This window comes from Nuphar pumila, chromosome 6, assembly GCF_984573655.1.
Source record: "Nuphar pumila chromosome 6, dmNupPumi1.hap1.1, whole genome shotgun sequence".
NCBI lineage: Eukaryota > Viridiplantae > Streptophyta > Magnoliopsida > Nymphaeales > Nymphaeaceae > Nuphar > Nuphar pumila.
Genome location: NC_143254.1, coordinates 115913281 through 115985369, shown reverse-complemented (window position 1 = coordinate 115985369; position 72089 = coordinate 115913281). Strand labels below are relative to the sequence as shown.

The following is a 72089-nucleotide window of genomic DNA, read 5'->3' as shown; positions in this document are numbered from 1 at the left end:
TAACCATGCTCACCAAAATGCCCTTCACCAAATAATTGCTTTGTTAAGCAAAGAGCTCATCATGTACAATATTTTATATAAAATAATCAACACATAATTCTAAGATATTCTAAGTTGACAAACGGGGTTCCGCTTGTTCGGCAGGAGCAGTTAGTGCACGTCACATTGTGTTGAAACATTGCAAGTTCGAATCCTAAATGGTATGGTTGTATAACTGGTAGGGGTCTGTCTACCTAACCCCAGCTTTTTGTGTCAAAAAAGATATTCCAAGCTGATTTAAATATTTGGAGTATATGTTCTTTGCTGCAGGGAGTCAGGGACAAAGCAGTGGCAGAGCCACGTTATGAACAGGGTGGGCAGGTGCCCACCTTGGCCCTAAATTTTTTTTCAATTTCTTTCATCAAATACAAACCATTTTTTATGTCTTAACAACATTAATATTTTTTATAAAATCTGGTCTTACCTATGGTGTCTACTGTCTTGTACAGCTAGCGGTATTCATGAGGAGAACTTGGCATTTCTCACTATATTTTTTTTATGTTTGAAGTCAAAAGTTAAGTCTTCAAGAATACTTTGGAAGCAACGTGTCCTGTAATAGATTTCTCATCCCAAAGTAACGCAGTTATTTTTGTTAATTCAGAAAAGTGCTCATAAATTTTGTACAGACCTCAGAGTTTAAAAAAAAAAAAAAAATCAATACTATATTGTGCGCACAATGACAAACCTCGTGAGATCCTGAAAATATCACGAGAAATTACCTGAAATTTTAAAACGATAATTTACACTGTCGATGTAAGAATAGGCTTGGTTCAACGTCATACCTCTTGGCCCATGACAGATGTTTGAATCATAATGTCAGCTTTTACTCGTTATCCTAAAAAAGAAAAAAAACAGTATCAATCTTATATATAGTAGGACCCACCAGTTTTTTTTTTAATACCAAAAAGAAGAGATGCCTAATCTTTTGATAAAACGCCGTTTTAGCTTATCCTCTCTGAGGTTGAGCGTGTCTGGTGTCGATTGTCAAGAGATCTCTGTTGCCATATAAAAAACCAGGGGAAGTGAATATTGTATGCATGTAATTGGATATGGTTGGACTGCATCCGGTTCAGGCTCTTAGTTTAGGGTGAGCCCACAGATGCTTTTTTTAACACATAAATGCTGACCATATTTTCCTGACCTAGTTGATGAGGCTTGAGTATCAGACTAGTGGGGTTTGATTAAATCCACACAGTCTCTTGTGGCCGCTAAAAAGTTAAGGGCGAGAACCACCTGATAGACTTTAGGTCCAACTGTTTTTACCTATAATCACGACGAAGAGAACAAAATAAATTAAAGAAAATGTCAGCATCTCTTTTTAAAGGAACATAATAAAATATCATTAAAGCATAAATAGCTAAATAAAAATGGCTAAATAAAAATGGCTACAATTATTAATAAATTGGTGGGTTCGGGGGGCAGCGCCCCCAAATTTTTTTTTGAGATAAAATAAAAAATGGCTACAATTATTAATAAAAATCTATTTCATATGGACAAATCAAACTATCTGTTGGAGTCTTTTTCAATCTCAACATAAAGTTCTTAAACATTATCTAATGGCAATATATAACACCGGTGCGATAATTTGAAGTTCATACCAATTTATAAATTTTATTTATGACAAAATAAGAAAGTATCAACTAAAATGGGTCCCAACAGTTACCCGCAGCATAAAATTCATCTATAAGAGAATCTATAACTAAAGTCATAGTATATTCTCGTTCGATGTACAATGTCATACAGTCAGCAAAAAAATTGTCGTCCATTTTGTTACGAATTTCCATCTTCACATGCTTCATCACTGAAAATGCTCGTTCTGTAGTGGCCGTAGAAACTGGTAATGTCAATACAAGACGAAATAATCTATTTAGCATCACATAACTTTTTGACCTTCCACTTGCAACCAACTTTTGATACAAATCCGGTAGAGTAGGTACTTGAAATCGAGGATCAGAAACCACATCAATCTGATAATGTTGTAACTCTGCTTTCAAGTAAAATATATCTTGTGGTGTAAAATCTTGAGGATAGAACTTATCTGCAAGCTTGCAAAAAAGATTCAAATGAGTTTTTAGGATCCAATATCGCACTGAGAGAAAGAAGTTCGATTGATGTGTCATTAAATCTAGTATTTAACTCTACCAACAAGAAATCTATAGCTTTATTAAAAACATCAAAATGATAGTGATGCTCAACTGAGGGATACTCATGACCACGAGATCAACCAACCATATATGAACCACTGAAGTCAGGTAGGCAAATATCATTTGTTGAACAAAATGATGTTACCTCTTGAAGAAATTTTTCTCAACCATCTTCTCTCAAAGCTTGAAGCACAGTCTTTGTAGTGTAGACAAATCTCATAGCAATCAAGATATCTTGATTTTTCTTCTGAAGGGTCTGACATAGATTATCAGTAACTGCAAATATTTGATTCATCAAATGCAAGACAAATACAAATTCGAAACTTGTAATGAAAGTGTATGCACCATCAACTTCAACCTGAGATCTAGCACTTGAAGAATTTTCAATCAGACACTCAAATACTTTACATGTTGCAACATACATATCCATCAAGCTCTTTACAGATTCATAATGAGAACTCCAACGAGTAGCTCCAGCTCTATGCAAGTTCTCAATCTGATTAGCCCCACTTCTTGTCGACCGTTCTCCAGTTTCTAACAAATGCTTAATTTCTTTTCTATGTGCAGCTTTCAACTCACCAACACGCTTAGGCGAAGAAGTAATAATGTTAACAACATTATCTAAATGAGAAAAGAATTGTCAAATGTCACGAACATCCTTAGCTGCAGAAATCAATGTTAATTGCAAACGATGCACAAAACAATGAACATAATATGCATAAAGACAATCCTTCAGAAATAAAGCTTGGATCCCATTCCAAGCACCCCACATATTACTAGCACCATTGTATCCTTGTCCTCGCATATTCTGAATTTGAAGGTTGTGACTACTAAGAATATCAGAAATTTGAAATTGTTCTCTTAAAATTTCCTCTTCATTGATAAACCTCAATACAATGCACATTTGTTCTCATTTAAATGCATCTCGTGCTTCATCAATAAGGATACAATACGGTGCATCTCCAACTTCATTACAAATCATACCTTGTACTCGATTTGTCATAATGTGCAAAATCTCCTTCTGGATATCTGGAGAAGTGTATGTGGTATTTCTTGGAGCATTAGCCAAAACAACTTTACCAACATTTGCATTCATTTTTCTAGAATAATCAACCAATTCAATAAAATTTCCACGATTCAATGAAGATAAAGATTCATCATGGCCCCTAAATGCGCAACCTTGGAGCGCTAACCACTGAAGAGCTAACATTGAGGTTCTTACTCTCAAACGAGCTTTCTGACATTCCTCTTGGGATACAACATTCATCACTTTGTCAATGTGATGACCCGGTCTCATCAAAATCTCTGCATTTCTTACACATACATTATGATATGAAGACGGTGAAGAACCAACATGGGTAAGAAAAGCACATTTTTCTCCTTTACTAACCCTCTTCCAATTATTAAACCCAACAGTTGCCAATGCTGAGAGATTTGAAGAAGGGCTATTATCAAGAAAAATAAAGCAATAAAAGCAATATGCTTTATCTTCTGCCGGAGAATACTCTAGCTAACAAAACTTATCATACCAATGTTCTTGACATCGACACACTTGTATACCACATTGTCTACTTGGGTATTGTGCAAGTTTTGGTTGAAAAGGTCCTGCACTAAGATAAACTCATCTAATTCGATCTCTTTCATTAACAGGGTGATCACACATACACTTTCTCTTATCCGGATCTCTTTCAATATAAAAATCAGATTCGAAAGTTGGATTTGAAGATGAAATATGCTCAGGTGATGAAGAAATGGTTGGAGTAGGACTTGGAGTTTCCTCAACTTGTCCATCTGAAGAGTTGTCTAACTTCAAAAAAAATGATAACAAGTTTTTTCTTTTTTTAGTGCTCGAAGATTATGCTCTTTCCATTTTAAATTCTACAAATGAATAAGATACTACATGAGCAATGAGTAAGTGTATGACATTTTATGACATTTAAGGAATGGATATCATTTCACACAAGATGAAAAGAAAAAGCATGACCATGGAAAAACAATGCTTCATTCTATACATGCAAAGTAGCTTGGCCTTTCTCTTGCAAGTAAATAGCAGGAAAAATAACTCCTAAAAAGACCTTTCTTATTTATTCAGACAAATCCTTGTGGAGGAAGCAGAAAAAAGTGTCAACAATGATCATAGAGGCATTCAAATTGTACAAGAGGATAAAAGAAAAGTTGATACAGAACAAAGAATGACTCATGGTTACTATATATTCATTAATACAAAATGAACTAAGCATAATTTTGTTCTCTGAAAAGGCAATGCATTCAAATCATTGCTATGTATTAAGCCCGAGTACCAAAAGACATTGATTGTACAACTTGTGTGCAGTAAATAGTAATAGTAGTAGTAGTAGCAGCAGCAATAATTTTTCTTAACACAATGAGGGGGGGTTAGTAATCATTTAAGTAAATTTGACCATGCAGATTTATCATGGTTCATTTATTTCAGGACATACTTCTTATTAGTAATATAAGAATATTTTTATGAAGGTTAAGAGTGAATGATTACCAAAATATAACTATCAAAAAATGACTTTTGACATACTTCACATAAATAAAATTAAGTATCAACATACACTCTAACAAGAAGGTTAAAAATGACTAATCTAGACTGCACCAAAATATAACCATAAAAGGCTTTTCACATCCAAAATGTGGATCAAAAACGCATTTCTCTTTAACTAAATGAACCATGTTAAATCCATTTGTAGGGTCTGAACTACTTAGGAATGCATGAGTAGGTGAGATTCCAATGATTGATATGGCTATACATGGACATTAACAAGTTCACCCCTAATAAAATTTTAAAACAATATAGTAGTCTAATGAACTAATAGGCTCAACTTCTGTGACAACAATTTCAGTAATTTTAAGCAGAAAACACCTACAATTGTTTTGTGAATAAAATTATTAAAATGCCTATGACAGTGCTTTGATAACTAATGCATGTAATTCTACCTTGTTTTAAAATTAGTTATAAATTTGTAGTGAACTCATTAACATCCACACACATAAACCACCACCTCCTCCCCCTAACAAACACAGAGAGAGAGAGAGAGAGAAAAGATCATTGACCGAGGCCTGTTGAGGAACTCTGCAACTCACCGAAAGCCGACACTGAAGCCAACACTGAAAGGGAACAGAAGAAGCACTAGCGGTGGCAACAGTAGTATCAGAACAAGCAGAACACACACAAAAAAGGAGAAAATTGACTCAAAAGCCCTACCGGGTTTCGGATCTGGGTCGGGTCTGACCCGGTTTCTGAGGCAGGACTGAGCTACAACCCAGTTCTGCCCCCCCCCCAGCTCCGCCTCTGAGCATCAACTGACCCAACCCAAACTGTGGGCAGCCAGCCTCAAGTCTCCTCCCTAACCAGTCCAAAGATTGCCCCGACCACTTATGCGTAGCCCTTTCCTTCACCTCCCATCTAAGCTGGCATAAGATGGAGTGAAGACTGAAAGAGTAATCCTTGAAGATGCATTGAGCCACAACCACGGAGGAGAGTCCAAGCCAAAAAGGATCCACGAAGCGATAGATCCACAACCCATAAAGCCGTGTGGGAGCCGACATGCCAAGGGATCGGTACATAGTCGACGTCTTAAAGATGTCGTCATTAGTGAGAAGCCAACTCACTCTATCCTCCTCTAGTGAAAGAGAGCTTCCCAATAAGAAGACTGAGTGCATTCCATTCACAAAGGGTTCCCTTTTAAGCACAATATCCCATGTTCGAACCTCATTAGAGCAAAAATCACATAGTTCTCCATATTTAACTGTAGATGCTTCATATAAGAGAAAAAAAATCCTTAACTTTGGTGTCATCGCACCACACATCATGCCCAAATAAGTTTTAGAACCATTGCCCACCTTAATTCGAATCATGGTAGAGTGGTTCGAAGCAACCATCCACCCCCTTCCAAATCCCAGATCCTTTTCTCCATTTGTGATTTTCGGACCAACTTCAAGGCCTACCAACCAACCCATACTTTTCCAAGTAGACTAGGCTAAGCTTGTCGTCCTTTTTACACAACCTCCATAGCCACTTAGACAAGAGAGTGATTAAATCTCCCTAAATTATGCATTTCCAAACCCCCTACATGTGGTTGTGATAAAATCAACTACTTGACGGGCATCCTCTTCTTTCCATTAATCGATCGATGCCATATAAAATTTTGAAACAAATATTTGAGTCTATTTTCAACCTTCTTAGGCATCTTGAAAATTTAGAGAAAGTGTATGACCATAGGAGATGTTAAAACGAACAAGGTAAACTCTCCCCGCTTTAGAAAGCAAACGAGAAGAGCATGATTGGATTTTTTGACAAATACCATCTTCCACCGTACTCCAATGTGATTCTCTAGAGACCCCCAAATGAAAAGAGAGACCCAAATATTTAAATAGAAGGGTACCCTCCTCACAATTGAATATTGTTGAGGCAAGCTTCCTCAAGTCCTCAGTATTTTCATTAAGCACCATGATTTGGCTCTTTCTCTCATTCATATGAAGACCCTAAATCTCCGAAAAGTATTTAAGAATCATCCACAAGGCCCACATATTTTCCTTTGAAGTCTCTCCAAAGATCAAGAGGTCATCGGCGAAAAGGAGATGAGAGATATTAACCGATGCTGACACATTGCAGCCCCAAAAAATAGCCTCTTCCACTTCACTAGATAACATCATCGAGAGAGCTTCCATAACTACAATGAAAAGAAGGGGAGAGAGAGGACTCCCTTGGTGCAACCCCCTTTTTTATTTTAAAAAAATCACCATTCTCTCCATTGATTATTACCACAATCAAGGTTGCGAAAAGCAAACCCTCAACCCATCTTCTCCACTTCTCACCAAACCCCATAAATTGCAAACAACACAACAAGAACCTCCAATCAAGGGAATCAAAAGCATTCTTGAGATCAATTTTGAGAACAAAGGATTTTGTACCTTTAAGCTTGATGGAGTGAATGGTCTCATGTGCCAAAATACATGATTCATGAAGTTGCTGCCCAGAAATGAAAGCACTTTGTGATTCCGAGATAAGGTGGTTAAGAACCACTTTGATTCACTTGGCCAAAGTCTTGGAGATGATCTTAAAAAGCTTACCCACCAAAAATATGGGCTTAAATCTTTCAATCACATAGGCTTGTGAGTCCTTTGGGATGAGAACAAGAGTTGATTTACCTATAGCTCCCGGAATGCTCACATTGAGGTGAAAATCTGTCATCATTTGGAGTAGCTCGACTCTAGCACAATTCCAACTAAGTTTGAAGAACTCTATTGAGAAGTTGTCCTAACCCAGGCTCTTGCCATTAGAGAGAGACCAAATGGCATCATTGATCTCCTCCATTGTGAAAGCACCAGACAAGGCTATCCTCACCTCCTCAGGTAAGATATTAAAAGCTAAATCGAAGATAACATAGTCCGCCATGACCACATACAAGAAGCGGCATTTGAAGTACTCGGTGGCACAAGGCAAGATGTGTGTGCCCTCCTTCCTAGCTCCATTTATCATTAATGACTAGATGTCATTCACTCTTCTTCTCGTAGAGGCATATTAGTGAAAGTAGTGGGTGTTTAATTCCTCAAATTTTAGCCAATGAGCCTTCACTCATTGCTTTCATCTACTGCATTCTCGTACCCTCCATTTCCCAATATAGTCAGCAAGGTTTTGTTGTTCCTTTTTCAGATTTTGGGCCATCTCCTTATCCATATTTTCTTCTTGCCTTCTTTATAAGATTTTTATTTGAGCATCTCACTCCTCAATATCTTTGAATTTAACCAAATAATGCTCTTTATTTCACTCAATAAGCTTACTTCTAACATAACCAAGCTTTGCATTGATTTTTTGTAGGGCCCACCCTCCTACACAAGTAGTTGAATTCCACCTGTTACATAAGAGGTCCACGAGACTCAGTTCTCGCAACCACCAAAGCTCCATTCTAAATCATCTTCGTCTAAGACCACTCCCCTCCCCTCAAGACAACCAAATAGTAGAGTGGCCTGACACCATGATCGGGTCCACCATTGCCCGTAAATCATGATGTCATTTGAGCATGTTAGCTGAGATCAAGAATCTATCAAGTTTCTGCATCACTGGCATGACTCACATGTTGGATCATATATAGTGTGAACCTTACATGGGTAGGTCCAAAAGTTAAGCCTCTTCCAAGAAACTGGCAAAACACCGCATATTTCTCATATACAATTGTGTGTGATCTAAATCCTCTAAATGAATAATCGAATTGAAGTCACCACCTACACACTAATCCTTTGTCAATGAGGGCCCCAAGTCACTTTTAATTTTTAGCAACTCTCTCCAAAAACCCTTCTTCCCACTAGTGCAAGGCCCATAGACCATTGTTAGGAGGAACTTCATCTTTGCACTCCCTAACGAGAAGAGGATGGTAATGGAGAAGCAACCCGTGTGAACAACCTTACCAACCATGCCATCTTGCCATGCCACCAAGATGCCTTCGGACCGTCCAATCGATGATAGGTAAAAGAGTAATGCCTTCATAGCTCGTCTATAAACGATCTTTCCACCACTGACATCTTTGTTTCTTGGATGCAAATCACATTCACTTTTTTTTAGCAATTAAGCTTGATAAATATAGTTATTACTCTCACCCACACAACCCATAGGTGTTCCACATTATAATCCACATTATAAACACGGTTTATAACCCCCTCCTCCACCAAGAGGACACCCCTCCCCCCTATGCAGGCGGTCCCAACCTAGAAGCAACCCTCTTTATTGCTTCTTTCATCTCTTAAAGGATCGACGAATGCGAGGGAGGTGTCAATTTTAACTTGATGGCCTCAAGGACTATCATGAGTGTGCAATCATCATCAAATTTTTCCTGATACACAGCCCCATCAAACATACAGGGAGGAGGTACCCCTTCAACACCACCTTGAAGAAGGTGGTGGTGAGCATCCAAGTCATGGGGCGGGTTGAGTTTGGTCAACCTAAAAGAGTTGGTTAAATCTGGCCTATCATCTCCATTTTGAGAAATTGGGTTTGGGTCCACTTCAGGTATTGGGTCTGGTCTGCTTCAGGTACTGGGTCTGGGCCCACTTTAAGTTCTGGGTCCATTTCAGGTGTTGGGCCTGAATTAGCTTCAGGAAGAGGGTCCAAAGTCGTTACACGTTCTAGGTGAGGATCAACAACCACAATAGTGGGGTTGTGTGAAGATCCAACCAACCATGCATGATAGGCCATTTGAATGCCTTGAAACCGTTGGTGATAGGGAGAGGGCAATAAAAGGTTGACCCACACTTTATCTAAAAAGAGAGTATTGCTTGGCCCAACCTTGCTGCCAATAATATTGAGAGTATCCCCATAATATTCAATAATGACTCCTCCATTCAAAGGACTACCTTGCCTCCCATTGGCTCTCAGAAAAAAAAGTTGAGAGGGCATGATAATCTCTTGGGAAGCACTAGCCAATGACACCACGTTTGGAAGAGGGAATCGCCCCATCCAATGATGGTGGCCCCTCGTGAACCACACCACCGTGGAGAATTCGAGTCTGGCCGGACTGGAGATCAACTGTGGCATCCAACAAATAAGGTAAATCAACAAATAAGAGGGTAAAGGTGAGGGCTCCACGACAGTCACTGAGTCAAGGTCTACCTGTCATCTCCTTCCACGTAGCCAACTTCTGAAGGCCCCAAAGAAGATGACCTCTCCATCGTCTTGAGCAGTTGCTGGTTGACATAAAGGTGTCTTGAGTTTTACTAAACCTTGCCAATGTGTGATCAATTATGGACGGTCTTTCTTTGACCTATCCAAAAATTAAAAAATGGATGATTATGTTTCCCAAAGTGTGCACATTATATGCAACACCTCTGACAGCCACCCATCTTTTATTTCTCAAGATGGATGTGATCTCCATTTGAAAAAATATTGGGATAGATGGTTGTCAGTGGCAGCAGGGCTGGTGCCGCTGCATAAAAAATGCCCTCTCCCAATGTAATACCCAAGATTTTTTGAGGAATTTTCTTGAATTTTTGCAATTTTCGTATTATGTGATAAAGCAAAATTTTAAATTTTAAGTAGGCACTGTGTTATAGGGTTTGTAGGATTTAGAAAAAAATTCTAAATATGAAAAAAATACCCTACAGGCCCAAGGGTCACATCAACCCTATTGAGTTTGAATTCTTTAGAAATTATTTCTGAGAAATTCAAATTAACCCTTAAGGGATAATTAAAATAAATAGTTTAAATATATAAGAGTTCAAAAATTTGTAAATAGAATTTAATTATAGTTAAGCTTATATTAAATTTCATTTATTAACAATTCATGTAAAAGAAAGATTATAAGCCTCTTAAATTTTGTTATTCAAGAATCACTGCACCCCAAACGAGTATAGCGACTTGCGTGGGACGAGCCCACTAGTCACTATTCAGACCCTGGTCTGAACTGGGACCAACTGATAACACGAACACTAAAATGTATTTTGTCTATAGATTGCAACGTTTTGAATCAAAGAATCATGGCAGGTTGAAGTATGTTGACTCACTAAAAAAAATTATGCTCGGTCTCAATAGACCTCAAAGTCTTTATTTTTTTTTGAAATACAACACCACAATGACAGACCTAAAAACTCGGTCTGAATAGGCCTTAATGTTTTTTTTTATATACACAACACCATAATGGCATGATTTAGGGTATAATAGCATGCTAAAAAAAGTAAAGCACAACATTGATGTACTTTGATAACATTTAAAAGAATAAAACGCAACATTAGTCTAAGTAATAGCATGGTGGAAAGAAAGTCAAATAAATACTCTTTTCTTTTAGTTATTGTATAAAGAAATAACCTGGTCTGAATAGACCTCAATGTTGTTTTTTTTTAACACCACAACAATGGCAGACCTAAAAACTTGGTCAGAATAGACCTCAACATTTTTATTTTTTTACACACAACCCCACAATGACATACCTAAAAACTCGGTCTTAATTGACCTTAACATTTTTATTTTATTTTTTTATGTATTAACAATTGATCGGTCATATATATTTATATATGACTTAACCATCAATCAGTCCTATGTTTTTAAGGACTGACGTGGTTCTGTTATGGGGTATAGTTTGGGAAGAAGAACCTCCCCTTGATGACGAATTCACATTCTTTCTTCTCAACCGGTTTTCACATTATGAGACTTCAGAGCTTATATCAGTCTCAACGAGGTTGGGACTGGTATGAGGTCCCAATACTCATCCCTCACCCATAGTATGCTCAAGCATACTGGTTATAATCTACATAGATTGGGTTTGTACCCCTACCTTAAAAAAAATAGATCGGTAGATGAAGACAGAGTTGAACCATCACCCGCTTGTCCTCCTTGATGCACCCTCCATAGGAACCACGCATACACCTCTCCAGCCTAAGAGAAAAATGTGAGGAGGATGGAAGAAGGAAGGAAGAAAGAAAGAAAGAAGGAGGTGTAAAATGATAGCCCCATAAGAGAAAAGGAGAAAAATCTCTAAAAACGTTTGGGAAGAAAGTCAAGACTTTCCTTTCTTACTTTTTTTATATTTTCCTTATTACACCCATTTTTTCTCCAGCCATGCCTTCATGGCCAGCTTGCCTAAAAAAAAAATCCTGTATAGATGAGAGGTTATTCTTACCAAAAATTAGAATTTATTTATTTATTTATTTATTCCCTATTTTTTATTTAACTCTACCTTAGTCAATAAAAGGGAAAATGTGTATTGTTTGGAGAATGTCTCCATGTTTTTTTTTTAAACTGAAATTTATCATGTACCTCATTTACAATGTCAAAGTTTGACTTACCTTTTTTTTTCTTTTTCACATTATTTTCATTAGAGAAAACATGTATTTTCTTCAAGTAGCTAAAGTTTGTTAAAAAAACAAATGTATAACATAAAACATGTGTGGTGTCATTTCCACTTACTAAAATTCTCTTCTTTTTTAAAAAATTGTGTGAGGTGAGAATTGAACTCACATCAATTCCCAAAGAGGCAACGAACCTCTCCACAACACTATAGTTATTTTCAGTAAGAATTATGTCTATATTAATTTATTTGTATGCATAAAGGAGTTAAAATTCTGTCAAAAAGAAAATGTAGAGCATACCTAAAAAAACCATGTGTGGTGGGATTTGAACTCACATCATCTCCCAAAGAGGCAATGAACCTCTCCACAACATCACTTCACTTTTTATTGTAATTATGTCTATATTAATTTGTTTATACGCATATGGATTTTCTAACGGATCTCAGATTTGGGTTGGATATCCGAATACTTTAAAATTTATAAACTCCCCAATTGGCTTTCGGATCTTGGTTGAGTTATACAATATTTTGGATCTATTAAAAATCCAATAAAATCCCAACTGGGTTTCAGATCAATCCGGTATTCAAATTCACTTGCCATATCCAAATCTAAATATTAGATCCACATGATCTTGTTCAGATCGAAGATCCATTTGGACTAAATTCATTTGAATAATATCATATTATCATATTTATTCTAAAGAAAATTCACTTTTACTTATTTCAATAATTACCGAAATTTTACAAGTTTTACAGAAATACCATTTTTTTGCGTTCTCGAGCCAGCTTCACGATCCTCTTACTGTCATCAGCCTTGTGCATCCTCCTCTTTTCGATCATCAAGCTCCTCATGAAAGCTTTTACCTTTGTTGGTGAATTGAAATTGTTGTTGAGCGTCTTGGACGCTCACTTGGAGTTGATGCAGTAAGTTTGTTATTTGTTGAAGGCAAGTTTCGAAACAGGCATTCAATTATCAACACCACCAAATTTGGTAGTGGTCTCCTCAATGAACTTGTTGATGAACTCGGGATTCATCTCTGGTGCTAGTTCCTGGCCTTCCTTATATAGCATGAGGTTCGCTCTGATACCAAGTTGATGCATGTTTGAGCCTAGGGGTACAATTAGTTCAGACACGGGCAGTGTTAAGTTAAAACTAGGTCAACTCTGGTAGACACGATGTTTGGCTTCAGACATATTATGGGAGAAAAAACAGTTCTCCCAATTGGTGCAGTAGAAAAATCCCAAATTTAGTGAGATGGTTTTAGGCACCTTAAGGTAAGTTCAACTAGAATTTCAGGGTCATAGGACATAGGACCAAGGAGCTATGGGCTTTTGAAGTTTCATTTTTTTTTTTGGATTGTGCAGGAATAGGTTGAGTTTGGTACAAACAAACTTGACATATAAAATCAAGTTTTTTTGTACTAAGGACTCAATAAATCATGAAATTTGAAGGGTTGATTAAAGGCACACTGAAGAACCTTAGGTCCAATCATGGTTTGGTCTAGGAGATTTTTAGAAGTCTGATGGGTTCTGTGGTTTTATAGAATTCAGGTAGGACTTACTTGAGTTTAAGTATGCTTACACTTGGCTGGGTGAAGGAAAACAACGTAGCTAACTTACTCAGACCTAAGGAACTCATTAAGGGACTCCTAAGAGGTGTTGAGCTTCTTGAGTGGGGTTGTCTGCACTAGGGACGGCTTGGTATGCTAAGGATCGCCAGTTCTTTATAGAGGGCCATGCATATATTTGAATGAACCTCGGGCAATACCTGTAGATCCAATGTAACTTCACATGACCTATTGCAAGTCTGCAAACCAGAAAGATATAGAAGAACAAAAGAGAAGGAGAGAGAGAGAGTCGTGAGCTAAGAGAGAGAGAAGAGAGGGAGCAAGATATACAGAGAGAGGGAGGCACCCCTTAGAAAGAGAGATTGAGAGAATTTCAAACTTTCATTCAACATATCTCAACAAGAGAGAATACAAGGCCTATTTATAGGCCAAGGAAACCCTCATAAGTTATGAGCTCAAATTACAACAAATATTAAAAATTCTACTAAGTTTGAAAAAACACTATTGGAGTCCAAATTTGACTAGGCTATTTATATAGTTATGGTTTTCAGAAATAGCCAAGCCACTTTCCTATTTGTGGCTCCTTTCTTACTATTCTTAGCACCCTCTTAATCAGACTTACACACCCTTCCAACAATTTGAAGGAGATGCCCCTTGAGTGGGCCCCACCAAGATCAACAGTCCAAAATTAGGGGAGTGCGCCCCATGTGTGGGCCCCATCTGCCTAAGCAAATGGATCCTTGGGTATGGATGAACATGATCCGTATCATTTACAAACCTTGTAGATCAAATCCTTTAGGTTTGATCTAAAAAAAAAACCCTTAAAAACACGAAAATGAGGTGATTGGTTCTCAATAGCTTCATGCCTTCAATAGCAAAAAATATTACTCTCTCTCTCTCTCTCTCTCTCTCTCTATCTATCTATCTATCTATCTATCTATCTATCTATCTATCTATATATATATATATATATATATATATATATATATAAGGTGCTCCCTGAGCACTTACTCTCACCTAATAAAAAAGCTTCAAATTTCAAAATTTTTGAGTTTTTTTCATTGAACAAGACCCTATAGATATGATCTGCAATCATTATTTAGTGGAAAACAAGTTTTGGATTAGGTAATTATGGCACAGACTTATGGTTTTTAAGATCTTAAAAAAATCAATGGCTCATAATGTGCTAAAATTTCATGACTTAAAAAAACCTATTTTATGTAAAAAAAAACATGATTCCTATCAAATAAACTGTGTAAAGTACATCTATAAGGTCTGATTGAGAAGATGCAACCTACAATTATGATTTTTACTACGTGGGAGTAGGAGCTCTTAGAGCACCCTAACATTACTCTCTCTCTCTCTCTCTCACACACACACACACACAGAGAGAGAGAGAGAGAGAGAGTTGCCTACCTCATTTTTGGCTAAATAGAGACGGATTGCAGATGATCTGATGTCGCTCACTTTAAAGTTGCAAAAACAGCCATTAAAGTTGGTAACGTTAATCATAATAATATTGTTCTTTTATTTAAAAACAAGTAGTAAATATATTTATTCTGGCACCCTAATTATAAAACATTAATAAATGTTTTCTTAGAATAAAAATAATATTGAATGTTAAGTTGGCGATTGTTTGGCGAGAAATAGCTGATATATTGGCAAATCCAATATTGGATATTAATTTGTTTTGCATATTTTTTTATAGGGTTTAACTTATAATTTTCATTACACATGTAGGTGTGTATACACCCCTAATTCGGAGTATATGCACGGATATTACTACAAAAATCAAAATTTGATTTAGTTCAAAAAAAACTGATTTTTTTTGCAAAAATAATTTTTGAGAGGAGTTTTCTTCAGAAAAACCTCTCTATTCTAATTTTGACAAATCCAACACCGAACCCTTGCATGGGGGGCTCAATACAGGGTTTGTTTAAATAGAAATTGAAATAAACCCGTGCTTATGAGTTTTGATCTATGTGTAGAGAATAAAACCCTCTACTTTTTGCGCGAAAAGACTCCTTTCGATTGAAAAAAATGATCTTTACAAGCAAACCAGCTGTTTGCTTTATGTGGTGGTTGTGTCTTGATGCTCAGCCCACTCCAACCAATGATATGTTGTGCACATACAGCCCAGTCCTGCCTCTCGAAATAGTTTTTTTTTTTTTTTGTAAAAGCCCAGTTCTAGCCCAGCCCTGACTGCGTCAAATAGTTTGTTTTGTCCATATGAAATAGATTTTTATTAATAATTGTAGCCATTTTTTATTTTAGCTCATTTTTTTTTCAGGGGCGCTGCCCCCGAACCCCAGACTATCAAACCAGTTTTTTTCCTACACCCTTGTTTGCCCCCCGCCCCCTGACATGAATCCTAGCTACGCCACTAGTTGTGCATATATGGTCGGCTTATGACAATGGTAAAAGTTGGCAATAACGTCCTATCAGATTTAGACTCTCACAGAAACAAAAGAATGAATCTCATTGACATAGCTTGTAACGCCCCAAATATTTAACTTGAAAATTTTGGAATAAATTTTTTTTTTTCTAAACAACAACGGAAAAGCTTTCTTAAATCCTTCGTCAAATTATTTGGGCGGGTTACAAGTAATAGCACAGAATCAAGGCATTTAAGTAAAATAAATTCTTGCATTGAAATACTACTTATTTACAACTTAATGATTTATTACAAGTCATATTCCTCAGGACATCCGAAGAAAATATGGTCACATGGCACTGTCGCAGCGACGACCACAATTGCTCGTCATTCAGTTTCCTGAAAAACATTAATTCAAAAAGGGTCAGACTACCACGTCTGAGTAAGTGATACAGTCCAAAATACATATGTGCAGTTTCATGTGAACAAGTATATGTGTGACAAGTTTAGATAGAACTAATAACCATTTAACAATTGATAAATGTAAAAGTCACTAAAGTCAAACATTTGATGATATATTTCATCCATATCAAAGCACGATCCATAAACCATATTTATATAAGTAATAACAACTTTGGAACTTATGTGGGTGTACAACTGACTTAAGTAAAGCATTTCATGTAAAGTGTGCATAAAGCACAATTATCAATGTTCAACACATTGTTCATAAGTTATCACAATTTTCATGTAAAGGAAAACCAATTTGAATCATGCCCTGCAGGAGTCACAGCTTACTCCAAAAATTTCAACAGCAAACAATATGCAACTACTTGAAGATTTTTCTCAATGCACTAACTTTATGTTTCATCTTGTTAATCACCCTGTGGGTACGCACAGGCATTCGACATCGTAGCGGACCGAGACCACACGGGGGTTTATTCTTTGATAACCCGTATGACTAGCCGTACGGATATCCAAAGGGGACGGTTCATGACCGAGAGAGTACTCCCCAAAGGCTAGAACTAGAATTTGGATGTACCCTGTACTTCTGCAGAAGACTTGGATCTACCACCTAGGACGAATTGGTAGTCCTGGTCCCCTAACTCTGAGGACTGGGGACCGGGTGAGACGCCTCGCTCTCACAAAATAAGAATGTCCCACGGAGTTTGTACCATCTACCCTCTCTAAGGTAGACCATGGGTCCAGTAAAATACACCGTCTTTCAGGTGTACCCAGAGCCCTGGGAAACCAGTAACATATACCGTTGTCAGGTATACCCAGTATCCCGGGAAACCAGTAACATATACCATTTCAGGTATACCCAGAATCCCATATATTATTTTATATGTGCATGATTTTCATTCTTTCTTTGTTTGGATCCAGTAACATACACCGTCTGTCAGGTGTACCTGGAACTTTGGAGAAAATCTAGTAACATATACCCTCTTTCAGGTATACCTAGAATCCCAAATAGAAACTGGTAACAAATACCGTCTTTCAGGTATACCAGAGTCTAGAATTTTCCTTTATGTCACCATGTATTAATTTAGCCTTTGTTTTTGGTGCTAGGGTATACATATCGTACCCCACTGGTTACGCCGCAACATAACATTATTCAGCTTTATCAGTTCTTAAGTGCTCGTATGGCACTACGAGACCGCAAGCTCGATTTTGAGCACTTACATGATCATGACATGACAAGTGCCCTTTATTAAGCAATTATGTGCAGAACAAGCATACATCAATCGGCACAAAACATGTCATAATATTTACAAGCGATCGTGACTCAATTATATGCAATTCTCTTAGCATTATATGTACCCGTTTGGCACCACAAAGATTTGTCCTGCGCAGTTTCAATTTGTTTTATCGTGCTTTCGTAATATTTCTCAATTTTGCAATTATAACAAACATGTGTGTTTACCAACAAGCCACATACAAAACCATAGGCAATATGACTACATCATTATTATCTCGTTCAATCCTCAATACGTACATTCTCAATACGTACAACCATGTCCCAGTGTGTGTGTCCACGGTAATAGCAACACCCATTTGAATTCCCATATTAATTCAGGTAGTCGAATAAATAAGGATATGTTAAGAATTGAGGTCTTTCAAATTCAAGCATTTATGATCTAAAGATTTCACAAGACCTTCGTCGCTCAAAGAGAGAAGATTCAAGGGATACATTCATTTGTGCTTCTCTGTGTTACGACATATGTTACAGGACTACAAAAAAATTTGTTTGCATTTGGATGCCACAATGTGTTTATCATTCTAAGTATAGTAAAAGAAATCACAGCACACATGGCTTACTTTCGTTGGTGAGCATTATTGTTTACCCATGTAATTCATGGGATATGCTTACATGTTTCTCACCTATCACAATAGAGATGCTAAGACAAACTCTTGATCATGTAATCATCTAAAGTTGACATTAAAAAGGAGATGTGCTACTTCAACAGGGAAAACTAATTGGTTTATGATAGAGTCTGAGTATCACGATTTCACATCAGGGTGTTCATATCCAGTAGCAAAACATAATGGTAGATTATCATGCAACTTGCAGTCATTTGCATGATAATGAATCTTAACACTAAGTTTGAGTTGCTGAAATTCAAATTGCAAACTGTCAGTCAAGGGTGCATCTCATTTAGAATGGTAGATAACATTAATGCTAAGTCTGAGTTTAATAGAACTCAAGCTTCAATTGTTAGTGAAGGTTTGCATCACATTTGTATTGAAATTTAACGTTAATATGAAGTTTGAGTGCACTGAAACTCATATATATATATATATATATATATATATATATATATATATATATATATATTCATTGGATTAATACAGTAGTTTAACCGGTTGTGTTAAGTATCCAATTTGATACAAAGCTAATTAAGTAACCCCATTAGATACTAGATGATATTATTTCGTTGAATCCCATGTATTATGTTATTAGACTAACTTTAAGTAGTCAAAACGTGAAGTTACGTTCTCCTTTGTTTCCATAGTGCTGGAAATAAAAATATCATGGTGGTAGATGTAAATCATCTAGTGAATGAATGCAATTCCATTGGTCCACCCTGTGACAACACTCTAGTTGTTGGGTGCGGTTCGCTGACTCACCACTGTGAGTTTGGCAACACAAGCAGTTGGTCGCAATAGAACTCGGTCATATTGAACCCTACCACATCTGCCATCACTATCAGTCCAGACATGTCGAACTGGACCCCAACCATCATGGCCCAGCAAGTCACAAGAGGCCCTACAACGTGCCATCTAGTTGCCCTATTACTAGCTGCAACAGCAATTGATTTCAAATAAAACTCCCAATATGTTATGTCATTAGGCAAGCCACCTCTTAAGTTCAACCAAGAAACAGAACGTGTGTAGACATTCATATAGGTAAACCTTTAGACAGCCTGATCCTTATATGAGTTAGAACTATTAATATGATAAGTTAAATACTACCATTTGAACAAGTTCATGTTGAGATACCTTGGTCTGGACATATGATAACAGAAATTTTCCTCTCAATATAATTGTATAATCTCAATAAGTCTGAGTAATAAAAAAAAATATTTATTTCAATACTTTATGTTCACACTAGGCATACAACTAAAACTAACAAGCAGGTGATCTGAAATTGAACTATTTCAAACCTTTATTATACATATAGTTACATTGGAAATCTGCTTTATTTAATGTTATTCATTCTATGGTAATAGTCCGAAACCCAATTCCAATCCCAACTACATGCATAGATTTATTTATTTTTTTGTTAGTTGATTGTCTAGGCCCATTACGTCATTTGTTTGCTGGCAGCCCTCAATGAAACGTGAGAGGCATATGGAACAACAACAAGAAGGAAAAAAAAACAAACAGGTTGGGGCTAATAAGTCTACCCAGATTTTTTTTTCTTCATTTCATCACACGCAGTCCAACAAGTTGAACAAACCACGCAGGGTGTGTTTTGTTCCCTAATGTCTAAATTTTATGCTCAGGTCCTGTTTATAACATATTTAAACAAACTTTACACAAGATATATCTTTATTTCCCTCTCACAACTTAGATCTAAATATTACTCAATGTCAATGTAGTATATATATATATATATATATATATATATATATATATATATATATATATATATTTTTTATACAGAACCAACAAACATAATTTTATAATTTAGGTACACACTATACTACCCATATGTATTGAGTTGTGCATCCCCTACCTCGTGAAGCTGCGAATCCACCGGAAAAATGTTCGCCTTTCTCGCGGACGTCCGGTAGCCTTGCACCAACTCCTCGCCGGGTTCAATGGTGGAAGACAATGAAGGTGGGGGAGTCGTCCAACTGGTTGGAGGCTTGAGAAGGACAAGGCAACACTTGAGAGAGAGAAGGGGAGTTCACAAGGCTGGGCTGAAAGAGGAGGCGTGAGAGAACAATTTTTTTTTCTTTAAACCCTTTCCTCATTGAATTCCCACAGTTTCCTTATTAATGTTTTGTAACTCCCAGCCCATTATGGGATATAACTGCACCTTTTAAAAAAATCGTGGGATGGGCCTTCCTATTCCAAACGGTTGGGTTTCCAACCGTGGTCATCCACTCAGCCCTCTTTAAAAAAAAGAAAAAAACGGAATTTCTTGTTTTAATGCTCCCTTTAAGTCCACATTTTTTTTTCTAGCGTACTTCAAATTTTTTAAATCTCATTCCTCCCTTCTTTTTGTTGTTTTGGCCAAAAAGATCTTCTTGACACACCGGAGGATTTGAACCAAGGTTCTCCTCCCAAAGGGGTAACGAGCCCCGCCGATGCGCTATGTCTCATTTCGTTGCAAATTCTTGCAACGTTAATTTATTGAACCTTTAGTAAGGTTTTGGCGGAAATTCCAAAAATAACATTTTTGACAAAGAGACGTCTTTTTTTTTTCTAAAATATGTGTGAAGTGTAGTTCATGGGATTTGAACTCAGGTTGCCTCATCACTAGGCAATACACCCCACCACAACACTGTTTCCCATCTTATTGCACTATTGGCCATGTTTAATTTTTTTATATACGAATTGGATAAAAACTATATTTTAGATCTTTTGAACATTCTAACTAGATTTTTGGATCTTGTTCTCAATTCAACCTTACTTGGATCCATTAAGATCCAATTGGATTCTAATTGGGTTTCGAATCCATCCAGGATCCAAATCCGTTCATCGTACCCGAATCCATACGTCATGTCCAAATCCAAATACTGGGTCCATTTGACCCAGTTTGGATTTCAAGATCCATTTGGATCGACTCTATATCATTTTATCGTATTTATTTCAAAGGATTTTATCATTTACTTAGTTTGATAATTATCAAAATTTTGCGGGTTTTACATAGCTAATCAAACATCAAATAATGAGCCGTGACAAACGGATTCTCAATTGCCTTTGCAAATGAGATCGAGTTGTTTTCTCATTTACGTGAGAATAGAATCACAAAAGGCTTCCTGTGATTCTGATTCGCACGACTCCAAATCAGTTTTGATTTGGAGTTCCAGGTAAGCCCAGCAAATCCAACGTACCTTCACATAAAACGTTTTATGCTAAAATGACCACCTTTCCTACGTGTGGTGGGGGCCTATTAGCTATTTCCTTACCGAACAATACAAAAATATACATATTCGATCAGTGTTTTTACCAGATCCTCTCTTCCCCAAAATTCGGCATCAACCCCATTGTCAAGTTGCCAACTTGGGGCCATCAAACAGTTGCTGAAACAGTAAAAAATAAAAAACATCCTCGTCGTCTGATATACAGCAGAGCAGTCCACTACTCTATCTTAAAATTCAACAAAAAAACGACCGTCTCGTTTCGTCGTATGTGCAGCGCAGTGAAGTATGCATATCAGAATTGTGGAGGAGTGACGTCAGCCCCCTCCCCACTTGCCATCCTTCTCTTATTAAACCCCGTAACCCCATCGACGCCAAAACCTGCACACTTTCCTCTTGTCTGCAATCCTCTCTGCCTCCCCCATCACCCCTGCTACTGAATCAGAGATTACCATCATAATAGTATTGATGTTTCCTCTTTTCTGAGGAGTTTTCTCTTCGTTGGTGTTCCTCCATTTTGGCTTTTTGGGAAGATGGAGTACCAGAAAGGTTAGGGGGACAGGGAAGGTGGCGCGCCATTTTTTGAAGGAGTTTAGGGTTTTTAAGATATGGCGGCCAACGATGTGCCCTGCTGCAAGCCCATGTTTTGGGTGTACCTTCTTACTTGCACGGGGCTGGTGCTCTTTGCGGGGTTGATGTCGGGACTCACCCTCGGGCTCATGTCCTTGAGCCTTGTTGATCTTGAGGTCTTGATGAAGGCTGGCAAGCCTGAGGACAGGAGACGTGCAGGTTTTTGCTTTTTGTTTCTTCTTCCTTTTCCTTTTCCTTTTCCTGTGCTGAATTAGAGTCAGTAGGTGTTAAGGTGTGTTTGGTTTTTTGATTTTTGGTTATGTGGTTGGATTTTTTGCAGCGAAGATATTGCCGGTTGTGAAGAATCAGCATCTGCTCTTGTGTACTTTGCTTGTATGCAACTCGATGGCAATGGAAGTAAGTAACTTCTTGTTACTGTTTGTTTTTTTGCTTAATTTTAGTATGGGGTATGGGATTGGTTTGGGGGGTTCTTAGGGATACATTTTGGTTTCTTTCAGGCACTCCCTATCTTTCTCGACGCGCTTCTTCCAGCTTGGGGCGCGATTCTGATGTCTGTCACTTTGATTCTGGCATTTGGGGAGGTACCATTTCCTTTCATGTCCGTTCTGAACTTCAGCCAGAAAAAATATGGCTGGGATTTTGATGGTTATCTTGATATGTTCATGGCTTGTGAATGTGGCAATATTCTCCAAAATTTCAGCTGTTTCCAACTTATAGTGATAATTTGAAAATTTCAAAAAAATTTTTTTGGGAAAATATTTGGAACATCATTGCTAAACTGGTGTAAAATATGGTTGTGCCAGATTATTCCTCAGGCAGTATGCTCTCGTTATGGACTGAAAATTGGAGCAAAACTTGTTGTTGTCGTTCGTGTGCTTCTGTTTATATTTCTGCCCATCACGTATCCAATTAGTAAGGTATGTGGGAGCTATCAATTTTTGTTTGCTGCCGCGTTAGGTTTCAATTCTACGAGCAAAACTTAAATTCTTTGTTTTCTTGTTTCATGGACTGTTCATCCATTTGCTTATTCAAGAGACAGTTGCCTATATATTCTATCACTATTTACTAACCAGTGTAACTTCTTGACGATAATAGACGTGTGACTAGAACAGAAGATTTTATTTTTCAATTTTCACTTGAAATTAAGATAATACTCATGTCGGGTTTGATCCTGACACAAATCATCACTCAAACTCAACAGAGGATCAGCCCAAATTTTAGTTGCGTCATCCTTTATCGCTTCAAGCCCAAGGAACTATACTTGGGTCAGTTAGGGCTATCCCGACTTCTTCCTGCACATCTGTACTCAAACCTTCCCCTCTTGTTGCTTCTGTTTATTTATGGAAGTGGATACGACCAACAGTGGTTCAAATGTTCATCTACCTTTTACAGCCTTCCTCCAATCTCAGGTTCATCAAAAATCTTGAAATTTCATAACAAATTCAAGATGTCTGCAAAATAAGGATTCTTAAAATCCAGGATTGTGTGACTCCTAGGATTCTTAGGTGGTGTTTAGATGCAGCCACTTATCCAGATGAATGGGCTAAGGTGGGATCTTCTATTATAGATGACAATGCGACTTCCCAGCTTATCCTGTTTATCTGGACAAGTGGTTTCACCCAAACACTCCCTAAGGGTACTATAATTTCAGAATCCTGATTCCAAGCATGCCTTTACTGTGGGTTTATCTTCTTCTTAGAATATGATCCATCCTGCTTTCATTTGGTTCAGTGCAGGTGGTCTCAACAATTATGTTTTGATGTAGTTTGTAGCATTTGTAGCTGCTTGTGAGCTATTTAGCTATGTTAGTTCATTGCTATTTTCTCAACTGCTTGAATCATTTATTATTAGATCAGTTTCCTTAGTGATCTGTTTTATCTTTGTTTTGGAACATTTAATTGGATAAATTTTCTTCTTCTCAGTTATTGCTTTAAACATTTAATTGGATAAATTTTCTTCTTCTCAGTTATTGCTTCAAACATTTATTAAGATTTTGGTTTCCTAATCTGAGCAGCTATTAGACTGGCTATTGGGAAAGGGGCATTTTGTACTTTTGAGAAGAGCTGAACTAAAGACATTTGTTGATATGCATGGAAATGAGGTAACTCTCCACTTTCTTATTGTTAGCAGTTGTTAGTGATACTGCTTTGGCACTACTGAAAGAATTTTGTTTATCTTTAAATATGTAAAATTAAATGTAACTGAGGCAACCCTAGAATGTGTAATGAATAGTTTGACGGCCACATACTGAAGGGCATCAAGTACAGCTGACTTTATATTTCCTGTGGTCCTTTTGTTGGTAGAAGCCTAGAAGGCAGGCTAATTTTCATGAGTGGTGAACTTAGAACGGCACAAAGTTTTATGTAGCTCCACTGTGTCAAGAATCTCAAGATATCATATTCAATGTGGTTGGATATTTAATTTTTAACAATTACTGCAATCATGAGCATGCTATGAACGTTACTTGGCCAAGTAATTCCAAATAGTGCTCTAACTCACTTCAGGATGTTATATGTTTAATGGACTAAGATGACCTGATTTTTTTTTTATAATAACTTTGATGACCTGATTGACATCCATTAGATTGTAATGCACCAATGGCGTGAAAACAAAGAAGCCTAGAGAGGTAGCTTCAAGCAACCTATGGTAATGCATGAAGATAATCAGACTCGGTTGATTGTATAAGAAGAATCCTGTTTTGGGATAAAAACATAAAGGAAAAAGACTATTGTGGGTATTATGATGAAATTGCAAGTCATCTATTTGATACTAGAGAATATTTTTCCAAGATAGATGCTGTAACTGTTGATATGAAAGGAATATCCAAACATATTTCTGAAAGTTTCTTCTCGTGCTTAAATTGATCACACAGCATGTGCTCACACCATGTGATCTTGTATCATTGGTGTTTGTTTTTAACTGGAATACTCCACTATAAACATAATATTCTATGAACTGTGCAGTCCTCTATCTTTAACTAAAACTTCATATTTGCATTTCTCGAATAAAATTCTCATATATGCCTGTTATCTGTAGGCAGGAAAAGGAGGTGAACTGACTCATGATGAAACAACAATCATTACTGGAGCACTGGATTTAACACAGAAGACTGTCAAGGACGCAATGACACCCATCTCTGAGGCATTCTCCCTTGATATCAACTCCAAACTTGACATGTATGTGTGATATCTAGTGGATGCTTGACTTTCTCTGTTTTTTCTTTGCTCTTTCTTTGACATTATTAAACTGTTAATTTATTTAGGCAAACAATGGGTATGATAATGACTAAAGGGCATAGTCGTGTACCTATATACTCTGGAAGTCCGACTAATGTCATAGGACTTATTTTGGTAAGAGTGTTGCTTCTATATGATTCTTGAGTATTCATAATTTTTCATTTAAAATGCTGGGTGACTGGGTGTTGCAATAATGATTAATCTATCAAGATTTATGTAATGCATTTTGATATCTTAATTTTTAGTACTTCTAGTTTGAGTAATGCATCCTTGCTTGGGTTCAGTTGATTTTCCTTCATGAAACATTTGGTAGTCATTCGTGTCAGTTACATCAAACTTAGTTTGTATTGAAGAACACTCGAGAACAAGAACCCACAAGAACCACACAAAGAAGAGAAAGTGAGAAAAAGGCTTAGCCGAAACTTCATTACTGAAAGAATGAAAAAGATTACATCTTAAAGGGTCAACCCGCTTTGTGGTTACACTACAGGACAAAAACTGTTGACGCCTAACCACTAACCACATGTTAAAGTACAAAAATGCCCTCATTAAATAATCTATTGTACATAAGAAGAGAGGGAAACACAAGATTAGAATTATGTATGATACAACCATATTACACTTCTCAACACTCCCCCTCAAACTTGAGATAATGCTAACAGAATCATCCCAAGTTTGGAAAGAAAGGGCTGAAAGTGTGAAGGAGCTAAACTCTTTGTAAACACATCAGCAATTTGCTCCTTTGGGCTCACATGTTCTAACAAAATGATTCCATCTTCATACACCTTCCTTGTAAAGTGATAGTCAATTTTAATATGCTTTGTTCTCTCATGAAATTCAGGATTTTTAGAAACATGTATGACACTCATATTGTCACCATACAAGGGAGTTATTCCACAAGCTTCCACACTAAGATCCTTAAGAAGCCATCTTATCCAAATGATTTCTGCAGTAACCGGAGCCATGGCTACGTACTCTGCTTAGGTTGAGATGAAGAGAGTGGTGCACCCACAGTAATGACCTGAGCTTGCATCATGCCAAGCCAAAAGTATGGTTCATTTCTATAAGTGGCTTCTCTTTTTAAAAGTACGAAATATAGTTTTTTAACATTTTTTGCTAGCAAATGGCTTCCTTTGGTGACTAAAGCTTAGAATTTTCCACTTTTCTGCCAAATTTGTTGGAATAAGCTGCCATGATTTTCTGAATTGTTGCATGATTCTGCTTTTCTTTCAGTCTCTTTTTTGTAAGGGATTATTCTCTCGTATGTGGCAAAATGTATACTTTTTTACTGTCATTTCACACCATTTTTTTGTTTGTTTCAGGTAAAAAATCTAATTACCTGTCATCCTGAAGATGAAGTTCCTATTAGGAATGTTACTATTCGGAAGATTACTAGGTATGAGAAGCTTATTTTGAATAATGATTTATTTTACTGTTTATCTTTCAAGTTTTGTATATTCTTTTGTTCGGTTGGAAAAGTTAATTAAAGAAATATGTCACATTCTTTCAGTGATTGAAAGTCTGTGGCTATAGCACCCATGGATAAACAAACAATACATGCTGGGTCTTTATATCAAAGTTGTGCAATTGATGCTTTTTCTCATCTTGAAGATTGGTAAAGTTCAAGTTTAAGATGCATCAGCATTTCTCGGAAAACTTGGGAAATTTTCTTCACTTTTTCTTAATCTTCAATACAAATTTGTTTATTTTGTATAGTCAGTGTTTCTTATTGAGAGATAACGTTAGTTGGATCTGGGTTTTGGATCCTGATCCAATGTGTGTATTATATGACATTACAATTTGTTTTTTTATATCTCCTTTTTCTTTCCTATACTGCCCCTTGTTATTGTTAAATTATATACCTAATCATTCAAATGTAATATATATATTTTATATATATAAGGTAATACATATACATATATTAATATATATGTATATGTATCTACTTATTATATATATAAAATATATATTTCTGTTTTGTTTAGCCGTAGGGGTAGAATAGTCTTTTCCTCCATTTTACGCACATTCATTTTATGAATGTGATTGTAATTTGTTTTTTTATTTTTCTTTTTCTTTATTTTTTCTTTTTCTTTTTGTAAAGTACCAAAAGGTACCTTGGGGGGCCCGTTGGGCCCTCTCCAACGTCTATGAGTGGAGCCCCTCCAAGGCTCCTCTTGTGTTGTTATAAATAGGGGTTTCACCCCCTTGTATTTTTCATGGCTTTGAGTCAAAGCCCAAGTTCTCAATAAATCGATTCCATTGTTTTTATGCCTTTGTGCATTTGTGAGTTATTTGTGGGTTGTGCTTTTTGTGCACAAGTGTTCTAAAGTGTTCTTATTGTGCTTTCGTGGTGGGTTTAATATCAAGAATATTAAGGTCTTGATATTAGTATCTTATTGGAGATACTTTCACAGTTATTAGTTTCCTGTAATGTGTAATATGTGAGCAAATATATAAATGTTGCTTGTATGTTAATTTTAATTTAAAGGAAACCTCCCACATGATCTCCCTATTGGGAATCGCTTCTGCAGCAACCCCTCTACCTTCTTCTCTCTTCCTATTCCTTTTTTAGGCTGTTCAGGACACCTATGGATACCAAAGTTATTATGGTATCAGAGCAAGAGATTGATTGATTGATTTGATCTATTGAGGTAAGTTCTAAGAGATCTCGGGGATTTATACCTTTTTTCTTCTCTAAGTTTCCCTTCTTCTTTTCTCTTTCTTCTTTCTTATCTCTTCTATTAATCTTTAATCTTTCGTTCCCAATCATCACTTGTGCTACTGCTATTTGGTTGCGTATTTCTCTTTGTCATAACGTGATTTTCAGATTTATATTGCTGTTTCTTGATTGACGTCAATCCTGTTTCTTCCCTTTTATCTTTCTATTTAACGTCACCATTATTTTTCCTTTCCTGCTGATGATTTTACCCATCTTCATATATTTTTGTCCTTCCCTGTTCAAATTTGCAGATCTGAAATCAGATTTACGAAAGAATCTGATTTATTGTTTTTTTCTTAACCATCATGTCATTCCATTGAATTTAAATATAAAAATTTTGTTGCAGTGTTTACCGACCAAAAAAAACAAAAAAAAGGTCAGTCAAGCTTTGGTCATTCGAGTTCTGATATTGAAGTGATTGGTTGAGTATTCTTGTTCTATCTCATATTCTTTATTATTTTGGTCTGCTTTCCTATGGATTCAAATATGCAACCATCACTGTTCTCTACTTTTTTACCCCAATTGGTTTCTGAAAAATTGAACAACTCAAATTTTCTAACTTGGAAGAGGTAAATAACTCCTTTTATTAGGAGTTAAGATATCTCCGGGCACCTTGATGGCTCTGTCGTCCCTCCACTAGAATATGTCATCAAGGAGGATATAGATGAGAACGGGGTTGTTATTTCATTTGTTCATGTCAGGAATCCAGAATTTATTTCATGGATGAAAAGAGATCAAATTTTGGTTGCATATATTATTTTCACTTTGTCACAAGAGGTCCTTATTGGAGTGCATGATGATTGCATGACTCTACAGATTTGGACTAGGTTAGTCCAAGCGTATTGTTAAATATTAGAGTCAATGGTCATGTTTTTTAAGAGGGAATTTCAGAATCTAAAGAAAGGTTCTATGCCCATTATGGAATATCTTATCTCAATAAGATGAAAGATATCACTGATAAGCTTGCCATGGTTGAATATGAAGTTTCAGATAAGGATATGGTCTAACAGGCTCTCAGTGGTCTTTGTCCTGATTACCATGTCCTCTCTACTACTTTGCAACATTCGAAGATGCTCCCTATATTTGATAATCTGAAGGCCAAATTGTTACATTATGAGATGACTCTCAGTGTTAATGCAGATACCTCTAATGATACTCAAGAAGTTCTGCTTACTAATGTGTCACATGGTCATGGAAGTTGATATTTTATATGAGGTGGGGGATGTGGTCGTGAAGGTAATCAGGGACGACGAGGTATACCTCCCATACCGAATATTCCTCCTAACACTTTTGCCCAAGGATGGCATCCTATTCCTTCTTGAGGCTGTTCTGGATTATTTATGATGTGTTTGTTATTTACTGGAATCAATGTTGTGAAAAGCGTAGAGGCGTAGCGAGGCGCTCCACCAAAAACTGAAGTGAGGTGTAAAGCGTAAGCCTCAATTTTTTTTAAACTTAAAAGAAACTGTAAAAATATATATCTAAAAATACAAATAAATAAAAGAAATGCTTTATATTTTTGCAAGAAAAAGTTGTATAAAATCTATTATTTCTTTTCTTTATTATTATTTGTATTCTTTTTCAAATTTTAATATTGTTGTTGACTAGGTTATAAATATAAAAATTACTTTAACATGAGACACATTGTTACTAATATGATGCTCATAATTAGGAAACTCCTTTTTGTGAATCACTGCCTTCGAATAAATGTGCATGTAGGGACAAAAAAATGTAATCTTATCCAAACCAAAGAGAGTACAGATAATACGAGCAACAATCCTTGTGTTGGCAGAAACAAAAAAAAAGAATGGCTAACATAAAAAAAGAATGACTAACATAAAAAAGAATAGGAAAAAAAACTAGAACCAACTCTAGAGAGAGAGTGACAATCTTCTTCTTCCTTTCAGCAGAGAGAGACAGAGAGCGAGAGACGAGAGAGGCAACAAGAGGGAGAGAGAGAGAGAGGGAGAGCGAGAGCGAGAGAGACAGAGACAGAGAGAGGGAGAGCGAGAGCGAGAGAGAAATAGAGGAAGTGCGAGAGGGCAAGCAAGAGCAACAACGAGAAGGAGAGGCAAAGAGCGAGGGAGAGTGATAGACAAGAGAGAAAGAGAGGGAGAGGGAGAGACATTAGAGAGAGAGGGAGAGGCAGAGACGAGAGGGAAAGAGGGGAGAGTGCCTTAAGTATTGGGCCTCTCCTTATATTTAGGGTCAAAAGGGGGCCTTGACCCCCATTTGACTGAGGCGCATGCCTCAGTCCGAGGAGCGCCTTGACATGAGGCGTGCGCCTTGGGAACTTTACTCTTTTTAAGTGCACCTCAAGGCGCACGGGCGAGACACATTTTTTGTGCCTTGAGATGCACTTTCGATAACACAGGCTGGAATTGTGTTACTCCATATCTATGATTCTATTAGTTGAGAAGAATTTTTAAACATTAGTTTTAAAATGTTAATGGATGCTTAACAGATCTGTGGACAAAATTAAGATTTTTCCATTTGCCTATTGGTAGAATTTGCCATTAATAGAATAATGTGGTTTTCTGTGAAAGAAATTTTAGATAAGCATAGCTTATGAAATGTAAAACCAGGTTGGAGACGCTAGCAGAATTGGAAGAAATATTCCAATTTAGCAAGCAGTAAGTATTGAGATCAAAATTGCTCACATTAAGATGACTTAAGAATCACTCTCACTTTAAGATGACTATCTCCTTTCATACTATCTTATTAGAGGTTTGGCTGTGGTCAAGCTATGTAACTGAACGATTGGCTACCTTTTGACCTTGCCTATGGATGATATTTATTACAAATTTGAACTATTTCATCATCTGTGACCATTTCCATTGAAAAAATATTTAATTCATTCATTTTTTTTTGTAGGGTCCGTGAGTATTTGCCACTTTATTCTTTATTAAATGAATTTCAAAAAGGTCATAGTCACATGGCTGTGGTTGTGAAGCGTACGAGGGATACTACAGAGACAACAGAAAACATAAATGGAAGGTCCATTATGCTTGATAATAGGTTTGGCATCAATAAGAAGCGCAGGGACATTGAGGGAAAAAATGCCTCTGGTGAGAATTATTACCCTTGTTTATTAGAGCTAGTATATGGTGCAATGCTATGTTTTTATGTGGAACTTACATGTAAATCTGGGATAATTGATGGCTAGTTACATACTTGAATCATTTTCCCTGTAGAACATGTGGAGTCTTTATTTGAAAATACTCTGAAAGTTGTCACTCTATTAATATTTTTCTGTTTTTTGAAAATGGAAACAAGGGAATGAAAGTATACTCTGAAATTCAAAATTTGTATTAAATTTTAACTTCACATATACTTTTCTTGTACAAATGTTTCCCAGAAAACATGATAAAAAAACTTCTGTTTAACTAGAATTAATGAGGTTAATATTCTGCATTGCTAGTAATCTTAATGTTTCAAGTCTCTTTCAGCATTAATTTGAAGTGTTGCCTATCGTGCTCAAGGGCTCTACACACCTGACTACATAGGTTGGCTTAAGGTATTCAAGCTGAAGTCTTTCAAGAGTTAGATACCTGTGGTGCACCTCCCTTGCCACAAGGCTGAATCAGCAGGCTTCCTGGTGAGCGAGAGGGGCAGCTGAGGGTTTTAACCACTCAGGTGTGAGCCATACAACAGGGCATCACTCTCTTCTGAGCCCCACCATTTGAACCTGTTAAAATGTAAAACTGTACATGTATGTATATATAATAATATTATATTATTATTATATATATATATATATAAATACATTTTTATTTTCTTTCTTTTCTGTATTTTTTTCCTTTATTTTTATTTTTTTGTCTTTATGTCATCTAGTTCAGTTTGAACTAGAATGACTGTTGCTAGTCAAGTCCTGTCCAGACTTGACTAGCAATAGAGCTGTTGGACTGACACAGTCCAACAGCTCTTAATAGAGCTGTTGGACTGACACATTCCAACAGCTCTAAATAGAGCTGTTGGACTGTGCCCAACAGCTCTATTGAGTCCTCTTTCAGCTGTGTATATAAAGGGGTGCAGCCCCTCTTGTATTTTACCCCAATGCTTCTTAAGCAATTGGTTTTTCATATCAATAAAGAATACATTTTTATTTTTATTTTGTTTCCAGTTATACCCTTTTTAAGGGTTATGCTTTAGTGTCATTCTTGACACTTGCTCTTGTTAATCAAAGCACGTGTTTCGAAGATCCCCATTTCATTTCACCAGCATTTCCGCTCATTTAATTTAAAAAATGGTTATAAACCTATCAAAATTGTTTATAGATCATGTTAAACATATCTAAAAGGCTAAATCCAGTGTTCAGTGATTGGATCCACTCAAGCCCCAGGCATGTGCGTGATTGGTTATCGCACATCTCTCTCTCTCTCTCTCTCTCTCTCTCTCTATATATATATATATATATATATATATATACACACACACACACACACATCCATGCTAAATGGGCACGATACTAAATGAATCATGCTATATTTGATTTCAGGTGTTTTTTTCGCAATTCCAACCCTATAGATGTGTTCAGCATGATTGATTTACTAGAAATCAATACTTGGATCATGCATTTTGGATGGAAAAAATGGTATTTGGAGCCTCAAAAATTTATGAAAATTGTAGGCTGTTGATTTTCGAAACCTTATAAAAACCTATCTATGCATCGGAATCAAATGCTCCAAGAACTGATTCCTATAAAAACAAGCATATAGATTGCATCTGTACAGTCAGAAATTAGAAAAAAACCCTGAAAATCTAATAGCATGTTTCATTTAGCACCGATGTATATATATATATATATATATATATATATATATATATATATATATATATATATATATATATATATATATATATATATATATATATATATATGAGAACTGGAAATATGGGCATTTCCAACACTTTTTTTGCAAATCCAACAATGTGGATGTGCTTGGCATGGTGAATTTGCTAGGAATCAACCATTGTATCATATATTTTCAATGAAAAAATGCGATTTTTGAATGCTTGAATATTTATGAAGATTTTGAGCCATTGATTTTAAAGCCTTAAAAAAATATCGTTTATGCATCAAAATTGGATGATTCAAGTGCAGGTTCTTATAAAACCAAGCATGTAGATCACATCCGTGCGGTTAGATTCAAGAGGAAAGAACAAAAAATCTATGAAATTCACGGTTCACACATTAGTTCTCATATTTCTAGTTTTCATATTCTAGTGATTCTCTCTCTCTCTCTCTATATATATATGGGGCACTAGAATATGTTAACTGGAAATATGTGAACTGGAGTGTAAACTAGGCATTTCCGACACATTTTTTGTAAATCCAACCTTGTAGTTGCATTCGGCGTGATCTATTTGCTAGGAATCGACTGTTTGATCATGTATTTTTCGTTGAAAAAATGCGATTTTCGGATGCTTCAATATTTACGAAAATTCTGAGTGGTTGGTTTTTCAAGCCTTAAAAGATCCTTCTTATGCATCATAATAATGATCCAAGAGTCTGTTTCTATATAACCAAGCATCTAGATCACGTCCGTACAGTGAAATTTAAGAAAAAATACTAAAACCCTTGAAAATCTCGGTTCGTACTCCAATTCACATATTTCCAGTTAACATATTCTAGTGGCCCATATATATATATATATAGGGGTAATGTTTGCTACACTCGTGGGTAAGGAACCCCCTAGCGAAAAAATGTAATATTTTTTTTTATTTTCAGTTTTTTTGCACATGTGACCCTTCAGATGTGATCTACATATTAATTTTAGTAGAAACTGACCTTTGGATCATGTTCTTTTGACATATATGTCCTATTTTATGAGAGCTGAAAAATCAACGGCCTACAATGTACCCAATTTTCAAATCTAAAAAAAGCTATGATCCAAGGGTCGATTCCTACTATTTTGACCATGCTGAACACATCCACGAGCTCAGATTTGGTGAAAACAACCTCCCCCTATGAGTTCCAACCAGTGTTGTTAAAAGCGCGCCTCAAGGCGCAAAAAGCGTGCCTCGCCTCGAGGCGAGACCCTTTTCGCCTTGAGGCGCACGTAAAAAGCGCAACAGCCTCAAGGCGTACGCCTCATGCGCCTTGAGGCGTACGCCTTGAGGCGAGGCGCGCCTCAAAGTGAGGCGCGCATTAAACATCGGATGGCCCGGACCCGAGTTCGACCCGGATCCGGGCCCGTATTCTCGAAAGATCGAGAACCTGTGTCTTTAAAAAAGACACAGGTGCTTCGGGGCGAGGGAAAGCCCTCGCCCCTTCTCTCTCCACTCCGTCCCCTTTCGTCCACCGCCACTGCTCGCCGCCGGCCACCACTCGCCGTCGGCCACCACTCGCCGCCGGCCACCACTCGCCGCCGGCCACCACTCGCCGATCACCGCCTCTGCTGAGAAGGGATCACTCGCAGTGCGACCACTCGCCGTGCGACCACTCGCCGCCGCCACTGCTGTCGCCGACCACCATTCGCCGCCTCTGCTGTCGCCGACCACCACTCGCCGCCGCCACTGCTGTCGCCGACCACCACTCGCCGATCACCGCCTCTGCTGAGAAGGGACCACTCGCAGTGCAACCACTCGCCGTGCGACCACTCGCCGCCGGCACTGCTGTCGCCGGCCACCACTCGCCGCCGGCCACCACTCGTCGCCGATCATCGTTTTCCTTCAGGTATGGCTTTTTCGTTTTTTTTTTTATTAACCAGGGGCGTATCTAGGGGGGGGGGGCAGGACTGGGCTGTAGCCCAGTCCTGCCTCCCGAAACAGTTAATTTTTTTTTTTTTTAAAAGCCCAGTCTTACCCCAACCCTGATTCCATATGAAATAGATTTTTATCCATTTTTGTAGCTCAGCCCAACCCTGACTGCAGCAAATAGTTTGATTTGTCCATATGAAATAGATTTTTATTAATAATTGTAGTCATTTTTTATCCATATGACTGCGGTCCCTTGGTTTCCTTTTTTGTCCATATAACTGTAGCGATGATGATTTCTTGGTGTGCAATCAAATATGCGATGTCCTGAATTGTTTAAGCATGCATTGAATTGGTTTTTCGTCAATAATGCTCTTATGGAACTGAAAAGGCTCTTATGGAACTTGTATCCCTTGTCATGTTGGTGGTCACTTCAGCGCAACTTCTCTTGAAGATAAAAGTTGGACATAAAGGAGCAGTTGTATGGTTATTTCAATCAGTTTCTGATGTATAGGAGCCCACCTGACCTACATTTTGGAAATAAATTTGTTGAATGAAACAATAAAAAGCAACTTTTTCTTCAAACTGACTATTTAAGGATCTCTCAAGATGCTATTAGGTCTATCTAGATGTTGATCCATAGGATATTTTACACTATAACCCATTTTAATTGAATTAATTTGTGATTTTTATTGGCTCACATCTTTGAGTATGAAAACAGTCTCAGTTTTGAGTGCTTTTACAATAGGATAATGAAGCAAACTAAAACAGATTGTGGGGTTGTAGGTTTCTTTTCACTACTGTGTAAACTGAGATAGAACACACAATTGAAATATTCAAACATAATGGTGACCTCTGTTTAGCATATTCAATATATGTTTTTTTTTCCGGCATTTTCACAATTTCTTGGGGTTGATCTCCGGAGTTGGTTGGTGTTTTCTTTTTGTTTTTGAGAAGAAATCTGGGATCCAAACCACCTCCACTCTATCTCTACTATGTGTGTGTGTGGCTATAAGTGTGCATTATTGAATGAACTTTGAGACCCAATTAAAAAACTGACCTAATTATATTTATTATTTTTTTCTCGTCAATTATGTTTTTTTCTAGGATTCGTATATAGCTTATACACCAAGATTGTTTATTTTGCATTTGTTTTCATGTAATGTGGTCAGCAGAATGCATGATGTTAATATATATTTTGTGTTATGTATTTTTGCAGTTGAAAAATGGCAAAAGATGTAGGATGGGATCATGGAGTTAAAGTTCCAAATCCTACTAAAGATCCTAAACTTGTAGGACATGTAATTTGCAATTACTGTCATAAACAGACTACAGGAGGCATCTATAGGCTAAAACATCACTTAGCTGGCACAAAGCATGGTGTAAGCATGTGCGAAGCGGTTCCACATGACGTGAACATATTTTTTCAGAATCATCTAAAGGATCAGAGGCTAAAGAAAGAAGAGTTAGAGCAAACCAAGTTGGATATCGGGAGAAGTGTTTATTTTGGATCATCAACCGGCGATAATGTGAATAAAGAAGCTAGTAGATCAGGTAGTGATGCAAAAACAAGTGCAGCTGGTCCTATGGACCTTTTTGTGAACAAAGAAGCACGGCAAACCACAATAAACACTGCTTTCAAAAGGGATGAAAGAAAAAATGCATGTCGTGCCATTGGTAGATTTTTTTATGCAAATGCCTTATCATTTAATCTTTGCAACAGTCCATATTTTGGTGCAATGGTAGAAGCTATTGCAAATTATGGGCGAGGGTTCAAACCACCTTCTTATCATGAGATCAGAACGTGGATTTTGAAGGACGAGGTAGATTGTACTCATGAAATTTTGAAAGAGTTCAAAAAAGAGTGGCCAAAGGTTGGTTGCAGTATTATGGCAGATGGTTGGACAGATGGGAAAGGAAGAAACTTAATTAATTTTCTTGTGAACAGCTCATCTGGGACAGTATTTTTGAAGTCTGTTGACATCAGCGACATGGAAAAAACTGGTGCAAATTTGTGTCAGTTGTTTGAAGAAGTTGTTAAAGAAGTTGGTGAAAGTAATGTGGTGCAATTCATTACAGATAATGCACCAAATTATGTGGCAGCTGGAAATATGTTAATAGCAGGAAAAACATGTTTTTGGACACCATGTGCAGCCCACTACTTGGATCTTATGTTAGAAGATATTGGAAAGATATCAATTTTTAAAGATACAGTGGAAAAGGCAAAAAAAATTACAAGATACATTTATAGTCATGCATGGGTATTAAATTTAATGAGAAAATTCACAAAGAAGAAAGAACTTCTGCGTCCAGCCGTCACTCGTTTTGCCACAACATATCTTACACTTCATAGTATTGGATGTTATAAGAAAGAGTTAAAGTCGATGTTCTTATCTTCAAATTTTAGAACATCTAATTACTATAAGAAATCTGATGCTAAGAACATTTCTTGTATTGTTCTTAATGATCATAAGTTTTGGGCTGCCATATCATATGCAATTAAAGCTACACTACCTCTCGTCAAAGTGTTGCGACTCGTTGATGCAGATGAACCTGCTATGGGATTTTTGTATGAGGCAATGGATAGAGCGAAGGAGGAAATTGCTTCAAACCTTGACAATGTCCAAAGAAAATATAAACCTATTTGGGATATCATTGATAGACGATGGGACTTGCAACTTCATAAGCCTTTGCATGCAGCTGCCTATTATTTAAATCCACATTTTCATTATGCTGACAACTTCAACCTTGATGGAGAAGTTATGGGTGGCTTTTATGATTGTGTTGAAAAATTAGTTTCTGATGCAAATATTCGGTTGAAAATTACAACACAAATCGATGCATTTAAAAAGGCAAATGGCTTGTTTGGCAGAGAGACAACTGTTACAACAAGAAAATTAAAAAGTCCTGGTAAGTTTGCAATTATGTTGTTATTTGTCAATATTTTTTTATGTTTTTGTTAATTATGACATTCTTAATGTTTTTATCAATTTTTTATTATTTTATTTGAATGCAGCTGATTGGTGGAGTTCATTTGGGCACGAAAATCCTGAGTTGATGAATTTTGCAATTCGAATTTTAAGTTTGACATGCAGTGCATCGGGCTGTGAGAGGAATTGGAGTACTTTCTCATTGGTTTGTGACTTTGTATTTTATTTTTGAAATACATTTTTATATTTTAATTATCTTATATTTGATTATCAATGATTTGAAATTATAGGTGCATACAAAACGAAGGAATAGACTTGAACAAGAGAAGATGAATGCATTGGTTTTTGTAATGTACAATATGAAATTAAGAGAGAGAAATATGAAGAGGAGGGCTACCAAAGACCCTATATGTCTAGATCATATAGACTCAGACGATGAGTGGATTGTGGAGAAGGAAGATCCAGTGTTGCCAAGTGATCCCAATTGGTTGGAGGATTCATGGTTGGATCCGAACTTCGACATAAATGCCATTGAGCATGTTCCTATTGAAAAAGTCACTTCACCTCATGTTTCACAAAGTGGTTTTAGGCAAGACATGTCTTCAAGAGATCGAGGTAAAGTTATATTCCTTTTACCTAGCTATGAATATAAATGTATTTTTTTAATTACATAACCTAAATATTTAATACATGTTTTTTTATTGAAAGAAAAAGAAAAGCAAAAGAAGTAATTGAGGACGTAGATGAAGAAAGTGTAGATGATGAAGAGTCAGAGAATGAAGATGAAGAAGAACCTATTTATATGGATTCTTCAGATGATGATATTGAAGACTTAAATATTGATGATGACGAGACACAACAAGAGCCTAGGCCCTAATTCATATCATAGAGCTATTGGCCATTTATATGTTTTTTGGGACTTTCAGTTGTAATTGTGAATGTTAACACTCTTATTTTAAAGAATTCTGGACAAATACATTAACATTTGGTTGTTAATGTTAACATGCATTTTTTAATTATGACATGATGTTGTTAGTGCTAATATGCATTTTGTTGTTAATGTTAGTTTTTTATTGAATGAATGCTCATATTTATGCAATTAGATACTTATATAGATCAAGTTGTTGCATTAATGCTACTTTTACATGTTAATCTCATATTTTTTTCGTATTTATTTGAGATTTTTTATTTCGTGTTGGTTGGCGCTTCATCAATAAAGCATTTCTTATTTATTTATAATTTTAGATCATTTTTATAGTTTTTTTTAAGTTTAAAAATATTTTTTTTTTGAGGCTTACGCTTTGCGCCTCGAGGCTTATGCCTCGCCTCAGATTTTGGTGGAGCGCCTCGCTACGCCTCAACGCTTTTAACAACACTGGTTCCAACCAATGGGTTCCTTACACAAGAGGGTAGCAAATTATATATATATATATATATATATATATATATATATATATATATATATATATATATTAAGGTTAATCTAACATTGAACTAGTTGTATTTAAGATTATATGGATTCAACCTTTTTAAAATGACTAAAATACCCTTAAAAGAATAACATTTTTGAAAATGTATGGTTATTTCATGAGGTCAAAAAGGTTACTTTGATAGATTCATAAAGTTACTTTTTTGGAAAAGGTATTTGAATTTTCATTTTCCGCCAAGTTCAAAAGACTTATAATGTCCAAAAAGTAACCATGCATTTTAAAAATGCAGGGTATTTTAGTCATTTTAATATGGTTGAATGTAGCTAAAGTACAACTAGTTTAATGTTAGATTAACCCATGTATATAACTATATGGGTTAATCTAACATTAAACTAGTTGTATTTTAGCTACATTAAACCATATTAAAATGACTAGCATGACTACACACATCCTATCATACAGGGACTATCATTTGTGTATTCTATTGCAAGCATATGACTTGATTAGTCTTCCTTCAGCACCAGACCTGACATCTTTGTTCTTTCCCTTGCTTGGATTCATTTTTTGGGCCCTATAACCACGAGATATAATATATGCAGTTGTAACTTTCCATGTACATGTTACATAAATAACATCATAAAAGGCATGCATGTTTTATCAAATGCAAATTTCCAATGACTTTTACTTTTTCATGTTCTAATTTTGTTTAAGTGGCTCCTATTAAGAAACTGCAGTGCTTAGTAATTCACTTGGTCAAATGTTATACAGCATTTAGTTTGATTGCAACTATATCAGGCTCTACCTGAAAGGTTGGTACCTCAAATGATTTCTCATTAATTATTTTGCATGATAAGGAAATTGACTCTCAAAGTACAAAGAGCAGAACCTTTTGTCACCATTAGTTGTATATGTTCCTTTCAAGTATAGTGTTCTTGTTTATCGCACATGTGCTTGTTTTTTGAAAAAATATGCAGTTTTTAAATTATTGATTGTTGTTCTCGCAGATGGTTCCCGATCCATTCAAGTCGATCAAATTACTACAAATTCATGCTCCACATATCCTGCTGCAACTGAAGCATGCAGTCCTGCTTCAAGAATTGGTACAGAAAAGCATGGAGAAACAGTTGGGCAACCAAGAAAATGGGGACGGGCTAGCCAAAATGACATTCTTGATGTCAATTCAGACTCCCTTCTGAGTTTCCCTGATGATGAGGAAGTTATTGGCATAATAACAATGGAAGATGTTATGGAAGAATTATTACAGGTTTTTAGAATGAAATATTTAGACAGAGATCAAATTTTTATGCCTATTTTCTTAGTACACATTCTCGGAATGCTAGAAATGAGGAACTTAGACACTGGTATAACCACAATTTGAGGTTTATATATCTACTAAGTTACTTTAATTGGTAAACCAATTTTACTAAATTTATACTGTGAGATTTTTATCTTGAATTTGGCCTTCAATGTGAATGTCTTACCTTCCATTTATACTAACCCACTGATAGATATCTTAAATTGTCATTATTTGTCTGTAATGCCATCTTTTGTTGCCTGAGAAATGCCTCATCCTGTGCACTTTTAACTTTCAACTGTTCATACCTGCAGTTATATAGATAGTATGAATGCCAACAATAGTGGGAAAAAAAGCTTTCATGATAAGACAACTGATGCTAGGTGGTAAAGTCAGTCTTTATGCAATGATAATCACGTGAAGGTATAGTTGAAGAAATTTAGGTGAAAGTGTATTGGTGGAAGAAATTGCATGTAGGGAAACTGTCCCTTTGATTTCCTAGCTTTCCTGATAAATCTAATACAATGCAATGTCAACACCTTCTTACATAACCTCTTTTTTTTTAGTCATATTACATAACTTCCTCTTGGAGTCAATAAAATGTACTCTCAAAAGATGTTCTCACCTGCAGAACTTAGGTATCATGCATGAAAAAAAATTGCATTCCAAAAGATTATATATAAATAAATAAATAATATATATAGCTCAAGCGCTTCAAGTTATTGCCACCAACTTGTCTTAAGTCCATATGTTTTGGATGGTCATGATTTTGACCTTTGTGGCTTATCTATGTTGTTTCATTTCTCATTTATTTAATCTTGATCTGCATAAAGTGGTACATATCATTTTACCATTTTTAATAACATGATATTGAATTGATTTGTCCATTTACTTGGGAATCAGACAGTTTAGATTAATAGCCTTAATTTTCTTAGAGCTCTATAAGATCTCTCTCTCTCTCTATATATATATATCATTCTTGAAATGATATCTTCAAGGGTTTTCTATAGAAAATCTTGAGGAAAATTTCAATAATAAAGAAGAATAGATATTTGGTCTGATAATAATACTGTAATACCTCGTGGAAGTCTTAGTTGTAGGTGCCACGAGCTGCTTCAATATAAAGCCTCATTTTTTTGTCTTGAATTGTTGGTGCATGGTGGATCGCTGATTTTTATTTTCATAAAAAACCTGTCTAAAGGTCAAATATTATAATCTAAGACGTTTTTTAAATAAACATTGAGGATCACATCTATGTATCACTCACAAGATTGTTAGAAAATCAATGGGGCTTACGAGATAGTATGATAGTATCATTGGTCTTAGATCCAACTGCTATTCATGTGCATGTATTTACGTTAACCAGCGCATCTTTGCCTCATTTTTTGTCTTGAAGTGTTGGTGCATGGTGGACTGCTGATTTTTATTTTCATAAAAAGCCTGTCTAAAGGTCAAATATTATAATCTAAGACATGTTTTCTAAATAAACATTGAGGATCACATCTATGTATCACTCGCAAGATTGTTAGAAAATCAATGGGGTTTACGAGATAGTATGATAGTATCATTGGTCCTAGATCCGACTGCTATTCATGTGCATGTATTTACGTTAACCATCACATCTTTGCCTTGGTGGTTGAAGACATCTTTGTCTCCCACAAGGTCAACAGCTGTTTGGTTTGTATGTTTTTTGTGTTGTCGTCCATGCAAACATATGCTCTGCATGAGGTATCTTTTTCTTCATTCATAATGCTCCTCTTTTTTGTTCATGCAGGAAGAGATACTGGATGAAACTGATGAATATGTTGACGTCCACAACAAGTAAGCTTTTTACTCTCCATTAGGTAGATTTTTTTTGAGTCCTTTGATTTTATAATATTTATGACAAGTGGATTTTATTTGCTAACAGAATCACAATCAATATGCTGCCTCCAAGATCATCACCTAAAGCTACATCCTTTTCTCCATTACCACGGAGAACTCCAGTGGCTTCACCACTTTCCTCTTATCATCAGTCTCCTATACTGCGGTCACCTACTTCCCCTTATGTTCATGTTCCAGGTCAACGAACTACTTTGCCTTTCTCTCCTGGGAAATCACCCCCATCTTCCTCAATAGAGAATTCAGTGCAAGGTCATCTATCACCATCTTCCCTTCAAGTAAGTGCACCATGGTTTACGTTTTTATCTATCATTCATATAACTTGGTTAAGTCTTCCAATGTGTTACTAAAACTTCTCTCACTTCTGGTTTTCCTAAATTTAGAGCTTGTTATTAATATTCAGAATGGCCTGCTTGAAGCTGGTAATCTGTTACATTTTCTCATGCTTTGTACTCGGGGCAAAGCCTCAAAGAGTGTTTGGATGGTTTTGCCATGCTCAAAGTTGAACTACAAATGGTAGCAAGCTGCTTAGTGATGGATTTCATTTTATTCAAGCACTCAACCAAACTTGAAGTGCCACATAGGAAGTTGCAACATGTAAGGAAGTATGCGGAAGCACAAAAGCACTAGCCACTAAAGGCTTACAAGATCACAATCATACAAGTGCACATGCACAAGTCCGCTATGGGATAATACCTATGTCACATGGGTGCGGGTGCGACATGGGTGCAACACAATTTTAAAATTTTTGGACACGGGGACTCAACTATATATATAGAGAGATATTTTTTTAAAAAAAAAAAAAAATATATATATATATATATATATATATATATATATATATATATATAATAATATATCCAGTGTGTGCATATATGTGGATATTGTCCTCTAAAGTTTGGCACCAACATGAGTGTTTTTACAAACTTTGCAAATTGTACTTTTGCCCTTGCAAAAAGGGGGGTCCGGGGGCTCCCCCGGTGCGGGTCCTGCTGCCCGGTCAGTCGGCGGGGGTCCAGGGGGGGCCGTAGGGGGCAGCGCCCCCCAAAATTTTTTTTTCTGGGGCTTATGTTTGAGACTCATGCTATATATATATATATATATATATTTTTAAAAAAATATATAAAAGGATCATTTTTTTGTTTTTTTGCCCTAAAAATGGACATTTTTGGACTTAGTCAACGTTGACCGAGTCCAAAACAAGGACGGACTCGGCCTCGACTCGGCGTTGACCGAGTCCGACTCAGTGTTGATCGAGTCCGACTCGGCGTTGATCGAGTCCAGGCCGTGTCCGAAGCTGCACCCGTGTCAGGGCATGTCGACTCGGGTGCAGCTCCTCCCTAGCCGAGTTCGTGTGACATAGGATAATACAAGAATCAATAAGGCAAAGAGAAACACAAAAAGGTAAAAAGTAAAAGTTTTTATTAATTAAATGCTTAATACAAGCATTGCATTTACAAGAGGGGACAGCCCCCTATTTATATACATAAGTTCTCTTTAAAGGGAGACTTAAAGGGAGCACCAAAAAGCTGTTGGAGCTCCCAACGGTCATATTTATGATCGTTGGGCATCTCCAACAGCTCTTTGGTCTTTTGACCAAAGAGCCTTGTCCTTTTTGGTCAAGGACAAAAACATAAAAAAGGAAAAAGGGCCTACAACAGTCCCTAAACTTTATCTTATTATAAGAGAAAAAGACCAAAATACCCCTGACTCAAAAAACAAATTACATGACATAAATAGTATATATATATATATATATATATATATATATTATCTTAACACCCTCCCTCAAACTTATGGTATAAACACCGAAAGTTTGTTGAGAAGAAACATGAATCGTGGAGTAGCAAGAGATTTAGTATAGAAGTTCGTAAGTTGAAATTATGAAGTGGCAAAAGACAACTCAATAGTTCCTCTCAGGAATTCATCACGAACATAATGGTGGTCCATCTCGATGTGCTTGGTGCGCTCATGTAAGATGTGATTGCGAGCAATATAAATTGCACTTTTATTATCGCAACACATCTTTAAAGGTTTGGAGACTTCAATACCCATGTCTCTGAGAAGATTTCTTAACCATACAAGTTCCATAGTTGTAGTTGGCATAGCTCTGTATTCGGCTTTAGTAGAAGATAATGAGACCTTTTGTTGCTTCTTGCATCTTCAGGCAACCAGAGAATCTCCTAAAAAGACACAAAAATTAGTAGTTGAGATTCTATCATTGGGATTTCCTCCCCAATCAGCATCAATAGAAGCAAGTAAATCTAAAGATGAGGATGAGGATATAAAGAGCCTTTTAGTTATGAAATTCTTGATATATCTGACGATCCTTAATACAATACTCATGTGTACAGTTGTGAGAGCATGTTGGAACTAACTAGCAGAGTGAACTGTATGAGCTATATCTAGTCTGGTGATAGACAGATAAGTGAGAGACTCAATTAGCTGTCTATAAGGTGTGGGGCCTTCAAGAAGAGTCCTATTTTCAAGGTTGAATTTAGCATTCACCATTTTAGGAGTTTTTACTTTCTTATCATCTAAAATACCGAATTTAGCACATATATCTGCAACAAGTTTTATTTGAGAAAGTATATACCTTCTAGGAGAGTATGCAACTTCAATTCCTAAAAAATATCTTAAGAATCTTAGATCTGACATATCAAAATTATCTTTTAAAACATTTTTAACATTACTAACTCTCTTTTTGTCGTTCCCTGTTATAATTATATCATCTACGTAAAATAGAAGAATAACAATGTTAGTACCTATATTTTTCACAAAGAGAGCAGTGTAAGTATAGCATGAATTAAAACCCAAATTAATCATAACATTACTGAATTTATCATACCAGACCTTAGGGGCCTCTTTAAGACCATATAAAGCTTTTAAAAGTTTAAGAGATTTTCTTTTTTCAATATCAAATCCCGACGAAGGATCCATATAAACTTTTTCATTTAGTTCTCCATTAAAAAAATATTTTTAACATCTAATTGGTATATAGGTCATTTTTTAGTTGATGCAACAACTATTAGAGTCCTAACAATAGTCATTCTAGCTACGAGTGCAAAAATTTCTTTATACTCAATTCCATATTCTTGGGAGTATCCTTTAGCTACTAAACTTGCTTTATTTCTCTAGAGTTCCATCACTCTTGGTTTTGACTTTAAAGACTCATCTGCCAATGGGTTTCTTGTTTGAAGATAACTCAATTACTTCTTAAGTAGTGGCCATTGGACGATATTCGGCTTCAGTTTAGGATAGAGATACTTTATGCTGCTTCTTGCATCTCCATGAGATCATAGAGTCATCTAAACACACACAAAAACCTATAGTTTCTATCATTGAGATTTTCACTCCAATCAACATCAGTATAGGCATATAAATCAAATGAAGATGATGAGGAAAGAAAAACTCCTTTGGTTATAATATTCTTGATATATCTGATAATTCTTAAGACAACACTCATGTGCACAGTGGTAGGAGCATGTTGAAACTGACTGACTGACTGAACTGCGTGAGCTATGTTTGGCCGGGTGATGGACAATCATGCGAGTGATCCAACAAGTTGGCGGTAAGGGGTAGGATCTTCGAGTAAAGTCTCATCTTCCAGCCTCAACTTGGCATTAATGACTTCAGGAGTTTCTATCTTCTTATCATCTGAAATGTCAGATTTAGTACAAATGTCAGCAACAAGTTTCATTTGATAAAGAATGTACCCTCTGAGAGAGTACACAACTTCAATACCTAAAAAGTATCTTAAGAATCCTAAATCAGACATATCAAATTATTATTATTTTTTAATATTTTTAATGTTATTGATTCCTTGCTTATCACTTCCAGTGATAATCATATCATCTACATAAAGTAAAAGAATAACCACCATAGAATCTGTATTTTTCACAAAAAGAGTGGTGTTAGTATAACACGAATGAAAACCCAGATGAGTTATCGCATTACTAAATTTATCATGCCAAGCTTTTAGAGCTTGTTTTAGACCATATAAGGTTTTTTTAAGTTTAAGATTTTTTTCTTTTTCAATGCAAACCCCAGGCGGAGGATCCATGTAAACTTCTTCACTTAATTCACTATTTGAAAAAACATTTTTTATATCTAGTTGATAAATGGGTCATTGTTTAATAGATGCAACGACTATGAGGGTCCTAACACTAGTCATCCTGGCAACATTGGCAAATGTTTCTTCGTAGTCAATACCATACTCTTGAGAATATCCCTTAGCTACTAGTCTAGCTTTGTAACGTTCTAAAGACTCATCACTCTTGGTCTTGATTTTGAAAACCCATATGCATCCTATAGATTTCTTTTCTTTAGGTAACAAAGTTATCTCCCAAGTTTTAGCTTTTTCAAGAGCACTAAGTTCTAAATTCATAGCTTCAACTCATTGGGGAAGATATTTTGCTTCATTATAATGAGATAGTTCATGAAATGAATGTAATGCAATTAAACATGACCTCTATTTTGGTACTAATGTGTCATAGGATACAAATCTATTTGGTGGATTAGAAATACGATTGGATCTCCAGGAGGGATTTCCTCTAAATTTGAATTTTGGAAATATTTTTCTAAAGCATTTAAAGGATTTCTTTGATCATTCCGGATATAAGTTTGCATAGGTCTATCGACAATATCATCGTTTATATGTATTTCTTCTTCCATATTTTCATTACCATTTTCATTGACATTTAGGGGAATATCCCTTTTATCATTCAAGAAATTATCACAAGAGATCAACTTTTCTTGTTGGAAAAGGTCAAATAAAAAAGTATATTCAACTTCATTGTTGTCTTTGGTTTTCTTCAAACCATTTTTATTTTCTAAAAAGACTACATGTTTAGAGAAACTTGGTTGTCAAGTCTTTTATGCAAGTTTCAATATTTTTATCTTGGACATAATTACAAAAAGAGTTGGTAGGAAGATTTAAATAGTTCATGTAGTAGAGATCTCCCTTCCTATGGCCTTACCGAATCAGTTTCTCGGACTGGAGATCCTGCACGGAGCAACCCTTAGACGAGAATGAGATTCCACATCTATGATCAAAAATTTGAGAAACGAAAATAATATTTAGATTTAGTTGTGGAACAACTCTAACATTTGGCACAAAAAAGGTTTTAGAAGAATTTAAAGTTCCAACACTTTTAATTTGTAAAGATGTTCCATCGGCAGTTGAAACATAAGAGGTTTTTGAATTAGTGTATAATTCAGATAAACCACTCTCAAGAGGTATCATATGAAATGAAAAGAAGCTCCTAAATCAAGGATCTAAGAAGACATGCTTGGAGGAGAGGAAGAAGCAATGGCAGCACCCGATGTAGATGGAGATTTGAGTAGAATTTGAAGTGCTTTCGATAATTGAGCTAGTGAAAAATATTCATTTCCTTTAGTTGGTTCTTCCTTCCTTGGTGTAGTTTCTTCGACGAAAGCAACTTTGTTCTTAAGGGTTTCATATAACTTGGGACAATTAAGCCTTATATGTCCCGATTCATGGTAGTGATGGCAAATGGCTTTCATATAGTTTCCATTATAGCCATTTTGCCTCCTAGAGTATAGAGGCTTATGAGTTTTAACATGATTGTCGGGCTTGGACACAGCTAATACTTCATCTCCTCCCTATATCATGCCAAGACGAGTATCTTCTTGGCATATTTCGGCAACGACATTCTCTAAGGGAAGAGGCTTAGATCTATGAAGGAGGAAAGATCTAACTTGTTCATATTCGGGCTTAAGCCCGTGTAAAAATTGGAAAAGATGTTCTTTTCCATTTGCTCTATTCTAAGTTCAACATCTTCATTAGCAACCTATTTGGGTTCAAGAAGAGATAATTCATCTCACAAGGGACCAAGTGTGCTAAAATAATCACGGACACTCATGTCCCCTTGCTTAATGGTACAATTTTTTTTTGAAGAAAAAATTATCTCGCAAGGTCTTTTTTATTATACATACCTTTCATAAAAAACCATGCCTTGTTTGCTTTGCGGAATTTGGTTATGTTGGCACATATCTTTAGCTCTACGTTGTTTATAAACCATGCAAGGATTTTTGCATGTTTACTTTTTCAATCCTCTATCTTGGATTGATGATCTTCAATGGCTTTGGTGCGAGCATTTCTCTGTAGAGCTTTTTCTTGTCCTCCTTCCATTTTGGTAAGTTTGAGTTGGGGTTCCACAATGGAGCCCATTTTTCATGGTGGGAACCCACGTCATATAGTTTGTGCCATTTAACTTGAAGGAAAGATCAATCTTTATGCTCATTCTCCATAGAGACTTAGAGAGAGGATGAACAAAAAGTATGGAAGAGATTCTCGAATCACAAACTAACAATTGATAGCTTTAACAAAATCAAGAGCACAATCTTGCTCTAATACCATGTAATGAAGTATGCAGAAATAGAACTCAAGAATGCAAAAGCATTAACAAAGTCCAATAATGGACAAGCACGATGGCACAAGAGGAATATAAGTAAGAAGCCCATAATGGGACAATATAAAAAGCCTTAAAAAGGCAACATAAGCAAGTAAAGAATAATATCTTTTGAGAACACTTGAGAAAATACATGGGGAGAGGTCCCCTATTTATACACAAAAGAGAGTGAGTGAGAGACCATTGGGGGCTCCCACATAGAGTCGTTGGGAGCCCCCAATGGTCATATTTATGACCGTTGGGGGTCCCAACGACTCTACGGTGGGACCCCAATGTAATTCAAAAAAAGAAAAAGAAAAAGAAAAAGAAAAAGAAAAAGAAAATAAAAAGTTACATTTAATTAAAACAAGAAAAGTCTAACCTAATAAAATAGTTGTTTCTAGAAACAACTATATGAAAAGACTAAAATACCCCTATCATTTACATATATATATATATATATATATATATATATATATATATATATATATATATGTACGTACATATATTTTAACAATGGGCACCTCTCCTGAGCTTCTACTAAAGCTCATTAAACTTAGAGCCATAGAGAAAACTCTTGAAGGAGATCAAACCTATGCTATTTATGATCATCAAATCAAGGTAGAAGATTGGGAAATCAACCATGCTAAAATCCTAGGATGCTTCATGAACAATGTGGATATTAAGATATGTGCCAACATTGCCAAATTTAGAAAGGCAAACAAGGCATGGTTCTTTATGAAGGGTATGTATACCAAAAAAAGACTTTGCAAGACAATATCAGAACCACTAAACAAGGGGGCATGAGTGTCCGAGACTATTTTAGTGCATTGTCCCTTCTTTGGGATGAGTTGACACTTCTTGAGCCTAAGTGGGAAGCCATTGCATACGTGAAACTTAGGCATGAACAAATGAAAAAAGAACACTTTTTTTTAATTTTTTCATGGTTTACACTCCAATTTTGAACAAGTTAGGTCTTCTCTTCTCCACAAATCTTCTATTATGCCTCTTAAAGAGGCTCTTGCTGAAATATGCCATGAGGAAACTAGTCTTAGAATGACTAGTCTTATTGTAATAAACCAGGGCATATCAAACCAGCATGCCCAAAACTCAACAAAAAGGTGGCTTTCGTTGGAGAATCTACATCCAAGAAGAGTGAATAGACAAGTGGAGGAGATCTTAAAAATTTCATTAGTCAATTAACGAAAGCACTCCAACAATTCCTCAAGACATCTTCTTCAACTTCGGGTGTTGCTATTGCTTCATCATCTCCTCTAGGTATGTGCTCTTGGATTCTTGATTCAGGGGCTTCCTTTCACATGACTCCACATGTAAATGTTATTTTTGATGTATGCACTAACTCAAAATTACCATGTGTTTCAACCACTGATGGGACATCTTTAAAAATCAACAGTATTAGAACTTTAGATTTTCAAAAATTCTTTGTTCCAAAAATTAGAGTTCCTAAATTGAATTTAAAATATTGTTTACAAAGATTGCATTCGTGGGAAAATGAAATCAATTTTCTTTTTCTAATAGAACCTTTATTTCTATATAACCATTTGTGTTTGTGCATTCGGATGTGTGGGGCCCATCCCCGGTCGTGCCTAAAGGTGGCTATTTGTATTATGTTACATGTATTGATGACTTCACTAGATATGTATGGGTTTACTTAACTTCAAATTAGATATTTTCTCATGTTTTAAAGAATTTCAAATGATTATTAAAAATCAATTTCAAAGCAATATTTCTATACTTAGGTCCGATTCAGGTGGAGAATACATGTCAAAAGATTTTCAAAATTACATCAAAGATCTTGTCCTAGAACTCCTCAATAAAATGGGTTGGTGAAAAGAAAGCATAGATATATCATAAAAAACAATAGAACCCTACTTATTTGATAAATAGTCACAACCCTCAGGGGTATTTTTGTGTTGAAGCCGTCTTGACTTCAATTTATTTGATAAATAGAATGCCTTCGTCCTCTTTGCAAAACATTTCTCTATTCGAAAAATTATTCAACATGACATTCGATTTCAAGCGATTACGAATTTTTGGTTGCAAATATTTTGATATTTTTGATGAAAATGACAAATTGTCTCCAAAAGCCTTTGAATGTGTTTTTATTGGGTATGGTGAAACTCAAAAAGGTTATAGGTGTTTTGATCTTAAAAATAACAAACTATATGTTTCTAAAGATGTAACTTTCTTGAAAAATGAGAATGGTTTTGATAAAAAAGATAACAAAGAGGAAGTAGACTATACTTTTTTGTTTGATTTTTTATGAAAAGAAGAACATGGTTCTTATGAATCAAATGATTGAGGTAAATCATGATGGTAATTCTATTTGTGATAACTCTTTAGATAATGGTGTTGATAATGAACATCATAATGTTAATGATAATTTAGAGTCATCTCATAATAATGATGTTGTGATTGAAAATTCCTCTAATGATATGTTGTCTATACCCGGCATGAGCAAAAAGATCAACCTTGTGCTTATGAAAGGTATTCACAAGGTTTACCCGTAGAAGAGTCAACCCTTAGGAGATCCAACCGAGTCTCCATTCCACCAAATAGATGTTATATATATATATAGTCACAACCCTCAGGGGTATTTTTGTCTTTTTAATCCTATGTAATTAGCACAGTCCACTAGGGACTTTTCTTCCTTTTTATTTCCTATTTTTACTTTTTCTTTTTTGACCATGGTCAAACTGGTCCTTTTAAATAGGACTGTTGGGATCCTCCTCAACGGTCACAAATGTGACCTTTGGGGAGTTTCCGATAGCTCTATGTAGCTCCCCTTTGGTGTATAAATAGGGGACCTTGTCCCCTCTAAATGTATTCTTTTTCAAGAGCATTTCTGAAAGTTTTTCATCTGTACCTGTATTGAAAGAGAGAGAGAGAGAGAGAGAACCCAAAAGATAGATTGCGGCTGTCACGATTTCTTCATTACAAAAATCGTGACCTAATGCCTGTATTAATACACTTAAGTGTACACAGTGGGTCGGGTTTGGTGTAATATCCGAACCCGGATACAAATAAAAAATAGGCTTATACAAGAATGATCTCGGGTCTGGGCTAATGCATGAGTGAATTCGGGTCTGGTACAGGATCCAGACCCGAAACAGTATTCACCTTTTTCAATTTCTTCAATAAAAATATTATTTATTTATACTCGTGCTATTGTGCTTAAGCACCTTGTGACTTTATGTAGGTAGAGGATTGAAAAAACAATCATACAAAGTTTTTGGCATGGTTTATGAACAATATTGACATAAAAATATGTGTCAACATCGCAAAATTTAGAAGAGCCAATGAAGCTCGGTTCTTTCTTAATGGTATGTATACCCAAAAGGATCTTGTTAGACAATATTTTTTTCAAGACTAGATTAGATCTACTAAGCAAGGAGACATGTGTGTTCGGAATTATTTTAGTATTTTGTCTATTCTTTGAGATGAACTAGCACTTCTTAAGCCAAAATGGGTGGCTCTCGAAGATGTCGAGATTAGAAGAGAGCAAATTGAGAAGAAACACTTTTTTCAATTTCTTCGTGGTCTAAGACCCGAATTTGAACAAGTGAGTAAAACTAAGGCTATGCCTCTTGAGGATGCTCTTGTCGAGGTATCTCAAGAAAAAACTCGCATTGGCATGACAAATAAAAATGATGTTTTGGCAGTTACTAGGCCGAGTTACAATATAAGGGCCTATAAGCCCCTCCTCACTTTGTAAAACAAAATAACTATAATAGTGGATCCAATTATAATAGTGGTTATAGGAAGGGTGCTATTTGTCACTATTGTAATGAACCTGCAAAATCGCTTCTGTTGGAGAAATCACGCCCAAGAAAGAAGAATCAAGCAAAAATGGGTGAGATATTGAAGACACGATTAGTCAAATATCGGAGGCACTCCAACAACTTTTCAAATCATCTCCTATGTTGGGTGCCGCCATTTCATCTTCTTGATCTCTTCCAAATTTGTAGATTCTTGACTCGGGTGCTTCCTTCCATATGACACCTTATAAGAATGCCCTTTCCGAAGTTTACACTAATTTTACTTCATCCCACGTTTCAACGGCCGATAAAACTTTTTTAAAAATAAATAGTATTGGAACACGACTTAAAAAATTCTCAAAAATTTCTTGTTCCAAAAATAAGGGTTGTTCCAAAGTTAAATTTAAATCTTTTTTTCCGTCTCTCAAATTTTCGATCATGGTTGTAAAATCTCTCTCATCTATAGATTGCATAATGCAGGATCTCCAGTCAGGAAAGCTGATTGAGCAAGAGCATAGGAGAGGCAATATTTACTTTATAGATTGTCTATCCCTTTCATCCAAGTCATTGTATAATTATGTACAAGACAAAAATATTGATACTTGGTATAAGAGACTTGGGCATCCTTGTTTTTCAAAGATGTATCTCTTTTATTTTTTGAAAAATATTTGTAATGAAAAAGATATATCATGTAAAGATTGTATTTTTAGAAAAATGAAAGCTATTCCCTTTCCTCATAAAACCTTTATTTTTACTCGACCTTTTGAATTAGTGCATTCAGATGTATGGGGTCCTTCACCCGTCATATCAAAAGGAGGTTACTCCTATTATGTTATTTTCGTTGATGATGATTTATTTTCTAAATCTTAAATTCGATGTGTTCTTTTTCTTTAAAGAATTTCATTTAATGGTTAAAAAATAATTTCTTAGCAACATATCCATTCTTAGATCGGATTAAGGAGGTAAGTACATGTCAAATGATTTTCAAAGCTACTTGAAACAAAATAAAATTTGTCATCAAAGATCTTGTCCTAGAACTCCGCAATAAAATGGGTTAGCAGAAAGAAAACATAGACATATAATAGAAACCACTAGGACTCTTCTAATTTAAAAGGACATTCTAAATTTTTTTTGGGTCGAAAACTTTTTAACTTCAACCTACTTAATAAATAAAACCCTTTTGTCTTCATTACAAAATGTCTCTCCATTTGAAAAACTTTTAAAAATGACTCCTGATTTTAAAAGACTAAGAATCTTTGGTTGTAAGTGTTATGTGCTTACTCATAAAAATGATAAACTATTTCCCAAATTCATCGAATGTGTTTTCTTGGGATATGGTAAAAATAAAAAAAGGGTATCGATGTTTTGATCCAATAATAACAATATCTATGTTTTAAAAGATGTCACAACAACAACAACAACTACGCCTTCATCCCAAAACAATTGGGGTCGGCGATATGAACCAACAAAGAAAATCATTATGGGTCTTTCACATGAATCCTTCTCCTCCATTCATTTCTATCCAATGCCATGTCCTCGGTGAGGTTCAAAGCATTCATATCCTTTCTTATCACCTTCATCCATGTCTTCCTAGGCCTACCCCGACCTCTTTTAACTAATATATTTTCCCATTTCTCCATCCTTCTAACTGGAGCATCATTAGGCCTTCGTCGAATATGTCCAAACCACCGTAAACGATTCTCTCTCATCTTATTTTCAATGGGTGCAACGCCTACCTTCTTACGTATCTCCTCGTTCCGAATCTTATCTTTTATTGTATTTTAAAAGATGTCACCTTTCTTAAAAATAAAAATTGGTTTGATAATAAAGAACCTAAAGAAGAAGTTGATTATTCATTTCTATTTGATCTAATGCCAAGATATGATGAGTCTATCCCTATTGAGGTGTTTTGATTCTTCGAACATTAACTCTAGTATTGATCGTCCGATTGTTGATGACGTTAGTCCTTAACATAAAAGTTTGAATGAAAATGTATCAAATGGTATGCATGTGTTTACTCGACGGGGTAAGGTAATCTCCCATACGCCCTTGACAAGTTCTCTCAAAACATACCCTTAGAAGAATCCCAACTTAGGAGATCAAATTGAATCTCTAATGCTCCAAGTAGATTTGTATCATATGACTATTTTTCTCCAAACTGTGTACATGAGTGCAGTGTTAAGGATTGTCAAATATATTAAAAATTCTATAACTAAAGGGATTTTCTTATCCACATCTTCGTCGTTAGATTTACTTTCTTATAATGATGCAGATTGGGGAGAAAACCCTAATTATAGAATATCAACAACTGATATTTGTGTTTTCTTAGGAGATTCTTTAATTTCTTGGAAATGCAAGAAGAAACATAAAATTTCATTATCTTCTACTGAAGCATATTATCGTGCAATGATTGCGACAACCATGGAACTTGTATGACCTAAGAATCTTCTTAGAGATATGGGTGTAAACATTTTCAACCCTTTGAAGATGTGTTGCGACAATAAAAGAACAATTTACATTGCAAACAATCACACCTATGAGCAAAAAAAACACATTGAGATGTATTGCCATTATGTATGTGATGAATATCTGAGAAGGACTATCGAGTTGTCATCACTTCTGAGTATCAATTTGCAAATTTCTTCACTAAAGCTCTTCCTGCACTTTGTTTTATCTTTCTCCTTAACAAACTTTCGGTAATCACACTGTAAGTTTGAGGGAAGGTTTTTTATATATATATATATATATATATATATAGGCAATACCCATCAGGGGTATTTTGGTCATTTTGCTTATGTAATAGGTTCTGTCTAGTGGAGACAGATTTGTCTTTTTCTTTTTTTCTATTTTTTTATAGTGTAGGGGCTGTATGGTCAAAGATCATAGAGTTGTTGGGAGCAATCCCAATGGCTATACTTCAACGATTCTATTGGGAGTTCTCCAAGGCTGTTTGTCCCCTCTTCTCTTAATGTTTTTCTTAAGCATTTGTTAGACAATAAAAGATATATTTTTATGTTGTTGGTGTTTTCTTGATTGGCCTTTAGCAGCCAGTGTATGCACTTTCGTGTTTTTGTATTGGCTTTGCCCTTTTTAATGTCCCTTAGTGGACTTGTATTTGTGCTTAAGCACATTGTATTTTGCATTTCTGCTTGTTTCATTACAATAATCTGGGAGATATTCTGGTTCCCAATAGTAATTATAACGTTGAGACAGTAAATATATGGAAGGAGTTGGTTTAATTTTCTGAGACTTTAATGTTAGACCTGTGAATGCTGTTATTACATGAACTATATACATATGAAGGAATTGAAGATTCATTTATTCAGTAAAACGAGTCTCCTGAATACAGTAGTCAAGAAAGAATATTGTTGATTACAAGAAATCAACATTTCCAATCTTGGGCTGACCGATCCAATCAATATTCATGTGGATGGCTAGTGTATTGCCTCTACTGTCGAGGATCTTTTTTTTTTCTTTGGATAGCTGGAGAAAAACTGCCACGCTCATTGAGCTCACTACCATAAAAGCCCATGCCCCCCTTGCCAATCAGTGAGTGCACCCGGTGGTGGCCTCGTGGCTAACAAAAGTCTGCTTCACTATTTTCACTATTAACTGCAATTTTGCTCTTACTGTAGTGCTTATAATTCACATGAAGTATGCTGATGTTTTCTTCAGAGACAACTGCCATGACCGATATGTTTATGCAATACTGTTATCTGTTATTCATTTTATGCTAGGATACTCAATCTTATCCTTAACTGCAATGGGCAGGTGTCGCGGAAATCTTATGAGAAGCTACAAAAACTTGATGGTTTATAACATTGAAGTGTATCATGTGTTTTTCTTCTGTGCCATCCTTCCTAAAATCTCTATTCCGTCCATGTATATTATTTCTATGATGAGGTATATCGCCCTGTAAGTGTAATAAGTGTGGAATGGTTTGTTAATATTTTGGATGGTATCAAACCTTTTTAAGAAAATAAACCAATAGAAACATGATTTCCTGATGGCAATGTGGCTCTTGAACTCGCTGTTTAACATACAAACAAGCACACATGGGGAAATGTTTGCTACCTTCATTGGTTCCAACCACCTGAGTGAAAAACTTTAATATATTAGTTTTTTTTATTCTTTTTGCATATCTGACCCTGCAGATGTGATCTACTTGTTTGGTTTAGTGGAAACCGATCCTTGGATCATGTTTTCCCAATGTGTATGTCAGATTTTCAGGGTTGAAAAATCAATGGCCTACAATGTACCTAATTTTCAACCCTCAAAAAATTGTATTTCTACATTGAAAAAATATGATCTAAAGGCCAATTCCTACTATTTCGATCACGTTGAATACATCCATGGGGTCAGATTTGGTCAAAATGTCCTCCCCTTATGAGTTTCAACTACAGGATTTGGAACCAAAGAGGGTAAAGAATCATGATGCTGCTTTACTTTTTTTCATTTATTCTGTCGGTATTATGAATATACATGCACATAAATAAAACAAGTAATAAATAAATATTGAGTATTGTCGGTCTAGGTCTAGAGTAAAGAAACATGATGCTGCTTTACTTTTTCTCATTTATTATGTTGGTATTAGGGACATCTTTGATGTGGTAACCTTTTCTGCTACGCCAGTAGGAGCATACCAAGAGCACTTGTTGGTAATTTTGCAAGGAAAATTAACCTGTTTGGGTCAACCTGAATAATATTCGGGTCAGCTTTTTTCATTCCCATATCCGAATAGTCGGGTTCAGGTCGGGTATCCAACACATGACCGAGCCATTGACAGCCCTAATGCTTCTCATGGACGGGAAAAATAGAACTGGGTGCTGAATGTGAAGTAAACATAGCTGGAAGAAATAATTTTAAGCGAAATGTGGGTTTTTAACTTCTGGCACAGAAAATTTGACTTTATGTAGAAGCTACAATAGTAACTTGCCCAATGTATTGAATTAATTAGAGCTCAATTGAAATGTTTTATTTCTAAAGAGAAAACCTCTAAATAATGGTGAATAGAACATTAGGATCACTTTTCATGCAATCTATGCACTGTGTATTCTCCGATGTCGGCATAATAGATAAATCACAACATTGTTGATTCATAATTTTGGAGCTGATCAATTGAAAGTTAGCTGCAATTCTAATTATTGATCAGCCCAACTGACAAGGGATTCTAGCTAAAGATGATAAATATGAGGAAAATTTGGTGATAAAAGAGAATTTATTAGTGCACGCACAAGTACTTTTATTTGCATGATATCAAGGGTTCATTTGTTTCTGACGAGAGAGAGAGAGAGAGAGAGAGAGAGAGAGAGAGAGAGAGAGAGAGAGAGAGAGAGACCAATCCAGGTCAAGAAAACACCTGCCCGCCCTCCCCCGTCACTGACTGCACATTGGCAGGTTTCCAGTTGGTAAAACTCGAGGTCTCCCTTGATCACCGAGCAGTAAACCCTGCCTCGAGCTTGTGTCAAGGGACGTGCCCCCTGTGAGTTTCAATCTGTGCTTGTTCCCATGTCAAAGTAACAAACCACGGTCGCTTCTAGCCAGAAAGGTGGAACCCTTTTGGGCATGAAAGTAGTCATCATGTAAAGTAGTTTTCAAAAGATTTTATTTTGAAAAAATGACCGCACTTTACAACAAAAATTATGTGTTTCCCAAAAAACTTTACAATTTTAAAAAATTCGCCCTTATCCAAAACCACAACTTTTTGGCTGTAAAAAGACCTTTTCATCCTTTGTATATGCAAATTTTCTCTGATACGTGAACTTTCCTCTCAAATATTTAAATATGCGATTTTTCTTTCATATTTGCAAATTTTCTTTTAAATATGCGATTTTTTTTTTTAAATATGCGATTTTTCTCCCACATTTATGATTATCCTCCTTCATGCTTCAACATTTGTGAATGTCTTAACCTTTGCATGTGATTGTCCTCACACATTTACGAATGTCCTCTTGTTTGTGCCCTTTATGCGATTTTTAGTCAAAAGAGTTTGTAGGAAAAATGGGCACTTCAAAAGCACAATGGACATTTAACGATATTTCAAAGACGCCACTAAAGTCTTTAGCGACACTTCAAAAGAGATGGGCATTTAGCAACACTACAAAAACATCATTAAATCCTTTAGAGACATTTCAAAAGCGCGATGGGCTTTTAACGACACTTCAAAAGCATCACTAAAGCCTTTAGTGCCGCTTCCAAAGCATGTATTTGGGAGGAAAATTGCAAAATACAATGACATTCACATATTTTGAGAGAAAAATCACATATTTGGGAGGTCATTCACATATTCTCATTTTTTAGAGGAAATTCACATATTTGAGAGAAAATTCACAAATAAAAGAAGAAATTCACATATTTGAATATTTGAGAGAAAAGTTTGCATATTTGGAGGAAATTCACATGTGCAAAGGTGAAAATGTCCTTTTACAACAGAAAAGTAGTGGTTTTGAACACAATAGGATTTTCAAAAATTGTAGGGTTTTTCGAAAAGTGTCATTTTTGTTATACAATAAGTTCATTTTTTGTTTTATTTTTGTCTCATGTTAAGTGACAGTCTAAAAGTTAGTGGGTCTCACGTGCAAAAAGTAAAGGTTTTGCATTTATTATAAGGACCTTATAGTGTGGAAAAGCCATTCCCTTGCAGTGTGACCCCACTTTCGTAGGAAACATGTGACTAGCGCGAAAGTTGTTTCTTTGTAACCATTAATTTCTCACCAAATTTGGCATGTTTCACCTTGAGAAAAGGGTCATTTTTGCATGAAAATGGCCCATATCTCTCAAAAATGATGAAACAAATGCACCATAAGTTTGATCACTTGGCCCTGATATGGAAGTGTTGTGGGATCCTATTGTTTAGGGAGATAAGTGGATGTGTGCTTGCCACTCTATTCGGTTTGGTAAGTGAATTGATGTGTATTTTCTCAAGTGAGATGCATTAAGAATGTGAAGTTTCAAAATCTTTGGTGTTTACAGGAGCAACTCAATCCCAAAGTACTGGACAACAAAGTTTGTGTTGATTTCTTTTTTAATATACCTCCAAAATATAAAAGATCAGGGGTTTGAAGGAGTGGATGTTTATATTGTGTTTGAATGTATTAATGTATTGGCAAAAACATTTGTGCAAATTTGAAGTAATGAATGTATTGTCACGATTTAAATGTATTCAACTAGAAATATGAGATTACATATAAATGACATGTTTTTTCAAACTGTGTTTGAATGTATGAAAATATGAAAAACATGACAATTTTGTACAAAATTATTGAATTTTTATGTAAATAACAGGTGTTATATATTGTGTTTGAATGATGATGTTGGAATATCGGACTGCGAGAACACTAAGATATTCACATAGCCATTTAACCACCTATTTCGTAGATGTTCGTATATCAGTGTGTGTGAACATCAAGACATTTGACGAGTAACATGAGGGCGTACGCAAACACACATTTGTGAACATCACTAAATTAGGAGGTCAAGTTATTATGCAAATATGAAGATGTTTACACACTGAGATATGCGAACATCAGTGAATTGGAAAGTTAATGAACTACGTGAATGTGAGGACATTCACACACTAAGATATGCATAAATGTGAGGATGTTCACATACTTTGATATGCGAATGTCAGAGAATTGGGATGTTAACACACACAGATATGCGAACGTCAATAAATTGGGAGGTTAATGAACTACGTAAATGTGAGGACGTTTGCACACTCTGATATGCAAAGATCAATCAATTGCGAGGTTAATGAATTGTGTGAATGTGAGGATGTTCAAACTCTAATACGTGAACTTCAGCAAATTGAGAGGTTAATGAATGGAGCAAATGTGAGAACGTTCACACACTTTGATATGTAAATGTTAACGAATTGTTAGGTAAATCAATTACACAAATGTGAGGACATTCACAAATACACATTTGTGAACACTGAATTGTGAGATTAAGTTACTGTGCGAATGATAGATGTTTTCACATACACATTCAGGAACTTTAGTGAATTGGGAGCGTAATGAACTATATGAATGTGAGGACGTTCACACACACATTTACGAACATCACTAAATTGAGAGGTTAAGTTATTATGTGAATGTCTTGATGTTCATGCACTGAGATATGGGAACACCATCATTTAAACACAATATATAACACTTTTTATTTATATAGAAATTTAATGATTCTATAAAAAATTATCATGTTTCACATGTTTTCATACATTCAAACATAGTATATAAAACCTATTATTTAACTCATTCCTTCAAATACAATATATACATCTATGCATTCAAACACAATGTAAAACTTGCCAATATGGTCGAACAAAATATAAAACTTGTTAGTACATTCATTCCTTCAAACAAGGTATATACATCCATACATTTAAATGCATCATAAAGTTTCTATTCTACATAACATCTCATGTTTTTTGTAAAAAATCATAAAGAATTACAACATTCACAAATAACATCAAACATAATATAAAAAATGTATGTTATTTATAAAATATTTTATGTTTTTTTAAAACTTAAGGATTAAATAGCCGATAAATCTAGGGGTTGCAACTCCTGTAGATGCTAATCCTGCACGCATGCTCTAAGGTTATGAAGCTCCCTATCTCGGTCCTGTAGAAGCTTCCCATTCATATCAACTAGCTCTTCTTTGGTCTATAGAAGCTTCTCCTTCGTAGCAAGCAACTCTTCCTAGGTCATTTGAAGATTCTCCTTGGTCACAAGAAGTTGAGATTTTTGGATTGGAATCCACAGATGATCAAGATGGATCATCATAGGCTGTGGAAGCCTTGAGCCAGTGTGATCCTTACTTTACTTGTTTATGCATTGCAAAAATCAAATATGATATTATTGTTTTATTGCACTGTTCTATGATGCCACGGGCTGTGGTTACATGAAAAGCTTTGCATGTTGATTTGCAAGCTTATGTTATTAATTTTGCATATTGAATTATAAAGTGAAATAGATGAATTAATAACAAGATAAAAAGAAGTATAGAACAATGTAATTTATGTTTTCTTAATGTCCCTTCTTTAGTTTGAGAAACTTGGATATTGCAGTTTTGGAGAAACTGTGAGGATACTAAAACTTTGTGTATGTTGTTGTTTCCCCTGAATCCGATATTAAGGTTCTTCTTTTGACCACGGTTTTAGAGAAAGCATGTCACTTTGCCTGTGGGTGGTGTTTAGACACAACTGTTATTTTGGTATACTAAAAAAAGTGACACTTGTGGATGCTGATGTCCCTGGTGTCCCCGACATTAGATGTTGTTTTTTAATGTTTTGATGGATGGTCTTGTTTCCTGATATCGGTCGAGGGCTAAGTTTGAAACCCAATAATAAAATACAAATTGTGTGTTAAGTTACCCTGGAAACCTAACTTGACCTAGGGGATTTTACCTGTTTTGAGTATACGCGGGCAATGGTAATAAAAAGTAGAACTTAAATGTATGTGCATCCTAATAGAGACATGCATATAAAAGAAAACTTGATTAAAGATAATAAATTATACGTGCATTGCATTAAAATCATGCATATCTTTGCTATTAGATCATGCATATTTACTTGTTCCCTTAATTGTGATATATTGATGAATGCATGATGTTGTTTCTTAATGCATGTTAAATGTATTTAATGCTTAGATTGTGATCTCTATTGTTATTAAATGTTTCCTCATACTTAATAAATATTTTTTATTGCATGAGTGATTATTTAAATTATGAATATGTTATACTTATGTCCCTCTAAAACATTGCATGAATCTTATTTATGTTCTTTTTACTTATTTGATTCATTAGAAAGACCAGTACGCAAAATTCTTTCGATTCTGACACCCTACTTTTTGTGTTTTTCGCAGTCTCAGATGTCTAGTGGGGTGATTTGCTTCTGAGAAGAGTCATGAGAGGACAATATGACTATATGGCAAATTCCTTGGACGACGTGACTTTTTCCTTTTGTCTTTCCTTTTGCTTTCTTTACTTTTAATTAATTATGTCTCAGATTCTTTACATTTGAATAAATGAAGTTTGATTTGATCATAGTTTGGTATGAAAGGTGAGTATAAGATCCCTTGTGGTGGTGATTGTGTTTAACTGTAAAGACCCCGAGTCTCTGAGATTGTTCTGCACTTGCTTTAAAAAGAAATCCGCATTTTTTAAGGGGTATGAGTTGGGGTCGTTACACCTCATGACTCTTGTGTAAGGCAACACAATGGCTATCCAAGTTTCGGTTTCAGAGTTTGTAAAGAATATTTGGTCGGATATGGTTTCTTTCATGTCTGACCCAACAACTGTCTGAACTGGGTCCCTATTATTATTTATATGGCCAGATCAGGGTCAACCTTGAATCGACCCAAATCCGACCAGCTCACAACACCACTTGCAAGACACCACATGCTTTGTGGAGTACCACTTGCAAGACAACACATGCTTTGTGGAGCACTGCTTGCAAGACCGATCTACGAGAGTTGGTCTCGCGCGAGTACACGTGCATGCCAAGTATACGATGCCAAAGCAACTAAATTTAAATGAGAAAATAAATTTTAAAAACTATTTCTATGTTTTTTGTTATTTTCAAAAACAAAACTAACTATGCGAAACCCAACTAAGACTATATATATATATATATATATATATATATATATATATATAGAGAGAGAGAGAGAGAGAGAGAGAGAGAGTAATGGGTTGATGCTAAACCCATTTGGTGCTAAACCACATGCTAAATGGGGTTTTTGAGCTGTTTTCATTTTATTTTAAATTTTGACCATACAGATGTGATATATGTACTTGATTTTATAGGGATCAGCTCTTGAAGCATTTGATTCTAACACATTGGTGGGTTTTCATAAAGTTCAAAAAATCAACGATCCAAAATCTTTGTAAATTTTTTATATAAGACCCAAGATTTTTTTTTGGTAATTAAAATGAATAAATGATGAATTATTGGTGCATTTATAACTATAATGTGAATTCTTGATTTTCTTGATTTCGATTAATTATGAATTTTTGTCCCAAGTTATGAATAATATTGTAAAAATAATTGTAAAATTTAAAAGTAAGTGGTTTTAGATCTTAGACTTTGATTCTGGATCTAAATTTGGTATTTGAATCCAATATGGATTTGAGGTGACATTTGGATTGGATCCAATGGTTATGGATTGGACCCTCATAGGGGACGTCCTATGTGGACCCCATTTGGATCCAAGAGTCCATATGGGTTAAAATCCTATCTAGTTTTTATTTAGATAAATAAATAAAAGAGATAATTAAGATTTTAATTAGAAAATTTAATTAAATTATTAATTAAGATATTAAAGAGGGTGGGACATTCCACACCTCTTGAATAGATAACATTAGTTGGATTTGTTAGTGATTAGTTGTAGAATAGTCAAACCTAATAATCCTAATCAAATAAAATTTTGAGAAAACCAAATTATAAATGAGAAAGAAGTCTAAAAGATAGAGTTTTTCGCAGATTGGACTCCTCTCCCCTTCCACATGATTTTAGAGGGGAGAGTCCTTCATCACTTAGGACTAGAGTAAGGTGAGAGGGTGATTTATATCCTCTCCCACACGCCCCTCTCATTTTTTCAAAAAAAAATTTCTCTCCTCTTTTCTTTTTTGATTTTTCTTCTTTCTCTCCTTATAAAAACACCTAGGAGGTCTGGAGTTGTGGTGAGCAGCCATTAAACCTGCAAAACCTTTGGTGGTGGTGGTGGTTTAGAGATTGAACTACCCGATTTTCTTTTGGTTCAGAGGAACTATTGAATTTTCAAGTAAGATTTACATAGTAGATGCTTCGTGCATACACTAAGCATGCATAGATGAATAATATATTATTTCAGAAGTATATTTACATGTCTAGATCTATTATACATATTTTCCTTTATGAAGAAATTGTTATTTGGATTTAAAAAGGGTGAATCATTGGGTTTTTCATTAAAACTATTCTGAAAAGCATGTCTAAATAGGGTTTCTTTGTTGGCTCGAGTTAGATTCAGTCATAACATGTTTATTTTTTGTGAGATTCATAAGTTAACCCTTATTAGATCTGGTTAAATCTAAAATATTAAGATTTCAAAGGTTTTATGGACTCAAAAAGATTTTTAGCAAAAACATTTTTTGAGAAATCGAAGTTTGAGATGACTCATATATTATTCTTGACCATTTTCGAAAATAATTCGATATCTCTTCGAATATCAGTCTGAAAAAACTAAATAAAATTATTGAGTTAATCTACACATCTTGGACTTAATTTTAGCATTTGGATTTATATTGAGGAAGAAGCATCCATCTTAACAGAGCTCCAGTTTCAGGCTCTGGTTACAAGATCATTTTGACCTATCTCTGTTGAAAGGTATAAACACTCATGCAAAACCACTCCGAATATTTTATAAAAAATTTGGGTGAAGTCTAACCTTTAATAAAAGACTGTGTAAAAAGGGTTTTGCCAAAAACATTTTTATAAACTTTAAGAAAATCTTTAATCTGATAAAAATCCTGCAGTTTACAGATTCTGGATTGAAACTCTATCAGAACAAGGTTCAGTAGAAGATTTTTAATTTTTTTTTTTTACTCACGATTTTTAAGATCAGTTTATTGGGTTGTATTCTTCACAAGTACAAGAAATCACAATAAAAATATGGTGATTTTATATGCGATATGTTGTTTTTGGTAGACTTTGTAAAAACGGGTTATTAGAGATCTGAATTCCCCTAACAACTTGTATGTGAGATTAAATAGTAGCATGTTTGGATCTTAATTTTTTACTGTTTTTCTATTATATTATGCATATTATCAGTGTTAAGACACCTTATTGAATCATAAACCAATGGCCAAACACTGTAAAAAAACTGAATTCGAATTTGTGCAAGTTGTAGTTGAAAAATATGACTAAAGCTTGATTGTTTTACAAATTAACTGTTCTGGTTGATTCCGAAGAAGAGTATTTCCATTTATATGATTGTGTTCAACATGTTTAGCTTGTTAAATATCTAAAATCATACTTGACTAAATTAAAATAGAATGGTTTGTGTTTAAGAGAATCAAAACCCTATTTTTTCATAAATCGATTTAGGGTTTTGGGCTTTTTCTTGGAATTTGATTGTTATAAATGCATATGTTGTTTGAGATGATTTTTTTCTAAGTTATGTATAACATGAACTGAATTAAATTATGTGTATTTACCTTAATTAATCATGGATATAACTGAACATAATTAAAAACATATAAGCCTTCCGATTTGGGCTTATGGGGGCCTGGACTGAGAAAATCGACTTGTGTGTTTTTGGTCATGGGTTAGTTATAATATATCCATTTATTCAATTTATTATCATGGATATTTTAATTAGGTCTGATATGATTTAAATTGCTGTGAAATCAATACATTAATCAGAGTCATGTCGATTTGCTCGATAAGGGTTTATGGGAACTCTTATCAAGAAAGTCAGGGTTTGTGGCTCTAATTATGTTTTGATGTTTTTCTTCAAAAAAAGTTTACAAGTTCAATTTTGAATTGTATCAGATCTGATATAAATATTTATGATAGAGATAGAGGTGAGTTTGATTACAATCAATAAGTTATAGTTTCAGTGTAAGGATGCCTTATTTCTGGGAAATAGGCTCTTACACAAATTGTATTTGATATTCTTGATTAAATCCATTTATGACATCTTAAATGTGTTTATTTTCATGATAAAATGAGCATGAGCATAATCGTATTTACAAAGCATGTGAAATATGAATATGGATATATTGATTGCATTGTGATTTGGCAAAACATGTTTCAATTGTGTGGTTTCGGGCTACTCTAGCCACGAGACCTAAATAATCTGACAGTGATTTAGAACTGTGGTTCATATATTGATTTGTATTTGTGATAATAATGCATGATGATTTCTATTTATTGAAATTATGTGATACTGCATGAATAAATTATTGAATAACATGTTTACATGAGTCATTGTTTATGAGAATGCATATAATGCTTTGAGATGCAATATTTGTGAAATACATACAAAATGATAGAAATCCCACAAGGTTGTATGGGCATTTGGGTGCTCAATAAAATATTGATTTAAGGTTCCAAAAAGGGAATAGTGAGATGATAATGCATTAGCCTAAATGGTAGATGCATTTACCTAACGCCTAATTAATAAGATAACCCTGAGCAAGATTTCAGGTATGCCTTTACCGAGGTATGCTGAACCAAAATGGACTTTGGTCTACCTTAGAGAGGGTAGGCAATATGAAACTCTCTAGGTCTTTTCTTTCTTATTATGCTACGAGGGGCAATGCCTAGACGGTCCCCTAGCCCAGAGAATTTAGAAGGGGCGTCAGGACTGTCTCTTTTGTCTTAGGTAGGTACGTCCTTGGGTCTTCTGTAGAAGTGTGTGGTCATGATCATCGTATGACACAAAGCCATTCTCCCAGATAGATTCTCTCTGAACACGTCGTTACGTCTCATGACCTGACTTTTCTCATGGGAGGATGACTCAGTCAGTTACTCAAGAAATTAAATTACATAGCATAATAAACACCTGAGTAGTCTAGTCTGTTTCATAGAGGGCCTACGCATACCCGATAGGCTTTTTGGTAATCGTTTATCTGCCTATTAAATGTTGAATATTGTATATTGTGATTAGTATATGCTATGCAAGCTTAATGTGTTGTATACATGCATTAGCTGTGTGAATCTTACTGAGACTCTTCAAAGTCTCATGCTTTCAAAATAAAATATTTTTCAGGTAACATGTGATCTGTGAAACAAATGCAGGATGTTGTGAGGGGGCTGTGAGTGACTGATGATTTCAAGATCCCAAGGGCTATTCATTAAATTTTAAATTTGATACTTATTTAATTATCGATTTTTGAACAAATGCATGAATGATTCATTGATTTGATAAACTGTTAAGTACTTCAATTAATTTCTTTTATGGATGGTTGAGTGAGTGTGTTTTAAATGTAAAGTATCCGGGAGGTTCAACATATACAACTGATTTCAAATCAATATTTTTCATTGTGTTTTCTCACATAAGTAATGGTATAAGGATTTTGTTATTTGGACGCCTTTATCTCAAACTTTATTTTGAGAAGCTATTAAACGTTGGTGCATGTGCAGATTGACTCTTTAGAGCTTAATTTGGTTAAGGTAATGACAATGATGTAATACTTAAATTAATATTTTTTTTATGTAATTGTTGAATCGAATTTGTTAACGGTGGTTCCGTACAGGATTTGGTACTAAGATGCTAAGACATGCTCACGCTTGCACTGAGGTGGGTCGTCTAGTGTTTGATATAGTTGGAATGTGTCCATTGGTGAAACTGTTGCATTATTACATATTAGAAAAGAAAAAGAAAATCAACAACGTGTTACCTTTTAAAAAAAAATACATTTGAGGCTCCAAACATCATTTTTTTCATCAAAAACAAATGATCCATGTGTGGATTCTTAATAAATTGACCATGCCCAACACATTTATAAGGCTGAAACCGCTTAAAGAGCACCAGAGAAGCTGAAAAACCCATTTAGCACCCGGTTTAGCACTAATTGGGTTTAACACAGACCCATTTTCGTATATATATATATATATATATATAGTAGAACATAGGCGCTTGAACATTAGGTGCTTGTGATATGTGCTTGATGGGTTTTTTAGGTTTTTTTATTTTATACTTGATTTTCTAGGAATCAGCTCTTGAAGTGTTCGATTCCGACACATGGGTGGGTTTTTATAAGGTTCAAGAAATCAACAGTCCAAAATCTTTGTAAATTATTGATGCTCCAAATATCATTTTTTTCATCGAAAACACATGATCCATGTGTGGATTACTCATAAATCGACCATGCCAAACACATTTATCAGGTTGAAACTGCAAAAAAAAACACCAGAAGATAAAAAAACTCCATCAAACACGAATTGCAAGACCTAATGTTCAAGCACCTACACTCTACTCTCTATAGGAATATATGTATATAGGGATACATAAAATGAAATGCTAGAGCAGCTGAGATATACATATATTTTAGACAAGCTGAATTTGGGTAGGTTGTATTCTACACTCAAAGTTCATATATATGTATATATATGCTTTACATTCAGTTTGAACACCTCTACGTTAACTCTCACTCACACATAAAACAGTTCACACGCTTTTAGAAATTCAGTTTGGATAAAAAGCACAGTCACTGGCAATGCAAACACGTATGGATCCAATTAACTAGCAATTGCATACCGAATTTGTACATTCATTCAAGCATTCATATCATTCAACAAATGAGTCCATAAACAGCTGATACAACAGAAAGTCCGCAGCCAACAAATTGAATATGCAAAACATGCAAATTCTAGGGATTGGTTTACACGATTTGGTAGGTATCCAAACACAAAAGGGTGATCCACCGAACCAGATCTGATATAAGTTCAGACCAGACCCTATATCAGGCCCGAGAAATGCCTCAACCGTGTAATAGTGATGCCTAGTATGAGGCTGCAGTCACACAAATGCAAACAATTCTGTTTTTTGAGCCTATACGCTTAAACGGGCCAAACTACATAGAACGGATCCGTAGATCAGATCTAAATCAGATTTGAAATGGATCGGATCTATTCGTGACTGTTTTCAGACCCTAAACAGACTAGTAACAGCAGTCAAACATTCATAAACAGACTATATACAAATCAAAATTAACAAGCACAAGTTTTGGAGTTGAAATGCGCAAAATAGTCAATATCGCCTAGTACTACCAAAGTGGACCGGATCTGGATCAGACCTGACTCTTTTCAGGTCTGATGTGATGTGTAGGTAGTCTGAACCACTTCCAACACACGCCCAGCAGTTTGCACGAATAGCTCACATCTATGGGAATCACACGACACCAAAATTCAATGAAATTTCAAGTACGCGAGAAATTGGCTCTTCCAACTTGGGAAGAACGTTTGCTAAACCTAGGTAAGTAATTTACCAACTTCAAGAGGAGAAATCGGTACAGACCTAAGACCACGTCTTAAGGTCTGTATCAGACCCTCAAATCAGAACTTAGACAGGGTTACAAAATCTAGAAAAAAAAATTACATGAATTATATATTTTTCAAGCTATCGATTTCTTTCAAACAATGTTTTCTTGCAATTTTTTTTCAAGAGTTCGATTTCAAGTTATTTTCCAATGATTCTAAACCGATTCCTTAGTAATTTTCCCCAAAAATATCGATGCATATAAAACACTACTTAAGCAATATCATTACTTGGTTCATAAGCCTTGAAATCAATCATGCAACCAATTCACAACAACTAGAGATTATAGGAAATGACCGAAATACAAAATATTTCAATTCCTAACGGTCTAAGCATACAAACAAAAGCATAAGCAAATTATTTCAGTTGAGTAATGTGTATCTGAATAAAATGACAGCTACAAGTTTACGGTACTGCCTGGTTCGGTTCACACTAGCCACGAACGGACCAGCCACATGCAATACACCAAGGTTCAACCACAACAAGGCACAAGATGTGGGACCGTGATGCAGTGGCGGAGCCAGAAGTTTTTCATTGGGTGGGCAGACTTCGGGTGGTGATGATCGACCTCTATCGGTGGAGCAATGGCTCGAAGCCTCCGTGGTGGTGAAGATCATAGATTGAGATCGAAAGCCTGTTTCGGTAGTTGAGCCACCTCCTTCTCGGTGGTGATCCAGCAGCAAGCCGAAGGTCTTCCAACTGAGGTGCCTCCTCAGCTCCCTCTCGGAGGGGACGGTCCTCGCCACACCATGAGGCGGAGCAACTCCTTCGGCTGGCTCCATCCCATGTCCACCGTCTCCTGCGTCTCGGTGCCATAGGGTACTTTGTATCGCAGGGAGGCTTGATCTCCACTCCTTCACCACCCAGCTCTGATCTTCTTCGACAAGCATTCGCAAGGAAAGAATGCAACCACCAAATCGTGCAGAATGAAGAAAAAGACCCGAGTCGTATCAAATTTCGACTCGGTTTCTAATTCTGGGATGGGCGACCGCCCACCCATGCCCACCCCTGGCTCCGCCACTGCCGTGATGGCCTGGTTCAACGTCCAGCCACAAGTTGCTGCATGGCAAACTGGTCTTCACGCCGAGCTGTTCCAAAAACGCTACATGTATATGTATTAAAGGCAGCTTTACTTGTTAAAGTTGGACATATTTATCTTCTTTTGGTTGCCAGTACATTACAATCATATGCATTTTCTGGCTAAATTATCAATCTGATCCAATCTATATACCAATTGCATCAATATCTAGGACCATCAAAATCATAAAATTTAATAGTAAATTTTATTTTAGTTTATATTTATTTCTCATTCGATCCCCATTCCTGTTCCAGTTCGATTCCCGTTACGCTTTCCATTTGATTCTCATATTGCTTTCTTTTTTATTCACATTTTTTTTTCAAATTGATTCTTTTCTTCTCCTCTTTTCTATTCTCATTTTGCTTTCAAATCAATTTCATGCTTTTCACTTTCTTGTAAATTTCAAAATGACTTGCTTCTCGCTTCTGTCATTTTCCCTATAGCTTCTTAGCCTGACAACCTTGCTTAGAACTTAAACCCCCAAAACTGAATATAAACAAAGTCAAACCTTAGTTAAAACCCCATTTGAATCAATCCAAAGCTTGGTCAAACCCTCACTTAGTCTAGCCAGAACCACCTCATATATAAAACTATAACCTTCTTCGTTCCATCGTGTGGACCTTTGTTTTAGAACAAGGTGTCCTGATAAGCTAGTAAAAACTTATCAAAATCGACCTGAATAGTTCAAAATTAGTTAAAACTAGGTCAAACCTAGCGAACCTAGCCAAAATGGGTCAAAGCAATCGACCATAGCCCAAAAAACACCTAGTCAACATCAAAACCACCAAAGCTATCTCAGTCAGGGGCTGTGCTTCCAAGTTTTTTTTTTATTCCTGTATCAATTAGGTTAGGCATGGCTGAGCTCAAGACATGTGGCAAGTGGGTGCAGGCCAAAATGCCTAGCCATATCAACTTTGCCGACACAGCTAGATCTCGCCATGCCAACCAAGCCAGCACAGCTAGGCCTTGAGATGCTAGTAGTTTTTGGAGCCATTTTTTTGTAGCAATACTGGCTATAAATGGCCAAGGTACCCTTTTTGGTTCGAGATCCATTTTTAAGAGTATTTTGGATCTGTTTTGGCTCACTTTAGCCAAAACTCTACCTTAGGAACCGTACCCCAGATTTGCCCAAATTAGAAGAAAATCTAGAACTTAGAAGTTCTTAGCTTAGGATCCATGTTATTTCCAGTTGGATCCTGGTGGAAGGAGATCCAAACTCAATTTTGCTGTTGTGCTCACTACAAGAAACCAAAATTTTACTGGTACTAAATTAGCGGCAGTAAAGTCTGCCTAGCACCAGTAGTTGCGTCATTAAAAGTGCTGTCAGTAAAACATTTTCTGGCGCTAATGCATAGCACCAGTGAATCGGTTTTTAATGATTTAAAAATAATGCCAGAAAAAGCTTTTTATGGTGCTAAAATAGCACAAAAAAATGTATTTCCTGACGCTAAAATAATGCCAGTAGAATATTTTTTACTGAAACACTAAATAAG

At 35.7% G+C, this 72089-nt stretch overlaps 2 protein-coding genes across 2 annotated transcripts; both read left to right on the top strand.

Annotated features, from left to right (window-relative positions):
• Positions 1-21927: 21927 nt before the first annotated feature.
• LOC149835827 (DUF21 domain-containing protein At4g33700-like) lies at positions 21928-56504 on the top strand. Its single transcript, XM_090008777.1, has 13 exons — positions 21928-22308; positions 22430-22506; positions 22608-22691; positions 22914-23027; positions 24125-24211; positions 25147-25286; positions 25373-25460; positions 26669-26742; positions 30940-31133; positions 40129-40388; positions 42193-42239; positions 42328-42577; positions 56263-56504. Exons 1-13 carry the CDS (start codon positions 22128-22130, stop codon positions 56308-56310), a joined length of 1644 nt encoding a protein of 547 aa, XP_089864903.1. The 5' UTR covers positions 21928-22127; the 3' UTR covers positions 56311-56504.
• On the top strand, positions 35304-38795 carry LOC149835828 (uncharacterized). Its single transcript, XM_090008776.1, has 4 exons — positions 35304-37674; positions 37781-37899; positions 37985-38309; positions 38403-38795. Exons 1-4 carry the CDS (start codon positions 35991-35993, stop codon positions 38423-38425), a joined length of 2151 nt encoding a protein of 716 aa, XP_089864902.1. The 5' UTR covers positions 35304-35990; the 3' UTR covers positions 38426-38795.
• Positions 56505-72089: the final 15585 nt, after the last annotated feature.

Excerpts from the sequence above, each read along its gene's own strand:
- LOC149835827 (XM_090008777.1), top strand. The coding sequence starts at position 22,128 with ATGGCGGCCAACGATGTGCCCTGCTGCAAGCCCATGTTTTGGGTGTAC. Across the intron at positions 23,028-24,124 it reads TCACGTATCCAATTAGTAAG|CTATTAGACTGGCTATTGGG; the intron begins GTATGTGGGAGC and ends TAATCTGAGCAG. Across the intron at positions 42,578-56,262 it reads TATCACCATCTTCCCTTCAA|GTGTCGCGGAAATCTTATGA; the intron begins GTAAGTGCACCA and ends TGCAATGGGCAG.
- LOC149835828 (XM_090008776.1), top strand. The coding sequence starts at position 35,991 with ATGGCAAAAGATGTAGGATGGGATCATGGAGTTAAAGTTCCAAATCCT. Across the intron at positions 37,900-37,984 it reads ATTGGAGTACTTTCTCATTG|GTGCATACAAAACGAAGGAA; the intron begins GTTTGTGACTTT and ends TTGAAATTATAG. Across the intron at positions 38,310-38,402 it reads CATGTCTTCAAGAGATCGAG|AAAAAGAAAAGCAAAAGAAG; the intron begins GTAAAGTTATAT and ends TTTTATTGAAAG.